Genomic DNA, 72,089 nt, shown 5'->3' on the forward strand with positions numbered 1-72,089 from the left:
GGCAAGTCCAACTATACACCATTCCTTCTCTGAACTGCTTGTATTTCTATTCTGTTTGGGTTATTTTTTTGCATCATATTAGAATTAGTAGTCAGAGTCTAGTAGGTTATGGTTTAGTGTCAGGGGTTCAGTTTTTCGAATGGAAAATTGGAAAATGAATCCAATGTGTATGCAAATATATCCTACACAAAAGTATTCCCACTCTCATCCAGAAAAATTTTTTGACTTTACCTCGCCCCATGTAGGACACAATTAGAAGAGAAGAGTTAGAAAATCTGTGAATACATATCTGGAATGGAAAATGCTCAGGAGTTCACAACCTTGAAGGTGGTAGAGGAATTTTCAAAAGTAAGTGACTGGGAGAACACTCCACAAACATGGAACTCTACTGGCCTAAAGACTTCTTGAGAAACTTCCTCTGAGGTTGGACATTTGAAATATATTTTGTTTTCCGGAGCTTTAGCTTCATTTCTAGTGAGACCATCAAAGCTGGGTCTGCATCTATGTGACCTGGAGGACATCGTTTCTTATTTTCCATTGAACATGAGTCAGCAGTGGCGATTTCTCTCTTTGTAGGTAAACTGTTGACACTGGGGGCTAAGTGTCTTCGCGAGTGGACTGTGAAGCCATTAGGTCATGCTCCACTTTTCTTGCTGTTTTCTGCTGCTGTACTGGAAGTTTGGTATTTGCTTCACAAAATACAAGGAGTTCAACTGGGATATAGTGCTGGAGGGAGTTCTGTCACGTGTGTTGGGTCAGGGACTGCAGGAGAATGTATCAACCAGGTTTCTATCCCACATAGCTTGCCCCCTTGACCATAGCAACATGATTCTGAAAATTGCCCTGAAACCTCTCCATATTACAAGACACCTTTAGATAAAAGGGTCTGCTGGCTGCACCATGTAGGCCACAAGACATTTGGAAGTCAATGGCAGATCCACATGGCCCCACCACAGATGTTTTATCACACACAGGCACACCACAGCTCTAGGCCCACTACTCAGCAGGCTCCAACATACTGGCATCTCGTTATACATCATTTTCATGAAATCCAGTCAATTATGGCACTGTCTGGTACACTCATGTTCAGAAACAGGACATGCAAAGTTTCTCCAGTGCCACCTGGTCATGAGAATTTCAAAAATTCCCTAGTATTTATCTAACCATTTCTGACGAATAAAGTTGGAGTCCCTGTGGGATTCAATTCATTCAGGAACAATTTAATGGTGAGGAAGCTTATTTCAATGAAAGCTCTGGAGAACTCTCACAGGCAAGGCTTCCCAAAGAGTGGCCAAAGGGTCAAATGAAGCCAGGCACATTGAGATCTACAATGTGAGGTCCATGTGTGTTTTGACTCTCTACTATGACTGCCAATTCTTTCAGAAAAAAATCATGTGATATCCTGGCTGAGATTCCCATGGCTCTGTGAAATGTCACCCTGGGCCTAGATCTCAATTTCCAAGGGCGAATCTTATGCGTGGCCTCCTAAAATTTCAACACAATTCATAGCAATACTTCTCTGAGGTCAGTTCCAGAATTCAGTCTCTAAGGGGAATCATACCTGAGTTCCATCCCAGGTGGACCCAATTATCTCTTCCCAAAGCCCACAAATTATCGCAATTAAAACCAAAACACTCCCACATGGCCCTCATCTTCTTCCATATACACACACATTATAACCAATGGTTGGTGGTTTTCCTGAGGGGAGCAGCCCACGAAAGTGTCCAACATAAGCTCCCTTGCCCTTCATTAGCCTAAAGTCGGGGTGTCCTGGACACCCTTCCTGTGAATCAGGAGTGATAAAATAGGCCTGCCATTAATACTGCTCTGCTTCTCCAATTTGAGGCATACTGACTGTCAGGTATAGATTATTTATGTGATTTGGAGTCAGGAGAAAACCCAAGCTCCTCTGCAGTGGTTTGAAGAACTCATTTGACCAAAAGGATTCCTATTCTCACTTGATGGAGTTCAGGAACCTTACAAAGGAAGGCGAGAGTTCATTCACAATGACTGATCTCTTTGCCATTTTGGTTTTGGATGCACACATGGCATTTTTTTTTAGATTCATCAGGTACTGAGAATGTAAGCCACAGCCTCACACATGGCCAAGAGTCTGATGCAGACACATACGTTTCCAAAGCAATTAAGCAAGGAGTCACAGGTAATGCCCATTCATTTTCCATTTGAAAACTGATTCTTCTGGCTTCACAAAGGTGTGGCCTGAGGCAAAGACCGTCCTGACATTCAGGGCAACAGAACAATAGGTAAGCAAAAGGCCCAAAGCAGGGTTTCCTCACTGAGACTTTTCTGGTGACACTGATATCTGAGTTTTCTGAAATGCTCGACATTCCTTTCAGCTACCCAGTACATGGCCATGTCACAGATCTTGGAGGTGGTTCATAACTTGGACACATAAACGTGTGCCTATTCTAGAGATTAGCCAGAATTCAGGAAGAAAACAGGAACTTCGGAAGATCATAGGTGTTGCCCAACCTTAAGGCAAGCCGCAGTTCATTCATAAATTACGCAGGTTGAATGCTGGGAAGCTTTCTACTAGACAGGACACATCCATTGATTCATTCTCTTTTCTAATGTCAACAACCACGAACACAGTGGGATACACAGACATAGAAACACTCTCCTTTTCAAACGACTTACTAGAAACAATCCACTCCAAAACAAACAAACTGCCTTTACTACCTATTCTCAAAACATGAGACAAAACCACAAACTCACACCCAAACAAACAGAGGCACCTCCTTCCCCCAATTAGGTCTGTGACAATCTGGAGTGTCCTCTGACTGGTGGGCCATACTATTTTACACCCAAATGGAATGTCCTGTCTCAGAAATGGTCTCCTTGGCCAACTCTTTTAAGTTGTCAGGAGCCAGCAGTGAGTCACTCACTGCTATCTCAGGAAAGAACCCTCTTCAGAGCTATCCTGGCATTTGGTCATCCTCACATCAGTAGGTACCAAGAAAGACTGACTCTGTTCTTGGTAAATACAAACAAGTTAGCCAACTAGGACTGTGACTGGGACTGGCTCTTGGTGCCTGGCTTCCTGGATCCCAAATTCAGAGAGTTCCATCACCAAGGAAGTTAGGTAGGTCACTTCCTTCAGGAACTAAAAGAAGTCACTGCCTTGGCAACCACTTTGTCCTAACAGTTGCTTCCAAGGGTCCCATGAGGTTGAGGCTGCCCCTACTTCCTGTGACACTTTCACAAGTTCGAATGGTATATCAACCATTGGCACCTGGGAACAGCTCTCCACACAGGCCTGGTTTGTCCATCTTATCTACATTAAGAAGAGAGAGGTTGATTCAGACACATCCCTTCACCCTGACCAGGTTGTTTGCCATGGAAGATGACTTTTGCTCTCTCAGGTCCTTCATTGCTGCCTACATCTTCTCCAGGAATCATTTCTGAATGGACCTTTTGTGTTCTCAGCAGGTGGAAGATCTCCTACCATCCTGCATTGTAAGACCAAATCTGTCCCTGCTCTTCTGTAAAGTTAGATTGAAGGAACAGTGTATGTTTAGGTTTAATAGCATATTCGATTTGGGTTAGGAATGATTCTGCTGGATGAATAATTATATTGGGAACCTGTGATATTTTAAGAATATAGACGTGAAATATAAGTATGAAAAAAGAAATCTAGGAAAGATTTGAATCCCAGAACGGCATTGGGCCCTTGTTTGGGATACTTAGCTTGAATTATGTTCTGCACCAAGGTCTCAGATAAATTGATATACAATGGCATAGGACCCTGTACCTTGGATGATTAAATATAGAAGAGAAAATCCAGTCAAAAAGGGTTAGTCCATAAGATTAGGAAGATAGGCAGTAGGTATAGGAAAAATAGTGAGTCTATGAGTTGGAGAAAATGTTCTTTAGCAATAGGGTATCGGTTAGAGACTGAATGTAAATGTCAGCACATGTGAAGAGTCAGTCACAATGATGAACTGGTGAAAATATGTGGGAAAGCAGATATCAATAGGGAACTTAGGAAATCAGGTAAAGTATAAAGTGAGTGATAGGATTAGACATTTTCAATGGGGTTGAGGTTGAATATATAATACTAGGAAGAAACAAATATGTAGTCACCAATAGGATTTACATGGAGAGCATAAGGCAACCTGAACATGGATGTTTTTAGTAATCCATGCTCACTTTCCTTATAGGCTTTGGTGCAATCATTAGTGTGACCTTTGCATGTTGTGTCCAGAATATTACTGTGATAAAATGTATATGTAGATCAGGTGACATAAGTATTTCTTCCACCATTATGGGGAGCAATATTTTGAAAACTTATAAATTAGTATTGGGCATACAAATAGTTGTACACTCTGTTGATTAATATAGAGATGATGAAAGAATAGACCATAATATGAATAAATTATATAACTATTTCCAACTTTAAATAATGGATTGAATTGATATCTGAAAATATATAGGAAATCTTATATTGATAAACATACATTCATTCCAACCAGTTATATACCTAATGGTAATATTAGGGTTATGGTTTATCATGAATAGTGTGTGAGTTTTGCTTCAAAAATGATTATGGAATCGTAAATAATGTGTTTATAAAGAAGTCTAGTGAAAAGACCATAAAGAAACATGGAGGAAACATGTGTTCTCTGAAGGAAGTGATTGAAAGTGAACCAAATGCCTATAAATTTGTCTACTTCTGGATGAAAAGATATATCCTATGATGTCCATCAACTGAAGAAATAGTAATGTACCAGTGTTGAATAAAAATGAACTTCAAAATACACATCATGTCCCATAGGAGTCTACTTGCATTGATGTTAAACTGGGTCAGTTACTGTAGAAATATTAGGATTGGTAAGCACCATTCACTGAAGTTAGTTTTCAGTACTAGAAAACAAATAGTTATTTCAGGTTGTTGAATATTTTTGAGAAGAATCTTGTGAAATGTTGATTATAAATCCACATACATGAACATGAATGAATTTAGGGAGTGTTTAATAAGATACATATATTTCATATTTTGAGAAATATATATATATATATATATATATATATATATATATATATATATATATATATATATATATATATATATCATGGAGAAATATTACAATGAAAATTTGACAAGATTTATAACACATACCCTTGATAAAGCAGAAGGCAAATCCAAGTGTACACCGTGCCTCCTATGAAAGGCCTTTATTTCTATACTGTTAGTTTTCTTTTTATCCATCATATTAGGATTAGTAGTCAGAGTTTAGTAGGGTATGAGTTAGTGTCAGGCATCAGTATTTTAAATGGAAAATAGGAAAATGAATTTAATGAGTATTCAAATATGTGCTACACTAACATCTTGCCACTCTCATCCAGAACAATTACTTGGCATTAACTTCGCTCCAAGTAAGACACAATTAGTGGAGAGGAGTCCGAAAACCTGTGATTACATATGTGGAACTGAAAATGTTCAGGAGTTCACAACATTGGATATGGTAGAACAGTTTCCAAAAGTAAGGGAGAGGTTAAACACTCCAAAAACATGGAGCTCTGCTGGCCTAAAGACTTCTTGAGAAACTGCCTCTGAGTTTGGGCACATGAAATATACATATTTTTTTCAGGAGATTTTGCTTCCTTTGTAGTGACACCATCAAATCTGGGTCTGCATCTATGTGACCTGGATGAAATGGTTCCTTGTTTTCTAATGAACATGAGGAAGCAGTTCTGAATTCTCTTTTTGTAGGTAAACTGTGGCCACTGGGAGTTAAGTGTCCCCCCCGTGTGGTCTGTGAAAGCATGTGGTCATCCTACATTTTTGTGGTGTTTCTTACTGCTGCACTGGGAGTTTGTTATTGGCTTAATGAAATACAAGGAGTTCAACTGGGACAGAATGCTGGAGGGAGTTCTGTCACGTGTGGCTGTTCAGGGTCTTCAGGAGAATGTTCAAAACACGGGTCTATCCCACATAGATTTCCCCCTTGACTATAGATACCAAATTCTGAACATTGCCCTGAAACCTCTCAATATAACAAGATGCCTTTACATATAAGGGTCTGATGGCTGCCCCATGTCAGTCACAAGCCATGTGGAAGCCAATAGCAGATCCACATGGCCCCAACACAGATGTTAATTCACAAACCTATAGTCCACTGCTCTACGCCAACTATTCAGCAGGCTACAACTTACTGGAATCTCTGTTCTACACCATTTTCATGAAACCCAGTCAATCAACACACTGTCTGGTGCACTCATGATCAGCAACAGGACATCCAAAGGTTCTCCAGTGCCACCTGGTCATGGGAATTTCAAAAGTTTCGTGGTATTTATCTAGCCATTTTTCAAGGATGAAGGTGGAGGCACTGTGGGTTTCAATTCATTCAGGAACCATTAAATGGTGAGTAAGCTCATTTCAAAGAAAGCTCTGGAGAACTCTCACAGGCAAGTATTCCCAAAGAGTGGCCAAAAGGTCACATGAAGCCAGGCCCATTGAGGTCTACAATGTGAGGTCCATGTGTGTTTTGAGTCTCAACTATGGCTGCCATGTCTTTCAGAATTAAATCATGTGATATCCTGGCTGAGATTCACAATGCTCTGTGGAAAGCCACACTGGGCCTAGATCTCAGTTTCCAAGGGCGACTCTCATGCATGGCCTAATAAAATTGCAACAAAATTCATGGTAATACTTCCCTGAGGTCAGTTCCAGAACTCAGTCTCTAAGGGGAATCACACCAGGGTTCAAGCCCAGGTGGACCCAGTCATCTTTTCCAACTGCCAAACTAATAACCACAATTAAAACCGAAACACTCCCACATGGCCCTCATCTTCTTCCATATAGACACTCATTATAACCTGTAGCTGGAGGTTTGCATGAGGGGCACAGCCAAAGACAGTGTCCAAAATAAGCTCCCTTGCCCCTCATTTGCCTAAAGTCAGGTGGCCTGAACACCTTCCTGTGAACCAGGCTTGATCAAATAGGCCTGCAGTTAATATTGTTCTGCTTCTCCAATTTGAGGACTACAGACTGTGGGGTTTAGATTCTTTATGTGAATTGGAATCATGAGAAAACCAAAGCACCTATGGGCTTGCCTCTGCAGGGTTTGAAGAACTCATTTGACCCAAAGAATCCCTATTCTCACTTGATGGAGGTCATAAGCCTTACAGAGGAATGTGAGATACTTCATCAACAATGACTGCTCTTTGGCCATTTTGGTTTTGGATGAACACATGGGAAACATCAGGTGCTGAGAATCTAACAACAGCCTCACACAGGGACAAAAGGCTGATTCAGACACATCCATTTTCAACGCAAATAAGCAAAGAGCCACAGGTGATGCCCATTCTTTTCCATTTGAAAACAGTTTTCTTCAGGCTTCACAAAAGAGTGGCCTGAGGTAAAGACCTTCCTGAAATTCAGGGCAACAGAACAATAGGCAAGCAAAAGACCCAAAGCAGGGTTTTTCCACTGAGACTTTCCTGGTCAAAGTGATATCTAAATTTTCTGAGAAGCTCGACATTCCCTTTATCTATCCAGGACATGGCCATATCACAGAGCTTTTAGGTGGTACATATCTTGGACACAAACCATGAGCCTATTCTGGAGAGTGTTCAGAATTCAGAAAGAAAACAGACACTTAGGAAGATAGCAGGTATTGCCCTTCGATAAGGCAAGCAGCAGTTGATTCATAAATTGGGCAGGATGAATGCTGGGAAGCTTTCTAATAGACAGGAAACATCCATTGATGCATTCTCTTTTCTAATGTCTACAATCACGGACAGCGTTGGATACACAGACATAGAAGCACTTGCCTTGTGAAACGACTTACTAGAAACAGTCCATGCCAATTCAAACAAACAGCCTTTCCTACTTATTCTCAGAATATGAGACAAAACCACAAAAACACACCCACACCCACATCCACAAGGCACCTCCTTTGCCCAAGTAGGTCTGTGAGATCCGGAGTTTCCTCTGAATGGTGGGACACACTATATTCCCCCAAAATGGCCTGTCCTGTCTCAAATATGGTCTCCTTGGCTAACTCTGTGAAGTTGTCAGGAGCCATGGGTGAGCCACTACCTACTTTCTCAGGAAAGGCCCCTCTTCAGAGCTTTCCTGGCATTTGGCCATCCTCACATCAGAAAAACTGACTCTGCCCTTGGTAAATTGAAACAATTGAGACCACTGGGACTGGGACTGTGACTGGCTCTGGGTGCCTGTCTTCCTGGATCCAAAGTTCAGAGAATTCCATCACCAAAGAAGTGAGGTGAGGTCACTTCCATCAGGAACTGAATGACATCACTGCCTTGGCAACCACTTTATCCTAATAGTTACTTCTAAGGTTCTTATGAGATGGAGGCTGTCCCAACTTCCTGTCACACTTTCACAAGTTACAATGGTATAACAACCATAGGCACCTGGGGACAGCTCTCCACACAGGCCTGGTTTGGTCCATCTTCTCTACATTAAGAAGATAGAGGCTGATTCAGACACATCCCTTCACCCTGATCAGGTTGTTTGCCATGGAAGATGACTTGTGCTCTCTCAGGTCCTTCATAGCTGCCTACATCTTCTCCAGGGGTCATTTCTGCATGGACCTTTGATGTTCTCAGCAGGTGAAAGATCCCCTACATGCCTGTATTGTAAGACCAACTCTGTCCCTCCTCTTTTGAAAAGTTAGATTGAGAGAACAGTGTATGTTTTAGGTTAATAACATGTTCGATTTGGGATAGGAATCTCTCTGCCTGATGAATAATAGTATTGGGAACCTGTGACTTTTACAAGAATATATAGGTGAAATATAAGTATGAAAACAGAAATCTAGATAAGATTTGAATCAAAGAAGGGCATTGGGTCCTTGAGTGGGATACTTAGGTTTGAATTATGTTCTGCACATATGTCTCAGATAAATTGAAATACCATGGCACAGGACGGTATACCTTGATTGATTGAATGTCAAAGAGAACATCGAGTCATAAAGGGGTAGTCAGTAGGATTAGGAAGATAGTAGGTTTAGAAAGAAGAGTGAGTATAGGATTTGGACCAAATGTTCTTTAGCAATAGGGTTTCGGGTAGAGAGTGAAGGTAAATGTCAGCATATGTGAAATGTCAGTCACAATGATGAATTAGGGAAAGTATGTAGGAAAGCAGATATCAATAGAGATATTAGGAAATCAGGCACTGTCTGGTACACTCATGATCAGCAACAGGACATGGAAAGGTTCTTCAGTACCACCTGGTCATTGGAATTTCAAAAATTTCATGGTATTTATGTAGCTAATTTTCAAAGATGAAGTTGGAGGCACTGTGATTTTCAATTCATTTAGGATGCTAATTTCAATGAAAGTTCTGGAGAACTTTCACAGGCATGTCTTCCCAAAGAGTGGCCAAAATGTCACATGATGCCATCCCCATTGAGTTCTACAATGTGAGGTCCATGTATCTTTTGACTCTCAACTATGGCTGCCAAGTCTTTCAGAATAAAATAATGTGATACCCTGGCTGAGATTCCCAGTGCTCTGTTGAAAGCCACCTGGGACTAGATCACCAATACCAGCTTTCTCACGAAAGGCCCCTCTTCAGAGCTCTTCTGGCATTTGGCATTCCTCATATCAATAGGTACCAAGGAAGACTGACTCTGTCTTTGGCAAATGCAAACAAGTGAGCCCACTGGACTGGGACTGGGACTGGCTCTGGTTGCCTGGCTTCCTGGATCCCAAGTTCAGACATTTCCATCACCAAGGAAGTGAGGTGAGGTCACTTCCTTCAGGAACTGAAGGAGGTCACTGCCTTGGCAACCACTTTGTTCTTACAGTTGCTTCCAAGGGTCCCATTAGATAGAGGCTGCCCCTACTTCCTGTGACACTTTCACAAGTTAGAATGGTATATCATCCATAGGCACCTGGGAACAGCTCTCCACACAGGCATGGCTTGATCAATCTTCTCTACATTAAGAAAGGAGAGGCTGATTCAGACACATCCCTTCATACTGAGCACGTTGTTTTCCATGGAAGATGACTTTTGCTCTCCTAGGTCCTTCATAGCTGCCTGAAACTTCTCCAGGGTATCATTTCTGCATGGACCTTTGATGTTCTCAGCAGGTGGAAGATAACCTACATTACTGTATTGTAAGACAAACTCTGTCCCGGCTCTTCTGTAAAGTTAGTTTGAGGGAACAGTGTATAGCTAAGGTAATAACAGGTTCAATTTGGTTTAGGAATAATACTGAGGAATGAACAATGGTATTGGGAACTTGCGATATTTACAAGAATATATAGGTGAAATATAAATATGAAAACAGAAATCTAGATAAGATTTGAATCCAAGAAGTCCATTGGACTGTTGATTGGGATACTTAGCTTTTAAATATGTTCTGCACAGATGTCTCAGATAAATCGATACACAATGGCATAGGACCTTAGACCTTGGATGATTGATTGTCAAAGAGATCATCCAGTCAAAAAGGGATAGTCGGTAGGATTAGGAAGATAGTCGGTAGGTTTAGAAAAAAGAGTGAGTATAGGATGTGGACCAAAAGTTCTTTAGCAATAGGCACTCAGATCGAGAGTGATTGTAAATGTCAGTACATGTGAAGGGACAGTCACAATGTCGGGAAATGACAGTCACAGAACTCGGGAAAATATGTAGAAAAGCAGATATCAATAGAGACATTAGGAAATCAGGCAAAGTATAAAGTGAGTGATAGCATTAGTCATTTTCAACAGGGTTGAGGTTGAATATATAATCTTAGGAAGAAACAAATATCCAGTCACAAATAGGATTGATTTTAGAGCATTAGGCAACCTGGACATGGATGTTTGAGTAATCCATGCTCACTTTCCATTTAAGTTTTGGTGAAAGTTTAATAAAATATGTAATTGTCACTTCCTGTTTTTCTGTATGCTTAACAAAACACTGTTGAAATCTTGAGGACTGTTTGCTAAACTTGTTCCCAGAATGTGCTGTCCCCAACTGCCAAACTGCAGAATGTACTCCCTCACCCCTTTGCATGCAAACTGCCCACTTGCTCTGACCCATCAATAAACTTTCCTCCCTGCCCTCTCCAAGGAAAGTATATAAGCTCTGCTTTAGCTGTTCTCATTGCTCTCTGCTCTATTCAGGTGAGCTCTGAGCCCCAGAATGCTGGAATCCCAATAAACCCTTTACTGTTGCATGAGACATTCTCGTGGTGGTCTCTTCCTCTGACGCTCGCCCGACCTTTACATCTGGTTGCCCCAGCGATATCCGGCAGTGGCGGACGAAAGACCACCAATGGGCTACTCTCAGGGTACGTAAGGCGCCTCTTTCTGGTTTCAGGTTTCAGGTTAGGGCTTGGCAAAATGGCTATTGGTGATGAGCGTGAGCTTACTCTGACGGTGGCTGACAGACGTGTCACAGAGCCACAGGCCATGACCCTGGGGGACGCCCCAGAAGACTCAGGAAACCAAGGAACAATAGTCTCCTCCACTCAGTGATATTTTGTTTCGGATTTGGAATTGCCAGCCCATCAGGTTTTGCTGGCTATTCAGTCCTGCTCTCGGTATTGGACGTCCATTGCCTGTTTTTATTGTCTTTTTATTGTCTGTATAGTGTGTCGCTGCTTTCACTGTTTTTGTATCTCTCATTATGGGACAGAGCACTTAAATGCCTCTGTCCCTGACCCTTCATTACTGGACCAAAGTCCGCTTAAGAGCCCAGAATCATTCATTTTCAGTAAAACGCCGGACCTGGCAGACTCTCTGTGCCTCAGAATGAAACACCTTTGGAGTCTAATGGCCCCCAGAAGAAGTTTCTACTTCTCACTAATTCGAAAAGTCAGAGATATTGTGTTTCAGCTGGGGCCAAATAGCCATCCAGATCAACTGCCATGTATCTTAACTTTGCAGGACCTCTGCAAATCTCCTCCTCCATAGATGAAGCCTTTCCTTGTCCCTGTCCTCGCTCCTATTCCTTCCCCCACGATTCTATCTCTCAAACCCTCTGCTTCTCCTCCTACACCCTCTGTTCTCCCTGAGTCTCAAGACTCTACTGGACTCTCCTCCCCCTTCTTATACCCTGCCCTCATTCCCCAACCCCCAACAACCTCTAAGTGATTCCCCTGCTGCTGATTCAACCTCTCCGCAATTGGAGGAAGCTAGGCCAGCCCAGCGCCCTCCAGATGACTCCCCTGCGGCACACACAGCCCCTCCTTCTCTGGAGGAAGCTGGCCCGGCTAAAAGATCTCAAAGAACTCCCTGGCGTTTTCACACCTGCCTACTTGGGATGACTGCCAACAAATCATAGGGACTATCTACATGACAGAGGCACGAGTGAGAAACCTCCTAGAAGCTAGAAAAAAATATCCTCGGACAAGATGGGTGACCGACAAAACTTCCCAACATAATCAAAGCTGGCTGCCCCTTGAACTGACCCAACTGGGACCCCAACACCTTTGAAGGTAGGGAGCATCTGTCCACTTATTGCCGGACCCTAATTGTAGGTTTCCACGCGGCCGCTAGCGACCAACTTATTTGGCCAAGGTAAGAGAGATTATTCAAGGGCCTGATGAATATCCCTCTATGTTTCTAGAGAGAATTATGGAGGCATATAGGAGATATAGTCCTTTCGATCCTCAGGCAGAGGATCAAAAGGCATCTTTCATGATGGCCTTCATTGGGCAAGCTGCCCTGGATATTAAAAGAAAGTTACAATGCTTAGATGTATTACAAGATATGACTTTGAGAGATTTAGTCAGAGAAGCCGAAAAAGTATACTATAAGAGAGAAAAAGAGAGAAAGAAAGGGAACAAAGGGAGGATGAGAGGTGCAAAAGACAGACTAAGGCATTGACTTAGGTCCTGGTCACAACAATAAATAGGCCAGAAATTAAGAAACAGGGAGACAGCAAGGGATACCTGGGCCCATGCCAGAGGCCACCCCTGGACTCAGATCAATGTGCCTCCTGTAAAGAAAAATGACACTGGGCCAAAGAGTGCCCTAGAAAGAAACAGCCACAGCAGCCAGCCATTCTGACTCTGGAGGATGACTAAGAACATTGGGGCTCAGATACCTTCTCTGAGCTCAGGGTAACTTTTGAAGTGGAGGGGTCCCCAGTAAACTTTGAAGTGGATACAGGGACAGTATACTCAGCCCTAAAGGCCCCATTGGGCCCTCCATCAAATAAAATGACTCTAGTTCAAAGGGATAACAGCAGTAAATATCGGACATAGAAAATTAGAGGACCATGGACATGGGGAAAGGTAAAATCCATCACTCCTTCCTAGTAATCCCAGAATGCCTGGCCCCATTGATGGGCAGAGATCTGCTCACCAAGTTCCAGGCCAAAACAACTTTTAACCCCGAAGGTCCCAAAATGAAATTTCTAAATCCTTCAGTAAAAACTCCTTTAGTCACAGCTTTAAATATGTCTGTAGAAGATAAACAGCAACTTTTCACACCCCCCAAGACTGATCAAACAGGCAAGATACCCCAGAAATGGATAACAGATTACACAGATGCCTGGGCAAAAACTGCTGGGTTAGGCCTAGCCATGAAACAATCTCCAATAACAGTGGAGTTAAAAGCCACAGCCTCCCCAATAAATGTCAAACAATATCTTCTGAGCAAAAAAACTAAAGATGGGATAAGGCCCCATATTCAGATATATCAGACCTTAGATACCTAAGGCCCTGTCAATCAGCCTGGAACACTCCCCTGCTACTAGTAAAAAAGGCCAGGAACCGGGGACTATGCCCCGTTCAAGACCTAAGAAAGATCCACAACAGAGTGCACAACATTCACCCCATGGTACCTAATCCATACAATCTGCTTATCACTCTGAACCCTGAGCGGAAATGGTATACTGTTCTGGACTTAAAAGATGCTTTCTTTTGCTTGCCACTGCATAAAGATACTCAGTTGCAGTTTGCTTGCGAGTGGGTAGACCCAGAAACTGGAATCTCTGGTCAACTAACTTGGACTAGACTCCCACAGGGGTTCAAAAACTCCTCCACTCTCTTTGATGAAGCACTCCACAGAGATCTCAAAAACTTCAGAACTATGCACCACGAAGTCAACCTGATTCAATATGTGGATGACCTGCTACTGGCAGCTAACCCAAAGAAAAACTTTGAATCTGGGACCCAAGCACTATTATTTGAGTTTACTGAACTCAGCTATAGAGCTTCTGCCAAAAAGGCCCAAATTTGCTAGCATGAAGTAATCTTCCTGGGCTATTTCCTTAGGGGCAGTAAACGATTGCTCACTGAGCCCAGAAAACAAACGGTTGTGCAGATACCACCCCCATCTAACAGCAGACAACACAGAGTTTCTTAGGACTGCTGCGTTTTGCAGGTTATGGATTCCTGTGTTTGCATCCTTAACTTCTCCTTTATACCCGCAGTTAAAGGGAGATGCCCAATTCCAATGGACCCCTAAGCACCAGCAAGCTTTAGATAACATCTAAGGACACTGACACTGAACTCCTCAACTTCACTGAGCAAGCCTGCAATTTCAGAAAGCCCTACACTACATTAAAAATGTACATCAATTCACTCACCTTGGTTCAAAGAAACTGCAGGCATTCCTGAAGGATCAAGAACAGAGTTTTCCACTAACCGACTCACAGTGAAAGGAAATAACTGAACGGATAACAAAAGCCTGTCAGTTCTGTCAATTGGTTAATGCTTCCCCTTCCAAGCTTCCTGCAGGAAACCACCTACGAGGAACCAGACCAGGACAATTCTGGGAAGTGGACTTTACTGAAATTAAGCAAGTGAGGTGTGGACTAAATATCTCCTAATCTTTGTAGATACATTTTCAGGATGGATTGAAGCCTTCTCCACAAAAAAAAAGGCTCAAATGGTTGTCAAGAAGATCCTGAAAGATATTTTTCCGAGATACGGCCTGACTAAGGTAATAGTTTCTGATAATGGACCGGCGTTCATGGCCCAGGTAAGTCAGGGGTTAGCCAGGACCCTGGGGATTAATTGGAAGTTACATTGTGCTTATAGACCCCAGAGCTCAGGACAGGTAAAAAAAAATAAATAGAACCATTAAAGAGACCTTAACGAAATTAAGCTTAGAGAGCGGCATAAAGGATTGGACTATGCTCCTGCCTTATGCACTGTTTCATGCAAGAAATACTCCCTCTGTTTCTTTGTCTAACCTATGAAATTCTCTATGGGACCCCTCCTCCAGTAAGGGACCTAATCCCAACTGTAAGACCTAACGATCCCTTCCACATCTCCGTGCTTGACTAACTTAAAGCTCTTGAAAGAACTCAGTGATACCTGTGGAAACAGCTGGCCACTGCCTACTAACCTGGTGAAGATGGGACTCCACATCGATATCACGTAAGAGACTTCATCTACATCAAATGACATCAGGTGTCATCCCTGGAACCCCGCTGGAAAAGACCATATCAGGTGCTACTTATAACACCTACAGTGGTAAAGGTAGATGGAGTCACTTCTGCATCCATGCCTCTCATCTCAAGCCTGTGCCCTGTCCAGACTCTGGCTGGAAACTGGAAAAGACTGGTAACCCTTTCAAATTGCATACTAGCCATGTGGATAAGGCTATAGACTCTCCCCTTGGCCACCAGTAGTCCTAACCCTCATCAGCCCGTTCAGCAGCGATGGTTGAACACAAATCCTACTAGAAAAGAAGTATGGTATATCTCGCATACAGCCCCTTAGGGACCTGGTGGCCATCTCTCCACCCAGACATTTGTCAGCTGGCTGTACGTCTTTCCTATTAGGATATTCTTTATGTAGGGGATCCCAATAAAATTTCATTAAATCCCTTCCGTACCATAGATAATGGAAACAAACATAATGGATGTAGGGAAACGCGAACTAGATGCAGGTTGGCTAGCCTAGATTACTATGTTTGCCTGGCGGACTATCAAAGCCACAAAAAGCCACGGCTGTGTGGGGGAAAACCAACTTTTTCTGTGAATAATGGGGATGTGAGAATACAGCGGATACCTGGTGGAACCCAAACACCTCATCAAATTCAGTACACAGCATTGGCCAAATTACCAATTAGACAACCAAACCGATGGCCCCCAGAGAGGTCTCTAGATCCTCAATTTCTGCATGACCTTTTCAACTTCGGCAAGTGCTCAAAAGGGTGGAAGGAAATTCCCCTATGTGGAGGCCTTTTCCATCCTTTGCTCACATCCTGAACTATGCTTCTCCAATAGATCCTCACCCTCAGCCTTCTGCTCCAGACTCTCTGCTGTCACTCCCATATCAGCAACCTGATTTCTCTCTCCACCGGTTCTCAGACCATTGCCCCCTTGCGGAGGTAGCAGGTACTGAAGTACCCTTCCAGCCACTCACTAATCTCTTCTCCTTTCAGTGCCCGCACTGGGACCCACCAGGTCCTCTTACCAGCTAACCCAAAGCTCAAACCATCTGAGGAGTGCCCTCAGACGCCTATCCATGATGTAATTAAAATGGCCTTTAAAGTTGCTTTGTCATCACTGAAAACAGGGTACTAAGAATTTAAAGTCCCTCACAGGCTTTTTGGGATACTCACTCCCGTCTTCCCCTCTGCTCTACCTGTTCAACTGCTAAAGTTTTTGTTGCCAGGAAAATCTCAAACCCCTTTCCCATTATTCTTCTATATCACTTTTTCCTCATTCTCAGATGCACGGAGCTGATCTCACCCCACTCCTTCCCCATCTTCCCCTCTGTACCAGGCCCATAGAAAAGTCTTAAATGACCTTCTCCAGAAATCTTCATCATGGCTGACGTTAGAACTTTCAGCAACAGAGTCCCTATAAAAGAGTTCAATGTAGATTAACGTCCTCTTTTCATGTTGCTCTATTCTACTTGGCCACTGGCTGAAAAAATCAGCACTCCTAAGCTAGACACCCCCTTACTAGTTTTTCACAAAATATGTGAACAAGGCCTCTGGCCTTGAGCTGGGGCTTCACAGAGATGGCTACATTTCTAAGATAAAAAAGTTACCAACTGGGCTCCATGGTAACAGCTGGCAAAGAAAAAAGAGAAGAAAAAAGCTCTCACCCTCCCAGGTGTCCTTAAAATGTTAACTTGCAGAGAGCAGAGGAAAAACAAAAAACAGGAACAAAAACTGCTTTTTGTGAACTTCTGCAGACTGTGAATTTCTGAGTCTCTTCCCTTACATATTGGGTACAAAATTCTGAAACTACCTAAACTTTGGGTTCAGGGGATTTATTGATTACAACAGGAGCAATGCCCTCTAAATTCGGTTGCAAGCAAATAGGACTGTTTCCCTGTCTTCAGTGCTATCTTAGGTGCCATGCCTTGCAGTCACTACAACATTATAATTCTATATAATTAAACATTGTTTATATTTTCATAAAATGGTCAACAGATGTGATTAATTATGTTATGGTGCAGATGTTTCACAGCGTGCTCTATCAGGACGCAGGTACATTTAAAGATCAAATAGAGGGGCATACAACTCATTTCGGCCAGGAACCTGTATCCCTCACTTTAGGCATCCTATTAGGAATAGGAGTTGCTGCAGGGGTGGGCACAGGAACCACTGCCCTAGTCCATGGGACACAATAAATGACCCAATTAGAAGCAGCAATAGACAAAAATTTAAGATATTAAAAACCTCCATCACAGCTTTACAGGAATCTTTAACCTCTCTCTCTGAAGTTGTTTTTCAGAACAAGTGAGGGTTCAACCTCCTCTTCATGAGAGAAGGGGCCTTTTTCCTGCATTGAGGGAAGAATGTTGTTTTTATGCCCACCATAATGGAGTTGTAAAAGAATCTAAGATTAAATTAAGAAGACGCCTTGAAGAGCATCAACATAAGAGAGAGGCCCAAAAAGTGTGGTTTTTGTCTTGGTTCACACAGTCCCCCTGGTTAATTATGCTTTTATCAGCCCTGGCTAGTCCATTAATAATCCTCATATTATTGCTAACTGTAGGACCCTGTTTGCTCAGTCGTGTAGTTTCCTTTCTCCAAGCTCAAATTGGACAAGTTAAACTTATGGTAATCAGAGAACAATATACCACACTAGCAGACATAAAATGTGACACCCCCAATGATCACTTTTATGATTAAAATAACCAAAGAAGAAAAGGGGAATGAATGTTTAATAAAATAGGTACTTGTCACTTCCAGTTTTGTGGTATGCTTAACAAAACACTGTTGATATCTTGAGAAGTGTTTGCTAATCTTTTTCCCTGAATGTGCTGTACCCAACTGCAAAACTGCAGAATGTACTCCATCACCCGTTTGCACGCAAACTGCCAACTTGCCCTGACCCATCAATAATCTTCCCTCCCTGCCCTCTCCAAGGAAAGTATATAAGCTCTGCTTAAGCTGTTTTCAGGGCTCTCTGCTCTATTCAATGGAGCTCTGAGCCCCAGGATGCTGGACCCCTATAAAACCTTGGCTATTTCATGAGACAGTCTCCGGTGGTCTCTTCCTCCGACACTCGACTGACCTTTACATTGGTAAAATAATAAGTGTGATTTTGCTTTTTGTGTCCAGAATATTACTGTGATAAAATGTATATGTTGATAAGGTGACTTGAGTATTTCTTCCACCCTTTCTGGGAGCAATATTTTGAAAATGTATAAATTAGTATTGGGGGTACAAATAGGGGTAACCTGTGACTATGAATATAGAGATAATGCATGAATAGACCATATGGTGAATAAATAATATAAGGGGTTTCAAATTTAAATAATGGATTCAATTGATACCTGAAAATATACAGGGAATCTTATATTCCAACCAGTTATACATTCATTCCAACCAGTTATATATCTAATGGTAATATTTGGATTATGGTTTATCATGAAGAGTGTGTGAGTTTTGCTTCAAAAGTGATTATAGAAATTGAAAATAATGTGTTTGGAAAAAAGTCTTATGAAAAGACCAGTCAAGAAAACTGGAGGAATCCATGTGTTCTGAAGCAGGAAGTGATTGAAAGTGAGACAAATGCCAATAAGTTTGCTAACTTGTGGATGAAATATATATCCTATTATGTGGATAAATTGAAGAAATAGTATTGTACCAGTGTTGAATAAAAACGAACGTCAAAATACACATCATGTCCCATAGGAATCTACTTGCATTGATGTTAAACTGGGTTAGTTACTGTTGAAATATTAGTATTTGTATGTAACATTAACTGAAGTTAGTTTTCAGTACTGGAAACAAATATGTATTTCAGGTGGAAGAATATTTCTGAGAATAATCTTGTGAAAAGTTGATTATAAATCCACATACATGAATATGAATGTATTTAGGGAGTGTATAATACGACACATATATTTCACATTTTGGAAAATCTGGAGAGTATATGTATATATATATATATATATATATACAAAACACACGCAGACATTAAAAAGTAGCAATATATATGCCAATCGAAATTCACGGTGAAATATATATCGTCCACAGATCCAAAAATATTAATTTTACTGAACATGGATTTATGAATAATGTTGTTCAACTAGGAAGGTCACCCACAGGTTGAATTTTAAGATCCAACAGCGTTTATAAGGAGTGATCTCTTCTCATAATTTGTATCTGCCAAGTCAGCTCCCTCACAAGAATGTACATGTGATACCATGTAGGATTCTATATGTGCATATAAAAATACATGTGCTGATAGACTTCAGAGAAAGGGAGACAGGAATTCACATATTTGTTAACTTTAAAAACACATGCAGAACTATTTCAAAAAGAAATTTACTGGATTTATATCACCTACCCTACATAATGCATAAGGCAAGTCCAACTAAACACCATGCATCCACTGAACGGCTTGTATTTCTATTCTTTTTGGGTTATTTTTCTCCATCATATTAGGATTAGTAGTCAAAGTCTAGTAGAGTATGTGTTCGAATCAGGGATTCAGTATTTTGAATGTAAAATTTTAAAATAAATCCAATGTGTATGCAAATATGTGCTACACAAAATTCATCCCACTCTCATCCACAACAATGCCTTGACATTACCTTCGTCCCAAGTAAGACACAAATAGAGCAGAAGAGTTAAAAAATCTGTGAATACATTTCTGGAATGGAATACGCTCAGGAGTTCACAACCTTGGAGGTGGTAGAGCACGTTCCAAAAGTAAGGGACATGTAAACACTCCACAAACATGGAGCTCTGCCGGCCTATACAATTCTTGAGACACTGCCTCTGAGGTGGGGCACTTGAAATATATGTTCTTGTCAGGAGCTTTAGCTTTTTTTTTAGTGAGACCACCAAAGCTGGGTCTGCATCTATGTGGCCCAAAAGACATGGTTTCTTATTTTCCAATGAACCTGAGGCAACAGTGCTGAATTCTCACTTTGTAGGTAAAATGTGGCCACTGGGGGCTAAGTGTCACCCCATGTGGACTGTGAAGTCATTTGGTCCTCCTCCACTTTTTGTGGTGGTTCTTGCTGATGCACTGGGACTTTGGTATTTGCTTCATAAAATACAAGGAGTTCAACTGGGACACAGTGCTGGAAAGAGTTCTGTCACATCTGGTGGGTCAGGGTCTGCAGGAGAATGCACCAACCAGTCTTCTTTCCCACATAGCTTGCACCCTTGACCATATCAACCTGATTCTGAACATTGCCCTGAAACCTCTCCATATAACAAGATGCCTTTACAAATAACTGTCTGGTGGCTGCACCATGTCAGTCACAAGCCATTTGAAAGCCGAACCACATGAACCCACCACAGATGTTTTAACACAGAACTTCCCACCACTGCTCTAGGCCCACTACTCACCAGGCTCCAACTTACTGGCATCTATGTTCTACATTATTTTAGAGAAACCCAGTCAATCAAGGCACTCTCTGGTATACTCATGATCAGCAACAGCACATCCAAAGTTTCTCCAGTGCCACCTGGCATGGGAATTTAAAAAATTTCATGGTATTTATCCAGCCATTTTTCAAGGATGAAGTTGGAGGCACTGTGGATTTCAAGAACCATTAAATGTTGAGGAAGCTCATTTCAATGTACCTCTGGAGAACTCTCATAGGCAAGGCTTCCCAAAGATTGGCCAAAATGTCACATGAAGATAGGCCCACTGAGGTCTAGAATGTGAGGTCCATGTGTGTTTTGACTCTCAAAAATGGCTACCAAGTCTTTAAGAATAAAATCATGGATATCTTGGCTGAGATTCCCAGTGCTCTGTGGAAAGCCACCCTGGGCCTTGTTCTCAGTTTATAAGGGTGACTCTCATGCGTGGCCTCCAAAAATCCCAACGCAATTCATGGCAATACTTCACTGAGGTCATTTCCAGAACTCAGGCTCTAAGGGGATTCACACCAGAGTTCAAGCCCAGGTTGATCCAGTCATCTTTTCCAACCGCCACACAAATGACCACGATTAAAACCCAAACACTCCCACATGGCCCTCATCTTCTTCCATATAGACACTCATCATAACCTCTAACTGGAGGTTTTTATGAAAGGCGCAGGACAAGATAGTGTGAAAAATAAGCTCCCTTGCCCATCATTTGCCTAAAGTCAGGGTGGTCTGAACACCCTTCCTGTGAACCAGGAGTGATCAAATAGGCCTACCCTTAATACTGCTCCACTTCTCCAATTTGAGGCCTACTGACTGTGGGGTTTAGATTCTTTATGTGAATTGGGGTCATGAGAAAACCCAAGCACCCATGGGCTAGCCTCTGCTGGGCTTTGAGGAACTCATTTGACCCAAAGGATTTCTATTGTCACTTGATGGAGGTCAGGAACCTTACAAAAAAAGACGAGAGACTTCATCCACAATGACTGCTCTTTGGCCATTTTGGTTTTGGATGCACACATTGCATCTTTCTTTAGATCCATCAGGTGCTGAGAGTCTAAGTCACAGCCTCACACAGTGCCAACAGACTGATTCAGACACATCTCTTTTGAAGAGCGACAGGTGATGCCCATTCATTTCCATTAGAAAACTGTTTTATTCAGGCTTCGCAAAGGAGTGGCCTTAGGCAAAGACCTTCCTGACATTCAGTGCTACAGAACAATAGGGAAGCGAAAGTCCCAAAGCAGGGTCTCTCCACTGAGACTTTGATGGTCACACTGATATCTGAGTTTTCTGAGATTCTCGCCATTCCCTTCAGCTATCCAGTACATGGCCATGTCACAGAGTTTGGAGGTGGTACATATCTTGGTCAAAAAACCATGAGCCTATTCGGAAGAGTGGCCAGAATTCAGGAAGAAAACCGGAACTTAGGAAGATAGCAGGACTTGCCCATCAATAAGGCAAGTCTCCTTCCTTTTATAAATTGGGCAGGATGAATGTTGGGAAGCTTTCTCCTAGACAGGACACATCCATTGATTCATTTTCTTTTGTAATGTCTACAACCACGGACACAGTGGGATACACAGACATAGAAACACTCGCCTTTTCAAACGACTTACTAGAACCAGTCCACTCCAAACCAAAGAAACCGCCTTTTCTACCTATTCTCTGAACATGAGACAAAACCACAAACCCACACTTATTCCCACAAAGGCACCACCTTCCCCCGTGTAGGTCTTTGACTATCCGGATATGCTCTGCCTGGTTGGCCATACTATGTTCCCCCGAAATGGCCTGTCTGTTCTCAATTCTGGACTTCTTGTCCAACTTTGTGAAGTTGTCAGGAGCCAGCGGTGAGCCACTACCTGCTTTCTCAGGAAAGACCCATCTTCAGATCTTTCCTGGCATTTGGCCATCCTCACATCTGTAGGTACTAAGAAAGACTGACTCTCTCCTTGATAAATCCAAACAAGTGAGACCTCTGTGACTGTTACTGCCCCTGGCTCTGGGTGCCTAGTTTCAGGGATCGCAAGTTCAGAAAGTTCCATCACCAAGGAAGTGAGGTAGGTCACTTCCTTCATGAACTGAATGAGCTCACAGCCTTGAAAACCACTTTGTCTTTACAGTTTCTTCCTAGGGTCCCATGAGATGGAGGCTGCACCTATTTCCTGTGACAGTTTCGTAGGTTAGAATGGTATATCAACCATAGGTACCGGGGGAAAGATCTCCACAAGAGCCTGGTTTGGTCCATTTTCTCTACATTAAAAATAGAGAGGCTGATTCAGACACAGCCCTTCATCCCTCCAGGTTGTTTGCCATGGAAGATAACTTTTGCTGTCTCAGATCTTTCATAGCAGTCTACATCTTCTTCAGGGATCATTTCTGCATGGATCTTTGAGATTCTCAGCAGGTGGAAGATCCCCCTGCATTCCTGTAGTGTAAGACCAACTCTGTCCAAGCACTGCTGTAAAGTTAGATTGAGGAAATAGTGTATGGTTAGGGTTAATAACATGTTCGATTTGGGTTAGGAATCATTCTCCTGGATGAATAATGGTATTGGGAACCTGCAATATTTTCAAGAATATATAGGTGAAATATAAGTATGGAAACAGAAATCTAGGGAAGATTTGAAGCCTAGTAGGGCATTGAGCCCTTGAGTGGGATACTTAGCTTTTTATTATATTCTGCACAGATGTCTCAGATAAATCGATATACAATGAAATAGGATTTATTATCTTGGATGATTGAATAACAAACAGAACATCCAGTCAAAAAGAGATAGTCCATAGAATTAGCAAGATAGTCAGTAGGTTTAGAAAGAAGAGTTAGTATAGGATTTGGACCAAAAGTTCTTTACAATTAGGGTTTCGGGTAGAGAGTGAATGTAAATGTCAGCACATGTTAAGAGTCAGTCACAATGATGAACTGGGGAAAATATATAGGAAAGCAGATATAAATAGAGACATTAGGAATTCAGAAAAGTATAAAGTGTGTAATTGATTTAGACATTTTCAACAGGGTTGAGTCTGAATATATAATCTTAGAAAGAAACAAATATGCAGTACCAAGATTATTGACATTTGGGAGCATTAGGTAACCAGGTCATGGATGTTTTTAGTAATCCATGCTCACTTTCCATTTAGGCTTTGGTAAGATCATAAGTGTGACCTTTGCATTTTGTGTCCAGAATATTATTGTGATAAAATGTGTATGTAGATTAGGTGACATGAGTATTTCTTCCACCATTTCTGGAGCAATATTTTGTAGATGCATAAATTAGTATTTGGGGTACAAATAGGCGTACCCTGTGTCTATGAATATGCAGATAATGCAGGAATAGACCATACTGTGTGTAAATAATATAACTGGTTCCACTTTAAATAATGAATTTGATTGATATCTGAAAATATAAAAGAAATCTCATATTGATATACAATCATTCATCCAAGCAGTTAAACATCTAATGGTAATATTAAGGTTATGGTTTTTCCTGAAAGGTGTGTGAGTTTTGCTTCAAAAGTGATTATGGAAATCAAAAATAATGTGTTTGGAAAGAAGTCTCATGAAAAGAATAGTCAAGAAACCTCGAGAAATACATGTGTTTTGAAAAAGGAAGTGATTGAACATGAAACGCATGCCTATAAATTTGTTGACTTTTCGATGAAATATATATAGTATGATGTGCATAAACTGCAGAAATAGTAATGTATCTGTGTTGAATAAAAATGAACATCAAAATACACATCAAGACCCATAGGAATCAACTTGCATTGATGTAAATCTGGGTCAGTTAGTGTAGAAATATTAGGATTTTTATGATCAATTCACTGAAGTTAGTTTTCAGTATTAGGAAACACACATGTATTTCAGGTGGATGAATATTTCTGAGAATAATCTTGTGTAAAGTTGATTATAAATCCCCATAAATCACAAAACATTATAAACACAAAACACACACGAACATTAAAATGTAGCAATATATATGCCAGTTGATATTCATCTTGAAATATATTTCATCCACTGATCCAAAACTATTTATTTACTGAAATTGGATTTATGTATAATTTTGTTCAACTAGGAAGCTCCCCCAATAGATTGAATTTTCTGTTCCAACAGTGTTTAGGAGGAGTGATCTCCTAAATGTGTATGCAAATATGTGCTAAACAAAATTCTTCCCACTCTCATCGAGAACAATGCCTTGATATTACCCTCACCTCAAGTAAGACACAATTTGAGGAGAAGAGTTTTAAAATCTGTGAATACATATCTGGAATGTAAAATGCTCAGGAGTTCACAACCTCGGAGTTTGTAGAGGAGTTTCCAAAAGTAAGGGACTGGCTTGATAGACCCAACCTGATCTTTTATTAAAATTGGGAGCCATCTTGCCACAAAACCGTGAAAAGATAATTTTGGCATAACAATAAATTACTGCAAATTCTGAACCTGCTTGGAATGCCTGCTCGTGCCTTGAACTCATCAATGCGTGCCTCTCTGACCACATAACAGCGCTCTCTGAAATTTTAGTGACGCCTCATAAATATTGGTCTTTCCTTGCCAGAGAATGACCCTCTTTGAGCCTCTAATGGTCCTCTTAATTCCTGATGTTGGGGCCAGCAAAAAAAAATGTAATCTACCATTAGTGTGATGCTTTCAAAGTTCTGTTATCTGTAACCCGCCTTTTGTGTAACTTTCTGGGCTACATAGCTGGGCTGTAGGAAAGGTGGGGTTGCTGTCTTGTTCCCGCCATTTTGGCAGGGAGACGCAGCTGGGCCGGTGGAAATAATAAGCTTGCTTTAATTTGATTTTAATTGGAGTCAGTGGTCTTTTCTTGCATCCTAGTCCAACATTTTGGAGTTCCCCAGCGAGATGACCCTGCCCGACCAGATCACAAGACCAGACTGCTGGAAATTCTGAAGCTGGCCTTCCCTCTAGGGCACCGGGCTGGAGATCCACTCTAGAGGGTGCACAACTTGAGATGTTCCAAGACATTGGAGTGAGCCTTCGGTCTGGGGAGCACTGCAGTGAACCACCGCACTAAAACTATTAGCAAGCACCTGGTGGAGGAGGCCTCCATAGGTAAGTAGCACCTTTATAACATCTGATATCTGGTTAAGGGAAATCTCTTCTGATGACAGAGAGGTGGCCTGGGGAGGCTCACATACACTCCTGTACAGGAAAGTAATGAGAATCGTCCTGTCCTCTGTTCTGTTCTGTAGGGAATTGCTCTGGAAGGGTAGAGAGGTGCCAACGGGCACGCACGCGCTCCTACCCAGGAGCTTTAGCAGGACGTTGCATTGCTCCTCTGTTTTTCTGTTTTGGCACCGGGATTCTGTTTTTTTGTGTTTTGTTCTGTGTTCTATATGTTTTTTTGTTTGTTTGTTTTTGTGTGTTTTGTTGTGTGATTTCTGTGGTAAAAACTTAAGGATATTGGACGTGAAAATGGGTAACAAAGCAAGTAAGCCTGACACACCATTGGACTGTGTTTTAAGGAACTGTGATGAACTTTACTCCCCTTTGTTATGCAGGGTGAGAGAAGCCCCTAGCTGGCTGCGTGGAGCACAACCACTGCAGATGGCAATGCCTGCTGGGGAACGAAGAACTGAGAATCTCCCAGATTTACAAGTGAAACTCCTTTAAAACCCCTTGTCCCTCCAGATCAAGAGAGTCACAACCTTTGGGAAGAGTCCCGTTATTTTTCCTTTGTGAGCAAAGCAATAAACCTCCCTTTTTCTTTTTATCAAAACCCTGTCCTCATTATTAAATTGGCTTTAATTGGCTTCAAGTTCAGGAACCGAACATTAAGTTACAAATTTTGATACTCCGCCCCCCCCATCCCAGAACTTTTGGAGAGCTGAGTACTGAAATGTTAGGAGATAGAGCATGCTTGGGGTGGAACCGAAACAGAAGAGCTAATCCTGTAAGTAAAAGGAGGGACTGAGGGATTCCCAGCAGCTGCCAAAGCCCTGTTGCTTCAGGGAATTCCCTCCTTTCTTCCCTGCACTGTAAGGTAATTGTTTAGTTTATGATTTCAGATAATTCATGTCAGAGAACTTAAATACTTATGATGGAAAACTAAAGAACTCTACTTCTAAGTTGGCAAGTAACTTCCCAAGCATTCAGTCTTTTTTTCACCAATTTTGAATTGGGTAGCCTGGGAAAATGTCACTGTGTGTACCAGTGCATTAATTTGGACAAGGATAGTAAATCATAGTATAGTATCTGTTGACAAAACAAGATGTAAAGATATAAAATTTTGTGAATTGTATCTTAAACTTGTATCATAATTTTCAACATCCTAACCTGAAAATTATGGTTAAAATGATTTAGGCCTGAGGTATCTGCTCAGAATAGCAGTTTTTTTCCTGCTCCTTCCAGTCCTCAGTGAGGACTTATATTGAAATGCAAATGAAAGAAGCCTGTAAGCTCAGTAGAAGACTGATCTGAGGCCTAAGGGGAAAAAAATGTAAATTGTATGGTATTTACTAATTACTGGCCATTCATTTTTCTAGGAATCATAATTTTTTCCTTAGATTCTTTATTTTTTTTTTGAGCTCTTGATTGTGATCCTACATACCTAGGTTAATGTTTTTCTGATCAGTTCTATCTTTGACCAACTGTGGTCTTTATGAAATATTGCAATAAAGATTTCACCTTCCCAAAGCGACAAGGCCTTTACTATTATTATGTGTGCACAATTTTGTTATGTGTTGTATGTCTATATATACATATGTCCGTATATCATATATATGATACACAAATTAACATATATAAGGAGCGCTCATTTAAAAAAAGCGCTCATAAAAATAAATTCTAAAAGTGAATCCAAAGATCTTTAATTCACGTGATTTAAATGGTTCAATTAAATTGAATAAACAGATAAAAATAAATGTCTTTAAATTTAAGCTTACAAGTTTTTCTAGGTGTTCAAAAATCTAATAAAATATTAATATCTTCAAACTGTCTAAAATGCCTTGGTTCTAGGACTTTTCCTTCAACATAAAGATGGTTTACACTGTTCAATACATTTGTCTAATATTTTGATAAATAAGTAAAGTAAATATGATATGGGATTACTCATTCATCAGTACTTTTGTTAGATATCTGATTGATTTACTAAGGTCTGTATAAGTTTGTACTAAAGACTGAATAAGATTGTAAAAATCAATCATGTGTTAAAAAGACAAAAGATTCTTAAAACATAAGTTTAGCCATAACATTGTGTTTATTAAGTTTTATTATTTCTAGAGCCAGCAACCATAAAAAATAAACAACTGATTAAATAAGAACTGTTATTTTACATCACTGTACTGCCATTTCTTTAAAAGCTTAACTTGGTTAATGTAGAAACATCAATGTAATTGTGATACTATTAATGTGCTCATATCTTACAGGTATGCAAGTATGTAAGGTAGAAATTTTAAAAGAGCATTATATTAAGCTGGTGTTCTGAAGTTATATGGTAAAAAGTATATATTGGGGATATATTCACCTGTTATCAATAAGATATGTAAAGTTTTATGTTACTTCTTAGATTGGGGAACAATTTAAATGTATTTGATGTTAATGAGAGCATAATCTATGTAAAGTTTAAAAACTTTCAGCCTTTCTTTAATTAATGATTTAAATGTGATATTATATGGTGTTAACTAATGTTCATGTGACCTCAAACAATTTATGTAAACTTTGTAAAATAATATTTAAAAAATAAAGATCAGCTTTAGAACTAAAATACTTAAGATTTGTAAAGAGCCCTGCCTTACCTGAGATAAGACTCTGTGTCCCATCTTACTACATGTGAGAATGACTATGAAAGCAGTAGGACAGATTTTATTTCTTTAGAGTTATGTTAAGAATTTGTGTTTTTTTATGTCAAGATTCCTAGGATCTCAAACAGGGCATATAATGTATAACTTAGCCAAAATATTCAGGGTAGCTATTACACGAACTAAGTATTTTTACTCTTGTTAAAAAATTTTATTTTATAATTTTCTTATATGTGATCTAAAGATTCTCTGTTAGTGTTTTACAGAAGTGTTGCTTTAAGAGCACAACATGGGTTAATTTAAGATAGTAAGTCATCACCTATAAGACAGACAGAATAATACAGATCCCAATTAATAAAAAGATAAATAATTATAAAGTTATAGACATTAAAGCCCAGTGCTCTTAATATAAGGCTGTTAAAATTTATTTGATGGATGTTTAAGATTAGGATTTAAAATTAAAATTAAATGAAAAGGGTTAGAAAACCAAATTTGGCACTTGCCCTCTGAGTCAGTCTGAATCCAGAGAACAGGGGACTTCTCTAAGAGCTTTGCAACTCTGGGCCACATAAACTTCCCATCAGGGAGATTAATGAGACCACTGGAGAACATAAAGCCAATCAGTGCATTTACTTCGAAGAGGAGAGTCATCAGAGAAGGGAGATATCCTTGAGCTTCTGAAGGAAGCCACATGGTCAAGCAAGACCAGGACCCACCTAGCACAAATGGCACTAGGAGAACTGAGAAAGTGATCTCAAGTTTCCCCAGGAATGACTCCCATAAAAGCTCAGCTGACTGTTAACAATAGATAGAAACAAAAGTCAGTTTGACTGCTTCATATTAAACACTTAGCAAAGACACTTAAAACCAAAATACAGCCATTCCTGGGCATTTTAAATAATAATAATAATAATAATAATAATAATAATAATAATAATAACAATAATAATATTATAAGGTATAAACTTTATGTTAGCCTCCCAAAATAAGTAAGACTGGAGGCTACAAAGAAGGATTCTCGGACAGGAATGCCTGATACTTATAAAAAGAGACTATCAAGAAGAGCTGCCACAGGCAGAAGTTTTCAGTTTAAGGCCTACAGATATTCCTAACCTACACAGGTAGGCTTGCTGTTTGCTAGTACGATTATCCAGCGTGAGTATCAGAATTATAGGTTTCTCTATTAGACACAGAGGTCATACTAGTAAAAGGATTTTGCAAGATCAGATAACATTAAATTATTAAACTGTATCTTATGGGGAGGGGCAACTGTAACACTAAAAGTTAAATATTAAGTTGACACTCTTGATAACTGGGGATATTAAAGACTGGTGAGGGAACTTCTATACAGTGACATGTTCCAGCTGCTGCAACATTTATTCAGTACTCATGGTTTTTCTTTCTCTCATAGAATAACCCATCCCAAGATGACTATACAACCTGTTCTTCCTCAACCAGACTTCAAACTGAACTGACTTCTAACAGGCAACTCATGTTCCTCAACTGACTTCTAAAAGGCAACTCATGTCCCTCACATCGTGCCCACTCACATCACCCTCTCCTAGCTCAGAAGAAGCAATAATGGGTGACGCCTCTTTTCTTACATCAATGGAGCCAAATATAAATAGACTATCAATATAAGTAATTAATTAAGTCAGGTAAAATCAGGGAGACCGGTTTCGTGTGAGTTCTAAAAATTTGGAGACTGTTACCTGAGGGATTAAAATTTCCTCAGTGCTCTTCCCCTAATCTATCAAAGATTTGAGAGGGACACAGAGAAAAGGGGGGAATGATCGACCCAATCTGATCTTTTATTAAAATTGGGAGCCATCTTGCCACAAAGCCATGAAAAGATAATTTTGGCTTTACCATAAATTACTGAAAATTCTGAACCTGCTTGGAATGCCTGCCAGTGCATTGAACTCACCCATGCCTGGTTCTCCGACCTGATAGCAGCCCTCTCTGAAACTTTAGTGACACATCATAAATATTTGCCTTCCCTGGCCACACAAAAACCCTCTCTGAGGCTCTAATGGTCCTCATTAATTCTGATGTACGGACAGCAAAAAAATGTAAACTACCATTAGTGTGATGCTTGTAAGACTTCTGTTATCTGTGACCCCCATTTTGTGTAACTTTCTGGGCTATAAAGCTGGGCTTTAGGAAAACTGGGGTTTCTGTCTTATTCCCGCCGTTTTGGGAGGGAGAGGCAGCACGGCCGTTAGAAATAATCAGCTTAATTTAATTTGATTTTAATTAGAGTCAGTGATCTTTTCTCGTGTCCTGATCTAACAGGTAAGCACTCCAAAATCATGGAGCTCTGCTGGCCTAAAGACTTCTGGAGACACTTCCTCTGAGGTTGGGCACTTGAAATATATGTTGTTGTAAGGAGCTTTAGCTTCCTTTCTAGTGGGATTATCAAAGCTGGGTCTGAATCAATGTGACCTGGAGGACATGTTTTTTTATATTCTAATGAACATGAGGCAGCAGTGCTGAATTCTCTTTTTGTAGTTAAACTGTGGCCACTGGGTGCTAAGAGTCTCCCCATGTGGACTGTGAAGCCATTTAGTCATCCTCCACTTTTCGTGGTGTTTCTTGCTGCAGGACTGTGAGTTTGGTATTTTCTTCATGAAATACAATGAGTTCAACTGGGACCCAGTGATGGAGGGAGTTCTGTCACGTGTGGTGGGTCAGGGTCTGCAGGAGAATGCACCAACCAGGCTTCTATTCCATAGAGCTTGCCCCCTTTTCTATAGCAATCTGACTCTGAACTTTGCCCAGAAAATCTCCATATAACAAGACACCTTTACATACAAGGGTCAGCTGGCTGCACCATGTCAGTCACAAGCCATTTGGAATGCAATGGAAAATCTTCAGGGCCACACCACAGATGTATTATCACACACCTGCCCACCACTGCAATATGCCCACTACTCAGCAGGCTCAAACTTACTGGTATCTTTGTTCTACACCATTTTCATGAAACCCAGTCAATCAAGGCATACTCTGGTACACTCATCATCAGCAACAAGACATCCAAAGGTTCTCCAGTGCCACCTGGTGATGGGAATGTCAACAATTTCATGGTATTTATCTAGCCATTTTTCATGGATGAAGATGGAGGCACTGTGGGTTTCAGTTCATTCAGGAACCATTAAATGGTGAGGAAGCTCATTTCAATGGAAGCTCTTGAGAACTCACACAAGCAATTCTTCCCATAGAGTGGCCAAAAGGTCATATGCATCCAGGCCCATTGAGGTGTACAATGTGACGTCCATTGGTGTTTGTACTCTCAACTATGGATGCCAAATCTTTCAGAATAAAATCATGTGATATCCTGGCTGAGATTCCCAGGCTCTGTGGAAAGCCACCCTTGTCCTTGATCTCAGTTTCGAAAGGCGAATCCCATGCGTGGCCTCCTAAAATCCAAACACAATTCATGGCACTATTTCTCTGAGAGCAGTTCCAGAACTCAGACTCTAAGGATAATCACACCAGAGTTCAAGCCCAGGTAGACCCAGTCATCGCTTCCAACCGCGACACAAATGACCACAATTAAAACCAAAACACTCCCACAAGGCCCTCATCTTTTTCCAAATAGACACTCATTAAAACCTGTGGCTTGGGGTTTCCATGAGGGGCTCAGTGCAAGATAGTGTACAAAATAACCTCCCTTGCCCCTCATTTACCTAAAGTCAGGGTTGCCTGGACACCCTTCCTGAGAAACAGGAGTGATCATAGGCCTGACGTAAATACTGATCTGCTTCTCCAATTTGAGGCCTACTGACTGTCTGGTATAGATTCTTTATGTGAATTGGAGTCATGAAAAAACTCAACACCTATGGGCTAGCCACTGCAGGGTTTTGAAGAACTCATTTGACACAAAGGATCCCTATTCTCACTTGATGGATGTCAGGAAGCTTACAGAAGAAGGCGAGGAACTTCATTCACAATGACTGCTTTTTTGGCTATTTGGTTTTGGATGTACACATGGGATCTTTCTTTAGATCCATCAGGTGCTAAGAATCTAAGCCACAGCCTCACACACGGCCAAGAGGCTTATTCAGATACATCCCTTTCCAAAGAAATTAAGCAAAGAGCTACAGGTGATGCCCATTAATTTCCATTTGAAAACTGTTTTCGTCAGGCATCACAAAGGGGTGGCCTGAGCCAAAGACCTTTCTGACATTCAGAGCAACAGAATAATAGGTAAGCAAATGGCCCAAAGCAGGGTTCCTCCACTTAAACTTTCCTGGTCACACTGATACCTGAATTTTCTGAGATGCTCCCAATCCCTTAAGCTATCCAGTACATGGCCATGTCACAGAGCTTGGAGGTGGTACATATATAAAACACAAAACCATAAGCCTATTCTGGAGATTCGCCAGAATTAAGGAAGAAAACAGGAACTTAGGAAGATAGTAGGTGTTGCCCATCCATAAGGCAAGCCACAGTCCATTCATTAATTGGGCAGGATGAATGCAGTGAAGCTTTCTACTAGACAGAACACATCCATTGATACATTCTGTTTTCTAATGTCTACAAGCACGGACAGAGTGGGACACACAGACATAGAAACACTCACCTTCTCAAACAACTTACTAGAAACAGACCACTCCAAACCAAACAAGCCACCTTTCCTCCCTATTCTCAGAACATGAGACAAAACCACAAACTCACACCCACACCAACAAAGTCATGTCCTGCCCCCAAGTAGGTCTGTGACTATCCGGAGTGTCCTCTGACTTATGGGCCATACTATGTTCCCCGGAAATGGCCTGTCCTGTCTCAGATCTGGCCTCCTTGGCCAACTCTGTCAAATTGTCAGGTGTTAGTGCTGAGCCACTACCTGCTTTCTCAGGAAAGGGCCTTCTTCAGACATATTCTGGCATTTGGTCATCCTCACATCAGTAAATACCAAGAAAGACTGACTCTGTCCTTGGTAAATCCAAACAAGTGTGCCCACTGGGACTGGGACTGGGAGTGGCTCTGAGTGGTTGGCATCCTGGATCCCAAGTTCAGAGAGTTTTTTCCCCAAGGAAGTGAGGTAAGTCACTTTCTTCAGGAACTGAATGAGGTTCAACCACTTTGTCCTAACAGTTTCTTCCATAGGTCCCATGAGATGGAGGCTGCCCCTACTTCTTGTGACAATTTCACAAGTTCAAAAGGTATATCCACCCTACTCACCTGGGAACAGCTCTCCACACTGGCCTGGTTGGCTCCATCTTCTCTACATTAAGAACAGAGAGGGTGATTCAGACACAACCCTTCATCCTGACCAGGTTGTTTGCAATGGAAGATGACTTTTGCTCTCTCAGGTCCTTCATAGCTGCCTACATCTTCTCCAGGGATCATTTCTGCATGGACTTTTCAGGTTCTTAGCAGGTGGAAGATCCCCTACATGCCTGTATTGTAAGACCAACTCTGTCCCTGCTCTTCTGTAAAGTTATATTGAGTGAACAGTGTATGGTTAGGTTTAATAACATGTTCGATTTCGGTTAGTAATCATTCTGTGGGATGAATAATAGTATTGGGAACCTGCCATATTTGTAAGAATATAGAGGTGAAATATAAGTATGAAAACAGAAATCTAGGTAAAATTGGGAGCGCAGAAGAGAATTGGGCCATTGATTGGGATACTTAGCTTTGAATTATATTCTACACAGGTGTCTCAGATAATTCAATATACAATGTCATAGTACCTTGTACCTTGGATGATTGAATGTCGAAGAGAACATCCAGTCAAAAAGGGATAGTAGGATTAGGAAGATAATCGGTAGGTTTAGAAGGAAGAGTTAGTATAAGATTGGTACCAAAAGTTCTTTAGCAATAGCGTTTCTGGTAGAGAGTGAATGTAAATGTCAGCCCATGTTAAGAGTCAATCACAATGATGAACTGGGATAAATATGTAGGAAAGCAGATATCAATACAGACTTTAGGAAATCAGTGAAAGTATAAAGTGAGTGATAGGATTAGACATTTTCAACAGAGTTGAGGTTGAATATATAATCTTAAGAAGAAACAAATATGTAGTCACCAATATGATTGATATTTGAGAGCACTAGGCAACCTGGACATGGATGTTTTTAGTAATCCATGCTCACTTACCTTTTAGGCTTTGGTGAAAGGTTAATATTATAGGTACTTGTTACTTTCTGTTTTTCTGTATGCTTAACAAACACTGTTGAAATCTTGAGAACTGTTTGCTAATTCTGTTCCCAGAATGTGTTGTCCCCAACTGCCAAACTGCAGAATGTACTCTCTCACCCATTTGCACACAAACTGCCCACTCGCCCTGACCCATCAAAATCTTCCCTCCCTGTCCTCTCCACGGAAGAATATACGTTCTTCTTAAGCTGTTCTCAGGGTTCTTTGCTATATTCAAGTGAGGTCTGAGCCCCAGCATTCTGGACTCCCAATAAACCCTTTACTGTTGCATGAGACAGTCTCTTGGTGGTCTCTTCCTCCGATGCTCACCCGAACTTTACATTCGGAACCCCCAGTTAGATCCAGCAGCAGCGGACGAAAGACCCCCAACGAGCTCCTCTCAGGATAAGTAAGGTACCTCTTTCGTGTTTCAGGTTTCAGCTTAGGGCTTTGCAAAATGGCTATTGGTGATGAGCATGAGCTCTCTCTGATGGTGGCTGACAGATGTGTCACAGAGCCACAGGTCACGTTCCTGGGAGATGCCCCAGAGGACTCGGCAAATCGAGGAACAATAGTCTCCTCGACTCAGTGATATTTTGTTACGGATTCGGTATTGCCAGCCCATCAGGTTTTGCTAGCGACTCAGTCCTGGTCTCAGTATTGGACGTGCATTGCCTGTCTTTATTGTCTTGTCTTGTCTGTGTCATGTGTCGTTGCTTTCACTGTTTGTATATCTTTCATTATGGAACAGAGCATTTCAATGCCTCTGTCCCTAACTCTTATTTAATGGACCAAAGTCCACTTAAGGGCTCAGAATCTTTCTTTTTCAGTAAAATGCCGGACCTGGCAGATTCTCTGTGCCTCAGAATGACCCACCTTTGGAGTCAGATCGCCCCCAGAAGAATCTTTCTACTCCCCAATAATTCGAAAAGTCAGAGATATTGTCTTTCAGCCGGGGCCACATAGCCATCCAGATCAACAGCCATATATCTTAACTTTGCAGGACCTCTGCAAATCTCCTCCTCCATTTGTGAAGCCTTTCCTTGTCCTTGCCCCCACTCCTACTCCTTCCCCCATGATTCTATCTCTCAAACCCTCTGCTCCTCCTCCTCCACCCTCTGTTTTACCTTGAGTCTCAAGACCCAACTGGACTCTCCTCCCACTCCTTATCCCTTGCCTTCGTCCCCCAACCCCCATCACACTCTAAGTGATTCCCCTGTGGCTGACTCAGCCTCTCCGCCATTGGAGGAATCTAGGCCAGCCCAGCACCATCCAGATGACTACCCTGCGGCACACAAAGCCCCTCCTTCCCTGGAGTAAGCTGCCTGACTAAAATAACTCAAAGAACTTGCGGGCATTTTCACACCTGCCTACTTGGGATGACTGCCAACAACTCCTAGGGACTCTCTTCATGACAGAGGAATGAGAGAAAAACCTCCTGGAAGCTAAAAAAAAATACCTGTGGGCCAGATGGGCAACCAATACAACTTCCCAACATAATCAAAGCCGGCTTCCCATTGAACCAACCCACCTGGGACACCAACACATTTGAAGGTAGGGAGCATCTGTCGACTTATTGCTGGTCTCTAATAGCGGGTCTCCAATCGGAAGCTCAGGTGGCCAACTAATTTGGCGAAGATTAGAGAGATTATTCAAGGGCCTGATGAATCTCCCTCTATGTTTCTAGAGAGAATTATGGAGGTGTATAGGAGATATAGTCCTTTCGATCCTCAGGCAGAATATCAAAAGGCATCTGTCTTGATGGCCTTTATTGGGCAAGCTGCCCTGGATATTAAAAGAAACTTACAATGCGTAGATGGATTACAAGATGTGACTTTGAGAGATTTAGTCATAGAAGCCTAAAAAGTATACTATAAGAGATAAACTGAGAAAAAGAAGGAACAAAGGAGGAAAAAAGAAGGGGAGCAAAGAGAGGATGCGAAAAGCAAAAGATAGACTAAGGCATTGACTTTGTTCCTGGTCAAAACAAAAAATAGGCCAGAAATTAAGAAACAGGGAGACAGGAAGCGATACTGGACCCACGCAAAAAGCCACCCCTGGCCTCAGATCAATGTGCCTACTCTGAAGAAAAATGACACTGGGCCAAAGAATGCCCTAGAAAGAGACAGCCACACCAGGCAGACATTCTGACTCTGGAAGATGACTAAGAAAGTCGGGGCTCAGAACCCCTCCCAGAGCTCAGGGTAACTTTTGAAGTGGAGGGGACCCCAGTAAACTTTAAAGTGGATACAGGGGCAGTATACTCAGCCCTTAAGGCACCATTGGGCCCTCCATAAAATAAAAGGTATCTAGTTCAAGGGCCTAATGCCATTAAATATCGGGCATAGAAAACTAAGAGGACCATGGACCTGGTATAAGAAAAAATCCATCACTCTTTCCTAATAATTCCAGGATGCCCAGCCTCATTGATGGGCTGAGTTTGCTCACCAAACTCATGTCCAGAATAACTTTTAACTTGAATAACCTTTTAACCCTGAAGGCCCCCACGTGAAATTTATAAATCCTTCACTAAAAACTTTGAAGGTCACGGATTTAACTGTGAGTAGAAGATGAATATCAATTCTTCACACCCCCTAAGACTGATCAAACAGGCAAGCTACACCAGATTTGGAAAACAGACTACCCAGATGCCTGGACAAAAACAGCTGGGTTAGGCCTAGCCATGAAAAAACCTCCAATAACAGTGGAGTTAAAAACCTCAGCCTCTCCAATCAATATCAAAAAATACCCTCTGAGCAAAAAAGATAAAGATGGGATAAAGCCCCATATTCAGAAATATATGGCCTTAGGGGTCCTATGGCCCTGTTAATTGGCCTGGAACAATCCCGTGCTGCCAGTAAAAAAAGCCAAGAACCAGGGACTATCACACCGTTCAAGACCTAAAAGAGATCAACAACAGAGTGCAGGACATTCACCCTACGGTACCTAATCCATACAATCTACTTAGCACTATGAACCCTGAGCGGAAATGGTATACTGTTCTGGACTTAAAAAATGCTTTCTTTTGCTTGCCTCTGCATAAAGAAAGTCAGTTGCTGTTTGCTTTCGAGTGGGTAGACCCAGAAACCGGAACATCTGGTCAACTAACTTGGACTAGACTCCCACAGGGGTTCAAAAACTTCCCCACTCTCTTTGATGAAGCCCTCCACAGAGATCTCAACAACTTCAGACTATGCACCATGAAGTCAACCTGATTCAATATGTGGATGACCTGCTACTGGCAGCCAACACAAGGAAAACTGTGAGTCTGGGACCCAAGCACAATTATCCGAGCTTGCTCAACTCGGGTATAGAGCTTCTGCCAAAAAGGCCCAAATTTGCCAGCATGAAGTAATCTTCCTTGGCTATTCTCTTAGTGGTGGTGAAGGATGGCTCACTGAGCCCAGAAAACAAACTGTTGTGCAGATACCACCTGCATCTAAAAGCAGACAACTCAGAGAGTTTCTTGGGACTGCTGGCTTTTGCAGGTTATGGATACCTGGGTTTGCGACACTAGCTGCTACTTTATACCCTGTGCTAAAGGGAGATGCCCATTTCCAATGGACCCCTGAGCACCAGGAATCTTTTGACAAGATCTGAGGACACTGACACTGAATGCCTCAACTTCACTGAGCCCAGCCTGCAATTTCAGAAAGCCCTACACTAAGTAAAAAATGTATATCAACTCACTCACCTTGGTTCAAAGAAATTGCAGGCATTCCTGAAGGATCAAGAACAGAGTTTTCCACTAACCGACTCACAGAGAAAAGAAATAACTAACGGGTAACAAAAGCCGGTCGGGTCTGTCAACTGGTTAATGCTTATCCTTCCAAGCTTCTTGCAGGAAAACAACTACGAGGAACCAGACCAGGACAATTCTGGGAATTGGGAACTGGACTTTACTGAAATTAAGCCAGCAAGGTATGGACTTCAATATCTCCTAGTCTTTGTAGGTACATTTTCAGGATGGATTGAAGCCTTCCTCACATAAAAAAAAGAAAGAAGAAAATAGCATAAATGGTGGTCAAAATGATCCTGAAATATATTTTTTCAAGATTCGGCCTGCCTAAGGTAATAGGGTCTGAAAATGGACCGGCGTTCATGGCCCAGGTAAGTCAGGGGTTAGCCAGGACCCTGGGGATTTATTGGAAGTTACATTGTGCTTATGGACCCAAGAGCTCAGGCCAGGTAGAAAAAATAAATAGAACCATTAAAGAGACCTTAACGAAATTAAGCTTAGAGACCAGCATAAAAGATTGGACTATGCTCCTGTCTTATGCACTGTTTCATGCAAGAAATACTCTCTCTGTTTCTTTGTCTAACCTCACCCCCTATGAAATTCTCAATGATGCCCCTCCTCCAGTAAGGGACCTAACCCCAACTCTAAGACCTAACGATCCCTTCCACACCCCTTGCTTAACAGGCTTAAAGATCTTGAAAGAACTCAGTGATACTTGTTGAAACACCTGGCCACTGCCTACCAACTTGGGGATGATGGGACTCCACATCGATATCAAGTAAGAGACTTCATCTACTAAAGACGACATCAGGTGTCATCCCTGGAACCCCGCTGAAAAGGACCATACAAGGTGCTACTTATAACACCTACAGTGGTAAAGGTAGATGGAGTCACTTCTGCATCCATCCCTCTCATCTCAAGCCTGCGCCCTGTCCAGACTCTGGCTGGAAGCTGGAAAAGACTGGTAACCCATTCAAATTGTGTGTTTGCGATGTGGATAAGGCTATAGAATCTCCCCTTGACCACCAGTAGTCCTAACCATCATCAGCCCTTTCAGCAGCGATGGCTGATCAAAAATCCTACTAGACAAGAAGTAATGTCTATCTCACATACAGCCCCCTTAGGGACCTTATGGCCATCGCTCCACCCAGACATTTGCCAGCTGGCTATTGGTCTTTTCTATTTTGATAGCTCTGATGAAGAGGATCCCACTAAAATTCCATTAAATCCCTTCCATACCATAGATAATGGAAACAAGCATAATGGATGTAGGGACACACGAGCCAGATGCAGGTTGGCTAGCCTAGTATGTTTGCCCGGCAGACTATCAAAGCCACAAACAGCCACGGCCGTGTGGGGGAAAAGCTGACTTCTTCTGTAAGTCATGGGCATGTGAGCATACAGGGGCTGCCTGCTTGAACCCAAACTCCTCATCAAATTCAGTACACAGCATTGGACATATTACCAATTAGACAACCAAAACCCATGGCCCCCAGAGGCATCTCTAGATCCTCAAATTCTGCATGACATTTTCAACTTCAGCAAGTGTTCAAAAGGGTTGAAGGAAATTCCCCTATGTGGAGGGCTTTTCCCTCCTTTGCTTACATCTTGTACTATGTTTCTCTAACAGATCCTCACCCTCAGCCTTCTGCTCCAGACTCTCTGCTGTCACTCCAACCTCAGCAACCTGATTTCTCCCCTGTAATTACAAGATTAAAAACCCAAACCTCCACCGCTTCTCAGACCATTGCCCCCTGCTGAGGTAGCAGGTACTGAGGTACCCCTCCACGCAGACACTCCTCTCTTCTCTTGTCAGTGCCGACAACGGGTCGCACCAGGTCCTCTTAGCAGCTAACCCAAAGCTCAAACCAGCTGAGGACATCCCTCAGATCCCTATCCAAGATGTAATAAAAATGGCCTTTAAGGTAGCTTTGTCATCACTGAAAACAGGTGACTAACAATTTAAAGTCTCTCACAGGCTTTTTTTTTTTTTTAGAGATCAAATAGGGGGGCATACAACCTGGTTCCACCAGGAACCTGTATCCCTCATTTTAGCCATCCTATTAGAAATAATAGTACCTGCAGGGGTGGGCACAGGAACCACTGCCCTAGTCCATGGAACATACAAATGACCCAATTAGAAGCAGCAATAGACCAAAACTTAAGATATTGAAAACCTCCATCACAGTTTTACAGGAGTCTTTAACATCTCTTTCTGAAGTTGTTTTACAGAACAGGCGAGGGTTGGACCTCCTCTTCATGAGAGAAGGGGGCCTTTGTGCTGCATTGAGGGATGAATGTTGTTTTTATGCCAACAATACTGGAGTTGTAAAAGAATCTATGAGTAAATTAAGAAAATGCCTTGAAGAGGGTCAACGAGAGACAGAGGCCCCAAAAGGATGGTTTGAGTCTTGGTTCACACAGTACACCTGGTTAACTATGCTTTTATCAGCCCTGGCTGGTCCATTAATAATTCTCATATTATTGCTAACTGTAGCACCCTGTTTGCTCAACCGTGTAGTTTCCTTTCTTTAAGCACAAATGTGACAAGTTAAACTTATAGTAATCAGACAACAATATACCCCACTAGCAGAAATAAAATGTGACACCCCCCAATGATCAATTTTATGATTAAAGGAACCAGACAAAGAAGTGGGGAATGAAAGGTTAATAAAATAGGTACTTTTCACTTCCTGTTTTTCAGTATGCTTAACAAAGCACTGTTGAAATCTTGAGAACTGTTTGCTACTCTTGTTTCCAGAATATGATGTCCCCAACTGCCAAACTGCAGAATGTACTCCTTCACTCATTTGCACGCAAACCGCCCACTCACCCTGACCCATCAAATAACTCCCCGCCCCCTGTTGTTTCCAAGGAAAGTATATAAGCTCTGCTTAAGCTCTTCTCAGGACTCTGTGCTATATTCAAGTGAGCTCTGAGCCCCAGCCTGCTGGACCCCCAATAAACCCTTTGCTGTTGCATGAGACAGTCTCTTGGTTGTCTCTTCCTCCGACACTCGCCCGACATTTACATTGGTACAATCATAAGTGTGACCTTTGATTTTTGTGTCCAGAATATTACTGTCCTTCACTGTCTAGGGTAAGAAAATTAAAGGCAAATAATTCATGGATAAGGCGATCCCTAGGAGTGGTAAATACAAGGGCTGAAGTCTTAAGGTGGATTAGCCAAGTCTTTAAGGTAAGGTGGGCACATTACAAAATGCCTTTGCCCTGACGGTTGTATGGAATTGCAGTAGTATGACATATTTGCAAGGTAGCACAGAACTGTTTAAACTTGGCACTGGTATGTGCAGAACCATTTTCCGTTTTAATATATATTGGTTTACTCATTACAGAAAAGGATGAAACAAGATGAGAAAGGACATATTTGGTAGCCTCTCCGGAATGTGGTAATTCGAAAATAAAGCCGCTGAAGGTATGTATAGAAATGTGTATATATTTGTTTTTTGTCCAAATTCAGGAAAATGGGTAACATCCATTTGCCAAACCTGATTGGGCAGTAATCCTCGGGGCTTAACTCCCAATTGTTGAATGGGGAGGGAGACAGCAAAACCAGGGCATGCGTTTACTATTTCTCGTGCCTGTTGCCTGGTAATTTTACAAAGTAATCAAAGGCTCTGGGAATTTAGATGGTGAAGATTGTGTAACTCCATGGCCTTTTGAATGGAGCCAACAAAAATTGGAAAGATAAAACGAGTTGCTGCATCAGCTTTGGCATTACTTTTGTTAGAGGGCCGGGAAGATCAGAGTGTGCCCACATGTGTCCTAAGAAAAATGGGTGTGTTCTGGCCTGAATTAGCTGCTGAAGCTGGTGAAACAGAAAGGCCGCATTGGAAGAAGTCTTAATGGCGGGTGAAATCTCCACCAGGGGCACAGAATGAGCAATGTAGGCACGGTCTGTATAAATATTAAAAGGCTTATCAAAAAATGTTATAAAAACTTGTCTTATGGCAAACAATTTCACAAGCTGTGCTGACCTATAGACAGTATCAAAGGTGGTAGGCTGGTTATTGACAATAAAGACCGCATGGCCATTACTGGAACCATGTGTAAAGACAGTAAGGGCTTGAGGAATGGGAGCCTGTTGAGTAATTCGGGGAAAAATAAATGGATGTAATTGGGAAAAAATGTAAAAGGGGCCATTGGGGAGGTGGTTATCAATTGTTCCCACAAAGCCTGATAGGGTAATAACCCATTCATCCCCTGTGTGTAGTAAGAAATGTGTTTGGTCCTTAGTATATGAAATTAAAATATTATCAGGGTCTTTGCCAAAATGTTGTCGAGAAAGCTAGCGAATTTTTATAATAATAGAAGCTACCTGAGCAGGATAAACCGTAATAACCTTGGAGGATGTGGTGGGTAAATGGACACAAAGCAAGGGGCAGCCTTTATTTTTAAAATGTGGATCTCACTGCCAAAATATTCCTGTGGGTGTATAAGGAGTGAGTAAAATAACCAGAACCAGAGGAAGGTTATAAGAAATTTGTGTAACAAACTGTTGGGCAATGGCTTCTATGACTTGGTTTAATGCCTGTCATGCCTTAGGAGTAAGCTTTCGAGGGGAGGAGGGGTGGGAATCACCTCTCAAAATATCATTAACAGGCATAAGTACACAAGTGGATAATTTTAAATATGTTCTCAGCCATTGAATATCCCCCAGTAATTTTTGAAAATCATTAAGGGTGTGAAGATGGTCCACACGTAGTTGTATTTTAAGAATTTGGATCTGATTATCTTGAAGTTTAAGGCCCAAATATGTATAAGGGTCCTGTGTTTGAATCTTATCAGGAGCTATCTGTAGTCCCAAGGTTGTGAGGGTTTTGTAAAGGTCCAAGTAACAACTATTAAGGTCATGGGTATTAGGTTCAGCAATTAACAAATCATCCATATAATGTAAAATATAAATTTGTGGCCATTGCTCTCTCACAGGGTCTACTGCTTGAGCAATGTATTTTTGGCAAAGACTAGGGCTGTTGGCCATACCTTGTGAAAGAACCTTCCATTGAAATCTCTGCATAGGGCCCTGGAAATTAATGTGAGGAAGACTAAAGGCAAAATAGGGTCTATCCTCAGGATGTAAATGAATGGTAAAAAAGCAATCTTTTAAGTCAATAACCATTTTATAATAGTTTTTGGGAATTGCCACCGGGGTGGGAATGCCTGGCGGTAGTGCTCCCATCGGGTGCATAACTTTATTAATGGTGCGCAAATCCTGTAAAAGGCAACACTTGACTGATTTTTTCTTGATAACAAAATAAGAGTATTCCATGTTGAGGTTGAGGGCTCTACATGGCCGGGTGCCAGCTGTTCCTGCACTAACATGGAGGCAACCTATAATTTTTGGGGGGTAAGGGGCCACTGATCCACCCACACAGGAGTCTGATCTTCCAAATAATTTTATCTCCATGGGGTACAGGAGGGTCAGGGACCGACACTAAACAGCCAAATACCCAAGTCCATATGTTTTTGTTTTTTGTATGGGTTGTATACGCTCAACCAGTCCTTGTCTCAGTCACCCTAGGCCTGTACCAGAGACAAAATTCATACGAAGCATTTGATGAGTCACCATGGAATTTGGACTGGCAAGAATAACTTCCATTTGACTCAAAATATCTCGGCCCCATAGGTTATCAGGGAGGTCAGGAACAATGAAAGGAGTGACAGTTCCCTTATTACCCTCTTTATCAGTCCAGCTAAGAGCCCTAGAGCTGACAAGAGGATTTTTTGACTGTACTATCCCTTTAAGCTCAGTAAAGGATGGGGTGAGGGGCCAACCTGATGGCCAGTATTTTTGAGAAATAATTGTGGCATCAGCTACAGTATCAAGAATTACTTGGAATTCTTTTCCTTCAATAAGTAAGATAAGGGTGTGTCTATTATGAGAAATGGGCTGAACCCAATACACATCAGAGGAGCCCAAGCTGTCAGTCCCCCAGGGTAGAGTTTGGGCGGTGGAAGTGCCTCCTAAATCTAAGGGAAGGAGTATTAATTGTGCAAGACTTGTTCCTGCTGGGATGGCCGCAACTCCATTAATAGCTGTGGCCAGTATTTTTATTTCTCCAGTGAAATCATTATCAATAATGTCAGGGAAGACATGAACACCTTGTAAGGTAGTAGAGGCTCTTCCAAGAATAAAGGCACACATATGAGATGGAGGGGGACCCATAATTCCAGTGGGTAGTATCTGGGGCCCTTGGATTGAGTCTAATATTGTATTGGTGGCGTCACAGAAGTTCAATCCTGTGCTTCCTGGGGTGGCTCCTTGGAGGGAGGCAATTGTGGAGAAGGATTTTGAGGTAGGTTGGAAGTTTGGGAGGGAACAAACCTTATTGCCCCTGGGTCTGTCCTGGGGGAGGTCGGGGTCAGGGGCTGGCCCTGCAGGGAGTTTCCAGAGAAGCGGAAAGAAATAGGCTGTCTGAGGGCATTTGTCTTAGATCTACACTCACTGGCCCAGTGATGACCTTTACCACATCTAGGGCAAAGGGTAGCTGGGGGCGGTTTAGCCCGGGTTTGAGGAGATGCTATTCCTAGGCTTTCTTTGCCTGTCATACACTCATGTGCAAAATGGCCAGGTTGTTTACAAGTAAAGCAAGTATGTGAGCCAGGATTGTGAAAGGCCTTGGTAAAGGCGGCACCTAGGGAGCGACCAATGGCATGGGCTGCACCCACCACTGCCCAGAGTGTAATAAAATCAGAAAGTTCCCCTTTATCCTTATGTGGTCAAAGAACATCCTGACATGCCGTGTTGGCGTTTTCAAAGGCAAGATGTTTTACAAAGGTGCTTTCGCTTTTGCTTGGTCCAAGCAAGCATTCTGCGGCTAGGTTAAGCCGGGCAACAAAGTCGCTATAAGGCTTAGGTCCTTGTCGAATTTTTGCAAGGGAAGTGGTAGCTTTTTCGAGGGAGGCGTCTCCAAGCATGTAAGCCAGCTGTCTGAATCTGCGCCAAAAGTCCAGCAGGGAAATGGGCCTCTTTAGGGTTAGTGTCAAAAGGCTCATTGACAATTAACTTAACATAAGTCCAGGATTTAGAGAAGGCCTTAGTAAAAAAAATTTTGAGCAGTTTCCTGACAGTGCTCTTTCAAATTTGCATTCCATAATAGGAAGTCTCAGGCACTGACAATAGCTCGGGCTAAAAATTTCCCATCATTGAGAGTAAGCCATTGTGTGCTGTGGCTTTCTAATAAAGCCAACGTGTTCGGCCCAGTGGGGCCATAGTGAGCACAAGCGTTTTTAAGTTTTTCAAGAAAACACAGGCTTAAGTTTTTGTAGATACTCTGGGTCCTTCCAGCCTAGGGGTGAACTCCTCATCCTCTGAGTCCTGATCTTCCTTTTGCCCTTCCCCCACTTCGTCCCCCTTGATCAATTTTTCCCAGCATCCTCCTCTTGATCCTCCTCTAAGTCTTTGTCCTCAGCTTGGGCAGGCTTTACTATCTGACTGGTGGTGACTGGGAAGGCGAGAACAGGCCGATGGAGCAGCTTAGCCTTTGTATTAGACCACCTTGGGCCAGCTCGAATTAACTCCTTGCCTAAGACTAATGAGCAGAGCTCACAGTCAAGGAATATTAATTCTTTTAGAAGTTGGGTCTGTTCCCATCTATGTTGGAAGGACGCTCGCAAGGGAGCCAGGTTAGGCAAGGGAAGTGGGGAAAAAATATCTGGGGGGGGGCAGTTGGCCCCTGAAGGGCCAGAGCACAAAAGGCAGGATGGATATAGGAGGGAGGTGGATGTGTAAGTCCTATAGGTTGTGGCAGGGTCCTGAGAGGTAGCGGGTCTTCTGAATGGTAGCAAGCTGCTTCCTTTTCCAGGGTAGCCTCCTCCCCAGGGGTCAATGTGTCTCAGGGATTTCAAACTGGATAAAGGCAGTTGGTAACCATTAGAGCCTCATTTATTAGTGTGGGATTTTGAGGAGGACCAGAAAGTTTCCCACGGTCCTGGGGAGACTGAGATGGGTCTATGTGTATATTAACAGATGGGCATGCTGAGGGGGGACGAGAGGTCTTTGCATAGCATCTTCCCCAATCCTGACAAATATTAAGGTACCATTGTCAAAGGGTGAAATTTTAAGAATTTCATTAATTAAGGTCCAGTAAGGAAAGGTGGAAACAGGCACTTTTTCTGGGCCAAAGGATTCATAATAATCTTTTTAACAGTCTCCTAGTCTAAGCCATTTTTTTCATCAATGGTCCCTTCAAGGGGAAACCATGGACACAATTCTCCTATGTATAAAAAGAATAATTTTAAGTCATTTTTCTTGACATGTGCCCCCCAATCTTGAGGACTCCTTAAGGCCTGACAAAAACAAATCATGTGACAAAACTCCTTGTCCCATGGTGGGTCACCCAACGTGCGTCATCCCCACTCTCCTCCTAGACCTGTCTCTCGGTGGTGTCTGCCAAGGCGATCGCGGGCTCCCCTTGGCCAAGTCTTTCAGGAGGACGGGGTTCCCACTCAGTCAATGGATCCAGCCCCAGTCAGTGGGCACCAGATGTCTTGTCCGGCAGGACACATCAACGTGGGCGGTGAACCTAGATGGGGAGGAATGAAGGGACAAAAGACACGAGAGATGACATAAGACAGAAATTCTTATCAAGCTGCAAACTTTCATTGTTCACACAGGGTTATTTATATGCTGGGGATGGGAACACTCTCTTATAGGTAGTTCCTGGATTCTTCACAAGGTGAGATAACCTAGGATGTTTCAGGAGACAGAGGGCCGCAGGGTGTCTCAGGGAGACAGATGGCTACAGGATGTCTCCCAGGTAGGATGACTCACAGGGGGCTTTTTCTTGTGTCAGGCTATTCTATGAAGGAGAACTTCCTTCTACCCCTGACTGTCAGGGATTCAGTACTTCAAATGGAAATTTTGAAAATGAATCCAATGTGTATGCAAATATATGCTACACAAAAATCTTCCCACTCTCATCCAGAACAATGCCTTGACATAATGTTCGCCCCAAGTAAGACACAATTAGAGGAGAAGAATTAGAAAATGTGTGAATACATATCTGGAATAGAAAATGCTCAGGAGTCCACAACCTTGGAGGTGGTAGAGGAGTTTCCAAAAGTAAGGGACAGGAAAAAATGTCAACAAACAAAGAGCTCCGCTGGCCTAAAGACTTCTTGAGAAACTGCCTCTGAGGTTGGGCACTTGAAATATATGTTATTGTCAGGAGGTGTAGCTTCCTTTGTAGTGAGAACCACAAAGCTGGGTCTGCTGGAGGACATGATTTCTGATTTTTCAATGCACATGAGGCAGCAGTTCTGAAATCTTTCTTTGTAGGTAAACTGTTGTCACTGGGAGGTTATTGTCTCCCTGTGTGGACTGTGAATCCATTTGGTCATCCTCGAATTTTCATGGTGTTTCTTGCTGCTGCACTGGGATTTTGGAATTTCCTTCATGAAATACAAGGAGTTTAACTGGGACACAGTGCTGGAGGGTGTTCTGTCATGTGTGGCGGGTCAGGGTCTGCAAGAGAATGCACCAACAAAAATTCTATCCTACGTAGCTTTCCCCCTTGACAATAGCAACCTGTTTCAGAACATTACCTTGTAAACTCTCCATATAACAAGAGGTCTTTACATTTAAGGGTCTGCTGGCTGCACCATGTAAGTCACAAGCCATTTGTAAGCCAATGGTAGATTCACATGATGTGTTATCCACCAAAGATGTATTATCACACACCTGCAGACCATGCCTCTAGCCCCACTAATCAGCAGGCTCAAACTTACTGGCATCTCTGTTCTACACCATTTTCATGAAACCCAGTCAATCAAGGCACTGTCTGGTACACTCATGATAAGCAACAGGACATCCAAAGATACTTCAGTGGCACCTGGTCATGGGAATTTAAAAAATATCATGGTATTTATTGAGCCATTTTTCAAGGATGAATTTGGAGGCACTGTGGGTTTCAATTTGTTTAGGAACCATTAAATGGTGAGGAGGCTCATTTCCATTAAAGCTCTGGAGAACTCTCACAGGCAATTCTTCCCAAAGAGTAGCCAAAAGGTCACATGAAGCCAGGCCCATTGAGGTCTTCAATGTGAGGTCCATGTGTGTTTTGGCTCTTAACTATGGCTGCCAAGTCTTTCAGAATTAAATCATGTGATATCCTGGCTGAGATTCCCAGTGCTCCGTGGAAAGGCATCCTGGGCCTAGTTCTCAGTTTCCAAGGGCGACTCTCATGCGTGGTCTCCTCAAATCCCAACACAATTCATGGTAAAACTTCCCTGAGGTCAGTTCCAGAACTCAATCTATAAGGGGAATCACACCTAAGTTCGAGCCCAGGTGGACCCAGTCATCTCTTTCAACCACCACACAAATGACGATAATAGAAACCAAAATATTCCCACATGACCCTCATTTGCTGCCATATAGATACTCATAATAACCTCTTGCTGGAGGTTTCCATAAGGGGCGAAGCACAAGACAGTGTCCAAAATAAGCTCCCTTATGACTCATTTGTCTAAAGTCAGGGTGGCCTGGACATCCTTCCTGAGAACCAAGAGTGATCAAATAGGCCTGTCCTTAATACTGCTCTGCTTCTCCATTTTGAGGCTTACTGACTGTTGGGAATAGATTCTTTGTGTGAAATGGAGTCATGAGAAAATCCATGCACTTATGCCCTAGTCTCTGCAGGGCTTTGAAGAAATCATTTGACCCAAAGAATATCTATTGTCACTTGATAGAGTTCAGGACCTGACAGAGGAATGCAAGAGACTTCTTCCATATTGACTCTTCTTATGGCCATTTTGGTTTTGGATTCACACATGGGATCTTTCTGTAGCTCCATCAATTTCTGAGAATCTAAGCCAACTACTCACACAGGGCCAAGGGTCTGATTCAGACACATCCCTTTCCAAGCAATTAAGCAAAGGGCCACAGGTGATGCCCATTAATTTCCATTTGAAAACTGTTTTCTTCAGGCTACACAAAGGGGTGGCCTGAGGCAAAGACCTTCCTGACATTCAGGGCAAAAGAACAACAGGTAAGCAAAAGGCCCAAAGCAGGCTTTCTCCACTGAGACTTTCCTTGTAACACTGATATCTCAGTTTTCTGAGATGTTCCCATTCTCTTCAGCTATCAATTCCATGGCCATGTCACAGAGCTTGGAGGTGCTACATATCTTGGACAAAAAACCATGAGCCTATTCTGGAGAGTGGCCAGAATTCAGGAAGAAAACAGGAGCTTAGGAAGATAGTAGGTGTTGCCCATTCATAAGGCAAGCCGCAGTCCATTCATCAATTGGGCAGGATGAATGTTGGGAAGCTTTTTTCTAGACAGGATACATCCATTGATGCATTCTATTTTTTAATGTCTACTACCATGGACACAGTGTGATACTAGAAATAGAAACACTCGCCTTGTCAAACGACTTACAAGAAACAGTCACCTTTAAACCAAACAAACCGCCGTTCCTACCTATTCTCAGAACATGAGACAAAACCACAAACTCACACCTACACCCACAAAGGCACCTCCTTCCCCAAAGCAGGTCTGTGAGTATCCTGAATTTTAAGACCAACTCTGTCCCTGCTCTTCTGTAAACTTAGATTGAGGGACAGTGTATGGTTAGGGTTAATAACAAGTTCAATTTGGGGTAGGAAACATTTTGTGAAATGAATAATGGTATTGGGTACCTGCAATATTTACAAGAATATACAGTTGAAATATAAGTATGAAAACAGAAATCTAGGTAAGATTTGAAGTCCAGAAGGGCATTGGGCCCTTGATGGGGATACTTAGCTTTGAAACACATTCTGCCCAGATGTCTCAGATAAATCTATATAGAATGGCATAGGACCTTGTAACTTGGATGATTTAACGTCGAAGAGAACATCCAGTCAAAAAGGGATAGTTGTTTGGATTAGGAAGACAGTCTGTAGGTTTCAGAAGAAGAGTGAGTAGAGGATTTGGACCAAAAGTTCTTTAGCAATAGGGTCTTGGATAGAGAGTGAATGTCAATGTCAGCATATGTGAAGGGGCAGTCAAAATAATGAACTGGGAAAAATATGTAGAAAAGCAAATATAATTAAGACATTAGGAAATGACACAAAGTATAAAGTGGGTGATATAATTAGACAGTTTCAACAGAGTTGAGGTTAAATATATAATCTTAGGAAGAAACAAATATGTAATCACAAATAGGATTGACATTTGAGAGCATTAGGCAACCTGGACATGGATATTTTTAGTAATCCATATTTACTTTCCATTTAGGCTTCAGTACAATCATAAGTGTGAACTTTGCATTTTGTGTCCAGAATATTACTGTGATAAATATATATGTAGATCAGGTTACATGAGTATTTCTTCCAACATTTCTGGGAGCAATATTTTGAAGACTTATAAATTATTATTGGGAGTACAAAGGGGTGTACCCTGTGTCTATGAAGATACAGATAATGCATTAAGATACCATACTTGTAATAAATTATATAACTGGTTCCACTTAAAATAATGGATTGAATTGATATCTGAAAATATATAAGATATCATATTTTGATATACTGTCATTCATTTCAACCACTTATACATCTAATGGTATTATTATGGTTATCGTTTATCATGAAGGGTGTGTGAGTTTTGCTTCAAAAGTGATTATGGAAATCGAAAAAAATGTGTTTGGAAAGAAATCTCATGAAGAGAGCAATCAAGAAACCTGGAGGAATACATGTGTTCTGAAGCAGGATTTGATTGAAAGTGAAACAAATGCCTATAAATTTGTGAACTTGTGGATGAAATATATATCCTATGATGTGGATAAACTGAAGAAATAGTAATGTACCGATGTTGAATAACAATGAACGTTAAAATACACATCATGTCCCATAGGAATCTAATTGCATTGATATTAAACTGGGTGAGTTACTGTAGAAATATTAGGATTTGAATGCACCATTCACTGAAGTTAATTTTCAGTACTAGGAAACAAATATGTATTTCAGGTGGATGAATATTTCTGAGAATAATCTTTTGAAAAGTTGATTAGAAATCCACATAAATAAACATGAGTAAATTTAGGGAGTATATAATAAGACACATATTTTCATATTTTGAAAAATCTGGAGAGTATATATATATATAACCAAACACACACAGAGACATTATAAAGTAGCAATATACATACCAATCGAAATTCATCGAGAAATATATATCATCCACAGTTCCAAAAATATTCATTTTACTGAACATGGATTTATGTATAACGTTGTTCTACTAGGAAGCAATCCCATAGTTTGAATTTTCAGTTCCAACAGCTTTTAGGAGGAGTGATCTCTTCTCACAATTTGTATCTGCCAAGTCAGCCACCTCACAAGAATGTACGTGTGATACAAGTTAGGATTCTATATGTGCATATAAAAACACATGTGCTGAATAGGCTTCAGAGAAAGGGAGACATGAATTCACATATTGTTAACTTTAAAACACATGGAGAAAGATCCAAAATGGCGGCGGGTGTGGAGAGATCATGTTTCTGACCTCTTCAGCTGCTCAGGAATAGGGAGTCATAAACTGTCTAAATGCTGTTTGCTCAGCATCACTAGGCAATGCTGAGGTTACGTGAATCTGGGGCAAATAGTCTGGGCCCCTCAGAACACACACCAAGCCTGGATCGGCTGCATTCAACCTCCGGTTTGCCTGGTTCTCGTGACTCAGCACTAAGATCCTGCTGAAATAACGGGTCAGCCCTTCTGAACTTACAGAGGTAAAAGTCAACCAAGCCTTCAAAGGCAGTGGCCACAGGATTGAAACGGGGCTTGGGAGAGACAGTCAAGACCCACCCGTTGCATTGGTTACCTTGCAAAGGGAACAAACGGTCACCATTTGCATGGGATACCACCATAGCATAGAACTGATGTCACGGGCAGAGGAGATAACTTCATTGAAACCAGCACGACAGACGTGTAATCCCCTAGCCATCTCTCTCCACACAGCAGGAATCCTTAAGGGCCCCTCTCAGCTCTCTGGTAAGGGCCCCTCTCAGCTCTCCCATGAGTGTGATAGCCAGACCAAGGGAATCAGGAGTGGTGCAGGATTCACGGCGCAGAAATCCAGGCTACGCTCCCACCACTGCTGACAACTGAGTTCTCTTGCTCCAGCTAATGGGGGCGTGTCTCCCGGAGGCCAAACAAATTCACTGGGGGTTCTCAGCCCCAAGATCTACAAACTTAGGGTCTGAGGGAGGCAAACAGGGGAAGTGTGCCCAGGTGTTCATGAAAACAGGGCTCCCAGGAGCAGCAGACCTGGCGTGAAGCCAGTATTGTGGTGAGCGTCACAGGTGAGCGGGGCCTGGCTTGAGGAAACACAAGAGAAGGCCCTAGGCACTCAGGATTGTACACCCGACCAGTCTGGGAGGAAGAGCTGCTGCACAGTGGTTGGTTCCCACATATTGAGAGGAGAACCTTGGCCCAGTGGGCGCAGCTCCACCTACTGGAAGAAAAGTTAATAGAACTCTATGACTGCATTTATAATTATTATTATCATTTTTTTTTAATTTGGGTTTTTTTGTTTTGGTTTTGGTTTTTTGTTTTTTTTTTCTTTTGCTTTCATTTTCATTATTTTTGTTGTTTTTGTTCTTTAACATTTTTAATGTTTTTAATTTTTTATTTTATTATTATTATTTTTGAATTTTAATTTTCATTTTTTATTATCATTATTATTTTTTAAAAGTTATTTTCCTTTCTTTCTTAATTTTCTATTTTTTCATTTGTTTTTTTATTTCTTTTGAATTTTCTTATTCCCCCTTCCTTGAATTCTACCTGCCTACTCTCATTCTCTTTAGTGACTTCCTCCTTTTCCTTCTTATATCTTTCCTCCCAAGCATCAAATAAATTTATAAGAGTAAACAGTAACTCAGCAGTCAAACAGAACAAGAAGTAACATGAGCAGCACAAAAAAGCAAGGAAGAAAAGGAGTAACATGAGCAGCACAAAAAAGCAAGGAAGAAAAGGAGTACAAACAAAGAAGGACAGCCTAAACATTCAGAAGGACCTAGAGTCATCAGAAAAATGGTCATATAAAGAACTCAAGGAATACCTGAGACAGATGGAATGGAACTTTAAGGAGGATACGAGACAGCAAATCCAAACAGTGAAAGGACACATTGAATATGAAAAACATAAACAGATAAAAAAAGAAGTTATAAGGAGATAAAGATTATAAAAAAAATTAAACAATAATTCTAGAAATGAAGGAAACGATAAACCAAATTAAAAACTCAATTGAGAGTATCACTAACAGAGTGGAGCAAGTAGAAGCCTGAATGTCAGAAAATGAAGGCAAAATATATCATCTTGAAAAGAGTCTAGCCAACACAGAAAGGCTTGTAAAAAATCACGAGAAAAACATCCAAGAGATATGCTATAACATAAAAAAACCAAATTACGAGTCATCGGGATAGAGGAAGGTACAGAGATTCATACCAAGGGAATGAGTAACCTGCTGAATAAAATAATTACAGAAAACTTTCCAGAAAAAAAAAAGGACACGGATATACAAATTGTAGATGCATAGAGGACACTGAGCACACAAAATCACAGTAGATAAATGCCAAGACACATTATTATGAAGATATCTAATATACAGATCAAAGAGAAAATATTGAAAGCTACAAGAGAAAGGAGGCACATTATATTCAGGGGTAAAACAATAAGGTTAAAAACAGAGATTTCATCACAGACGATGAAAGTGAGAAGATCCTGGAACAATGTATTTCAAACACTGAAGACAGTGGATGACAACTAAGAATTCTGTATCCAGCAAAATTAAGCTTCAGGTACGACAACGAAATAAAAATCTTTCATGATCAACAAAAGCAAATAGAATTTGCAGCCAGAAAACCAGCATTGCAAAGAGTCTTGAGCTAAACACTACATGAGGAAGAAATGAAAAACAAGTACCAAAACCATCAGTGGGAAGTACCTCGGTAATGCAGAGAGTGGGGGGAAAGATAATTATGGAGAAACAAACTAAATTTAAAAAAAGATAAATAATCAAACATGGCTGGCAGTACAAACCATACATCAATGGAAGCTCTAAACGTTAATGGCTTAAACTCTCCAATAAAGTGACATAGGCTGGTAACTTGGGTTACAAAAACAAATCCAACAATATGTTGCCTCCAGGAGACACATCTGAATGGAAAAGACCTACAGACTGAAGGTGAAAGGTTGGGAAAAAATATACCATGCACACATTCCTAGTAAGCAAGCAGGGGTGGCCATCCTCATATCAAATAAAATCGACTTCAAGACTAAGTTAATAAAAAGGGATAAAGAAGGACATTACATACTGTTAAAAGTAATCATTCACCAACTACACATAACAATTATCAATATTTATGCACCAAATAATGGTGCTGCGATGTTCATAAAACAAATTCTCCTCAAGTTCAAGAAACAAATAGACTACAACATAATAATTATGGGTGATTTCAACACACCTCTCTCACCATTGGACAGATCCTCCAAACAAAAGTTGAATAGAGAAACTATAGAACTCAATATCACAATCAACAACCTAGACTTAACTGACATATATAGAATATATCAACCATCATCAAGTGGATATACTTTTTTCTCAGCAGCACATGGATCGTTCTCAAAAATAGACCATACACTATGCCATTGGGCAACCCTCAGTAAATATACAGGGGTAGAGATAATACCATGCATTTTATCTGACCATAATGGAATGAAACTGGTAACCAATGATAAAAGAAGGAAGGAAAAATCCTACATCACATGGAAAATGAACAACATGTTACTGAATGAACAATGAGTTACAGAAGACATAAAGGAGGAAATCAAAAATTCTTAGAGATAAATGAAAATACAGACACAACATATGGGAATCTATGGGACACAATGAAAGCAGTTTTAAGAGGGAAATTCATTGCTTGGAGTTCATTCCTCAATAAAAGGAAAAACAAAAAATAAATGAGCTCACATTTCATCTCAAAGCGCTAGAAAAGGAAGAGCAAAACAACAGCAAATGTAGCAGAAGGCAAGAAATAATTAAAATCAGAGCAGAAATCAACGAAATTGAAACAAAAGAAACTATTGAAAAAATTAACAAAACTAAAAGTTGGTTCTTTGAAAAAATTAATAAGATCGACAGACCCTTAGCCATGCTAATGAAGAGAAGAAGAGAGAGAACTCAAATTACTAACATACGGGATGAAAAAGGCAATATCACAACAGATGCTACAGAAATACAGAAGACAATTAGAAATTATTTGGAAAACCTATATTCCAATAAAATAGAAAATAGTGTAGACATCGACAAATTTCTTAAGTCATACGATTTTCCCAGACTGACGCAGGAGGATACACACAATTTAAACATATCAATATCAATGGATGAAATAGAAGAAGCAATCCAAACACTACCAACCAAGAAAATCCCAGGACCGGATGGGTATACAGCGGAGTTATACAAAACCTTTAAAGAAGAATTAATACCAATACTTTTCAAGTTATTTCAGGAAATTGAAAAAGAGGGAGCACTGCCAAATTCATTTTATGAGGCCAACATCACCCTGATTCCAAAACCAGACAAAGACACCTCAATGAAAGAAAACTACAGACCAATATCTCTGATGAACCTAGATGCAAAAATCCTCAATAAAATTCTGGCAAATCGAATACAAAGGCACATCAAAAAAATTGTGCACCATGATCAGGTAGGATTCATCCCTCAGACTATTTCTTGAAGACCTTAAAAGAACGTATTTCAGGGAAACTGCTACATCAATGTTCATAGCAACAGAATTCACAATTGCTAGACTGAGGAACCAACCCAGATGCCCTACAATAGATGAATGGATAAAAAAAATGTGGCATTTATACACCATCAAGTATTACGCAGCACTGAAAAATGACAAAGTCATGGAATTTTCAGGGAAATGGATGGCACTAGTGCAGATTATGCTAAGTGAAGCTAGCCAATCCCTAAAAAACAAATACCAATTGCCTTATTTGATATAATGAGAGCAAGAAAGAACAGAGCAAAGAGGAAGAGCAGGAAGAAAAGATTAATATTAAACAGAGACATGAGTTGGGGGGGGAGGGAGAGAAAAGCAAAGTTGCATGGTAATGAAGGGAGACCCTCATTGTTACACAAAATTACATATAAGAGGTTGTGAGGGGAATGGGAAAATAAACCAGAGAGAAATGAATTACAGTAGATGGGGTAGAGAGAGAAGATGGGAGGGGAGGGGAGGAGGGGATAGTAGAGAATAGGAAAGGTAGTAGAATAAAAAAGTTATTAATAGGACATTATGTAAAATGTGGATGTGAAACTGATGTGATTCTGCAATCCATATTTGGGGTAAATATGGGAGTTCATAACCCACTTGAATCTAATGTATGAGATATGGTATGTCAAGAGCTTTGTAATGTTTTGAACAACCAACTAAAAAAATAAAATAAAATAAAATGAAAGAAAATAATTGAAAAAAAAAAACACATGGAGAACTATTTCAACACAAATTGACTAGATTTATAACTCCTACCTTATATAATGCAAAATGCAAGTCCAACTATACACCATGCCTCCTCTGAAATGCTTGTAATTCTATTCTGTTTGGGTAGTTTTTCTCGATCATATTAGGTTTAGTAGTCAGAGTCTTGTAGGGTATTGGTTAGTGTCAGGGATTCAGTATTTCGAATGGAAAATTGGAAAATGAACCCAATATGTATGCAAATATGTGCTACACTAAAATTTTCCCACTCTCATCCAGAACAATGCCTTGACATTACCCTCGCCCCAAGTAATACATCATTAGAGGAGAAGAGTTAGAAAATCTGGGAATAAATATCTGGAATGGAATATGCTCAAAAATTCACAACTTTGGAGGTGGTACAGTAGTTTCCAAAAGTAAGTGACGTGGTAAACACTTCACAAACATGGAGCTTTGCTGGCCCAAAGACTTCTTGAGAAACTGCCTCTGAGTTTGGGCACTTGAAATATATGTAGTTGTCAGGAGCTTTAGCTTCCTTTGTAATGCGACCATCAAAGCTGGGTCGGCATCTATGTGACCTGGAGGACATGGTTTAATATACTCCAATGAACATGAGGCAGCAGTGCTGAATTCAATCTTTTTAGGTAAACTGTGGCCACTAGGGGCTAAGTCTCTCCCCGTGTGGACTGTGAAGCCATTTGGTCATCCTCCACATTTTATGGTGTTTCTTGCTGCTACACTGGTAGTTTGGTATTTGCTCCACGAAATACAAGGAGTTCAACTGAAACACAGTGCTGGAGGGAGTTCTGTCACGTGTGGTGGGTCAAGGTCTGCAGGAGAATGCACCAACCAAGGTTCTATCCCTCAAAGCTTGCCCCTTGACCATAGCAACCTGATTCTGAACATTGCCTGAAACCTCTCTATATAACAACATGCCATTACATATAAGGGTCTGCTGGCTGCACCACGTCAGCCACAAGGCATTTGGAAACCAATGGCAGATCCACATGGCCCCACCACAGATATTTTATCACACACCTGCACACCACTTCTCTAGGCCCAATACTCACCAGTCTCCAACTTACTGGCATCTCTGTTCTACACCATTTTCATGAAACCCAGTCAATCAAGGCACTGTCTGGTATACTCATAATCAGCAACAGGATATTCAAAGGTTCTCCAGTGCCACCTGTTGATGAAAATTTAAAAAATTTCATGGGATTTATCGAGCCATTTTTAAAGGATGATTTTGGAGGCAATGTGGGTTTCAATGCATTCAAGAACAATTAAATGCCGAGGATGCTCATTTCAATGAAAGCTCTGGAGAACTCTCAGAGGCAAGTCATCCCAAAACGTAGCCAAAAGGTCACATGAAGCAAGGCACATTGAGGTCTACAATGTTAGGACCATGTGTGTTTTGACTCTCAACTATGGCTGCCAAGTCGTTCAGAATAAAATCATGTGATATCCTGGCTGAGATTCCCGGTGCTCTGTGGAACGCAACCCTAGTCCTAGATCTCAGATTCCAAGGGCGAATCTCATGAGTGTCCTCCTAAAATCCCAACACAATTCATGGCAATACTTCGCTGAGGTCAGGTCCAGAACTCAGTCTCTAAGAGGAATCACACCAGAGTTCAAGCCCAGGTGGATGTAGTCATCTCTTCCAATTGCCACACAAATGACCACAATTAAAACGAAAACACTCCCACTTGACCCTTATCTTTTTCCATTTAAACACTCATCATAACTTCTGGCTGGAGGTTTCCCTGAGGGGCTCAGCCCAAGACAGTGTCCAAAATATTCTCCCTTGCCCCTCATTTGCCCAAAGTCAGGGTGGCCGGGACACCCTTGCTGTGAACCAGGAGTGATCAAATAGGCCTGCCATTAATACTGCTCCGCTTCTCCAATTTGAGTCCTACTGACTGGGGGTTTTAGATTCTTTATGTGAATTTGGAGTCTTGAGAAAACACAAGCACCTATGTGCTACCCTCTGCAGAACTTTGAGAAACTCATTTGACCCAAAGGATCCCTATTCTCACTTGATGGAGGTCAGGAAACTTGCAGTGGAAGGCGAGAGATTTCATCCACAAAGACTGCTCTTCTGGCCATTTTAGTTTTGGATGTACATATGGAATCTTTCTTTAGATCCATCAGGTGCTGAGAATTTAAGCCACAGCCTCACACAGGGCTAAAAGTACCAATAAGACAGATCCTTTTAAAAGCAATTAAGCAAAGAGCCACAGGTGATGCACATTCATTTCCATTTAAAAACTGTTTTCTTCAGGCTTCAAAAAGGGGTGGCCTCAGGCAAAGACCTTTCTGACATTCAGAACAACAGAAAAATAGGTAATCAGAAGGGCCAAAGCAGGGTTTCTCCACTGAGACTTTCCTGGTCTCTGTGATTTCTGAGTATTCTGACATGCTCACCATTCCCTTCAGCTATCCAGTACATGGCTATGTCACAGAGTTTGGAGGTGGTACATAACTTTGACACAAAACCATGAGCCTATTCTCGAGAGTAGCCAGAATTCAGGAAAAAAACAGGAACTTAGGAAGATAGCAGGTGTAGCCCATCGGTACGGCAAACAGAAGTCTATTCATAAATTGGGCAGGATGAATGCTGGGAAGCTTTCTACTAGACAGGACATATCCATTGAGGCATTCTCTTTTCTAATGTCTACAACTACGGACACAGTGGGATTCACAGACATAGAAACACTTGCCTTGTCAAAGGACTTACTAGAAAAGGTTCACTAAATAAAAAAAACCCCGCCTTTTCCAGAACAAGGGAAAACCACAAACCTACACCCACACTGACAAAGGCACCTTCTTACCCCAAGTAATTCTGAGACTATCTGGAGTGTCCTCTGACAGGTGGGCCATAGTATGTTCCCTCAAAATTACATGTTCTGTCTCAGATCTGTTCTTCTTAGCCAACTCTGTGAAGTTTTCAGGAGCCAACAGTGAGCAGCTACCTTTTTTTCCAGGAAAGGTCCCTCTTCAGAACTCTCTTGGCATTTTGCAATCCTCACATCAGTAGGTACCAAAAAAGACTGATTCTGTCCTTGGTAAATCCAAACAAGTGAGAACACTGGGACTGGGACTGGGACTGGCTATGGGTGCCTGCCTTTCTGCATCCCAATTTCAGAGAGTTCCATCAACAAGGAAGTGAGGTGAGGTCACTTCCTTCAGGAACTGAATGAGGTCACTGCTTTGGCAACCACTTTGTCCTAACAGTTGCTTCCAAGGGTCCCATGAGATGCATGCTGCGCCAACTACCTGTGACAGTTTCACAAGTTAGAATGGTATATCAACCATAGGCACAAGGGAACAACTCTTCACACAGGCCTCATTTGGTCCATCTTCTCTACATTAAGAGGAGAGAGGTTGATTCAGACTCAACCCTTCATCCTGTCCAGGTTTTTTGCCATGGAAGATGACTTTTGCTCTTTCAGGTCCTTCATAGATGCCTGCATCATCTCCGGGGATCATTTCTGCATGTATCTTTGAGGTTCTCAGCAGGTGAAAGATCCCCTACATTCCTGTATTGTAAGACCAACTCTGTGCCTGCTCTTCTCTAATGTTAGATTGAGGGAAGAGGGTATGGTTAGGATTAATAACATGTGTGATTTGTGTTAGGAATCATTCTGCTGGATGAATAATGGTATTGGGAACCTGCGATATTTATAAGAATATAGAGGTGAAATATTGTAATGGTCGGGTGCGCATAGGACAAAGAGATGACCAAGAGACTCTCTCATGCAACAACAAAGGGATTATTGTGGGTGCAGCATGTTGGGGCTCAGAGCTCACTTGAATAGAGCAGAGAGCCCTGAGAACAGCTTAAGCAGAGCTTATATACTTTCCTTGGTGAAGGTAGGCATGGAAGTTTATTGATGAGTCAGCGCGAGTGGGCAGTTTGCTTTCAACCAGGTGACGGAGTACATTCTGCAACTTGACAGTTGGAGACAGCACATTCTGGGAACAAGATTAACAAACAGTTCTCAAGATTTCAACAGTGTTTTGTTAAGCATACAAAAAAACAGGAAGTGAAAAGTACCTATTTTATTAACCTTTTATTCCCCACTTCTTTTTCTGGTTACTTTTAGTCATAAAAGTGATCTTTGAGGTGTGTTACATTTTATGTCTGCTAGTGGGGTATATTGTTGTCTGATTACCATAAGTTTAACTTGTCCAATTTGAGCTTGGAGAAAGGAAACTACATGGTTGAGCCAACAGCGTCCTACAGTTTGCAATAATATGAAGATTATTAATGGACCGGCCAGGGCTGATGAAAGCATAGTTAACCATATGGACTGTGTGAACCAAGACTCAAACCACCCTTTTTGGGCCTCTCTCTCTCTCTCGTTGAGGCTCTTCAAGGCATTTTCTTAATTTACTCATAGATTCTTTTACAACTCCAGTATGGTCGGCATAAAAACAACATTCTACCCTCAAGGCAGCACAAAGTCCCCCTTCTCTCATGAAGAGGAGGTTTTAACCCTCGCCTGTTCTGTAAGACAAATTCAGAGAGAGAGGTTAAAGATTCCTGTAAAGCTGTGATGGAGGTTTTATTATCTTTAAGTTTTGGTCTATTACTGCTTCTAATTGGGTCATTTGTTGTGTCCCATGGACTAGGGCAGTGGTTCCTGTGCCTACTCCTGCAGCAACTCCTATTCCTAATAGGATAGCTAAAGTGAGAGATACAGGTTCCCAGTGGAAATGGGTTGTATGCCCTCCTATTTGATCTTTAAATTGACCTGCATCATCATAGAGCGCTCTGGGAAACATCTGTACCATTACATAATTAATCACATCTGTTGACCATTTCATGAAAACATAAACAATATTTAAATATATAGAATCTTTCTGTTGTAGGGATGGACAAGGCAAGGCACCTAAGATAGCACCAAAGACAGGAAAACAGTCCTATTTGGTTGCAAACGGATGTAGAGGGCATTGCTTCTGTTGTAATCAATTAATCCCCTGAACCCCTAGTTTAGGTAGTTTCAGAATTTGTACCCAACATGTAAGGGAATGGGCTTAGAAGTTCACAGTCTGCAGAAGTTCACAAAAAGGAGTTTTTGTTTCTGTTTTTTTTTTTTTTTTTTTTTTTTTTTTATCCTCGGTTCTGGGCAAGTTATCTTTTCAAGGACACCTGAAAGGGGGAGAGTTTTTTTTTTTTCTTTTTTTCTCCCTGCCAGCTGTTACCATTGAGCCTAGTTGGTAACTTCTTTATCTTAAAATTGTAGCCATCTCTGTGAAGCCCCTACTCAAGGCCAGCGGCCTTGTTCACATATTTTGTGAAAAACTAGTAAGGGTGTGACTAGCTCAGGAGTGCTAATTTTTTTTTGCCAGTTGCCAAGTAGACCAGGGCAACACGAAAAGAGGAAGTTTATCTACAATGAACTCTTTTATAGGGACTCTTTTGTTGAAAGTCCTAAAGTCAGCCATGGTGAAGACTTCTGTAGCAGGTCATTTCAGACTTTTCTGTGGGCCTGGTACAGAGGGGGAAGATGTGGAAGGCAAGGCTGAGAGCAGCTCTGTGGATCTAAGAATGAGGAAGGAGGGATGTAAAGGAATATTGGGAAAGGGGTTTGGGAGTTTCCTAGCAACAAATATTGAGCAGTAGAACAGGTAGAACAGAGGGGACAACAGGAGTGAGTATCTCAAAAAGCCTGTGAGGGACTTTTAATTCTTAGTAACCTGTTTTCAGTGATGACAAAGCAACTTTACAGGCCATTTTTATTACATCTTGGATAGGGTTCTGAGGGCTCTTCTCAGCTGGTTTGAGTTTTGGGTTAGCTGGTAAGAGGACTTGGTGGGACCCATTGCAGGCACTGACAGAAGAAGAGAGGAGTGTCTGGGTGGGAGGGGTACCTCAGTACCTGCTACCTCAGCAAGAGGGGCCATTGGTTTTGGTTGTCTATTTGGTAATATGGCCAATGCTGTGTATTGAATTTGATGAGGAGTTTGGGTTCCACCAGGCAGTCCCTGTATGCTAACATCCCCATGACTTACAGAAGTGGTTGGCTTTTCCCACACACAGCCGTGGCTGTTTTTGGCTTTGATAGTCCGCCGGGCAAACATAGTAATCTAGGCTAGCCAACCTGTATCTGGCTTGCCTGTCCCTACATCCATAATGTTTGTTTCCATTATCTATGATACAGAAGGGATTTAATGGAATTTTAGTGGGATCTGCTTTATCAGGGATATCTCAATAGGAAAAACCTATAGCCAGCTGACAAATGTCTCATTGTTGAGATGGCCAACAGGTCCCTAAGGGGGCTGTATGCAAGATAGATCATTCTTCTTGTCTATGAGGATTTGTGATCAGCCATCTCTGCTGAATGGGCTGATGAGGGTTAGGACTACTGGTGGCCAAGAGGAGAGTCTATAGCCTTATCCACATGCCGAACATGCAATTTGAAAGGGTTACCAGTCTTTTCCAGTTTCCAGCAAGAGTCTGGACAGGGCACAGGCATGAGATGAGAGGCATGGATTCAGGAAGTGATTCGGTCTACTTTTACTGCTGTAGGTGTTATAAGTAGCACCTGGTATGTTCCTTTTCAGTGGGGTTCCAGGGATGACACCTGATGTCGTCTTATGTAGATGAAGTCTCTTACTTGATATCGATGTGGAGTCCCCTCGTCCCCACGTTGGTAAGCCGTAGCCAGGTGTTTTAACTGGTATCACTGAGTTCTTTAAAGACCTTTAAGTCTGTCAAGTAAGGGGGTGTGGAAGGGATCATTAGGTCTTAGAGGTCGGGTTAGGTCCCTTACTGGAGGAGGGGCACCATAGAGAATTTCACAGGTGGAGAGGTTACACAAAGAAACAGAGGGTTTATTTCTTGCATGAAACAGTGCATAAGGCAGGAGCATAGTCCATTCTTTTATGCCGGCCTCTAAGCTTAATTTCATTAAGGTCTCTTTAATGGTTCTATTTATTTTTTCTACCTGTCCTGAGCTCTAGGGTCTATAATTGTAATGTAACTACCAAATAATCACCAGGGTACTGGTTAACCCATGACTTACCTGGGCCATGAACGCTGGTCCATTTTCAGACCCTATTACCTTAGGCAGGCCATATCTTGGAAAAATATCTTTTAGGATCATCTTGACCACCATTGGTGCCATAATTTTTTTTTTGTTTTTGGGAAGGCTTCAATCCATCCTGAAAATGTATCTACAAAGACTAGGAGATATTTAAGTCCATACCTTGCTGACTTAACTTTAGTTAAGTCCACTTCTGAGAATTGTCTTGGTCTGGTTCCTCGAAGGTGCTTTTCTGCAGAAAGCTTGGAAGGGTAAGCATTAACCAATTGATGGACCCGTCAGGCTTTTGATACCCACTCAGTTATTTCCTTTCACTGTGAGTTGGTTTGTGGAAAACTCTGTTCTTGATCCTTCTGGAATGCCTGAAGTTTCATTGAACCAAGGTGAGTGAGTTGATGTACATTTTCTACTGACATTGTTGGAGCTGTGACTATAGGAGTTTTTAGTGAAGGATTTAAAAATTCCACATGGGGGCCTTCAGGGTTAAAAGTTATTTTGGCCCAGAACTTGGTGAGCAGATCTCTACCCATCAATGGGGCCGGGCATTCTGGGATTACTAGGAAGGAGTGATGGATTTTTCCTTTCCTCCGGTGCATGGTCCTCTTAGTTTTCCAAGTCCAATATTTACTGCCATTAGCCCATTGAACTAGAGACATTTGTTTAGTTAGAGGGACCAATGAGGCCTTAAGGACTGAGTATATTGCTCCTGTTTCCAATTCAAATTTTACTAGGGTCCCCTCCACTTCAAAAGTTATTTACTTTCACTGTGAGTTGGTTAGTAAAGTTGGTTAGACTTCATCCACAATGAGTGCTCTTTTGGCCAATTTGGTTTTGGATGCACAAAAGGGATCTTTCTTTAGATCCGTCAGGTGCTGAGAATCTAAGCCACAGCCTCACACAGCGCCAAAATGCTGATTCAGACACATCCCTTTCCAAAGAAATTAATCAAAGAGCCACAGGTGATGTCCGCTCATTTCCATTTGAAAACTGTTCTCTTCAGGCTTCACCAAGGGGTGGCCTGGGTCAAAGACCTTCCTGACATTCAGGGCAATAGAACAATAGGCAAGAAAATGTCCCAAAGCAAGGTTTCTCCACTGAGACTTTCCTGGTCACACTGATATCTGAGTTTACTGAGATGCTCCCATTCCCTTCAGCTGTCCAGTACATGGCAATTTCACAGAGCTTGGAGGTGGTACATATCTTGGACACAAAACCATGAGCCTATTCTGGAGAGTGACCAAAATTCAGGAAGAAAACATGAACTTTGGAAGATAGTAGGTGTTGCCCATCCATAAGTCAAGACACAGTCCATTCATCAATTGGGCAAGATGAATCCTGGGAAGCTTTCTCCTAGACAGGAAACATCCATTGATGCATTCTATTTTATAATGTCTACAACCACGAACAGTGGGATACACAGACCTAGAAACATTGGCCTTGTCAAACGACTTACCAGAAACAGGTCACACCAAACCAAATAAATTGCCTTTCCTTCTTAGTCTCAGAACATGAGACAAAACCACAAACCCACACCCACACCCACAAAGGCACCTTCTTCCCCCAAGTAGGTCTGTGACTATCCGGAGTGTCCTCTAACTTGTGGGCCATACTATGTTCACTGGAAATGGCCTGTCCTATCTCAGATCTGGTCTCATTTGCCAACTCTGTGAAGTTGTCAGAAGCGAGCCGTGAGCCACTACTTGCTTCCTCAGGAAAGACCCCTCTTCAGAGCTTTCCTGGCATTTGGCCATCCTCACATCAGTAGGTACCACGAAAGACTGACTCTGTCCTTGGTAAATCCAAACAAGTGAGACCACTGGGACTGGGACTGGGACTGGCTCTGTGTGCCTGCCTTTCTGGATCCCAAGTTCAGAGAGTTCCAAAACCAAGGAAGTGAGGTGAGGTCACTTCCTTCAGAACTGAATGAAGTCACTGCCTTGGCAACCACTTTGTCCTAACAGTTGCTTCTTATGGTCCCTTGAGATGGAGGCTGTCCCTACTTCCTGTGACACTTTCACAAGTTAGAATGGTATATCAAACATAGGCACCTGGAAACAGCTCTCCACACAGGCCTGATTTGGTCCATCTTCTCTACATTAAGAAGAGAGAGGCTGATTCAGACAAAAACATTTATCCTGACCAGGTTGTTTGCCATTGAAGAAGAATTTTGCTCTCTCAAGTACTTCATAGCTGCATACATCTTCTCCAGGGATTATTTCTGCATGGACCATTAAAGTTCTCAGCAGGTGGAAGATCCCCTACATTCCATTATTGTAAGACCAACACTGTCCCTGCTCTTCTGCAAAGTTACATTGAGGGAAGAGTGTATGGTTAGGGTTAATAACAGGTTCGATTTCAATTAGGAATCATTCTGCTGGATGAATTATGCTATTGGGAACCTGTGATATTTACAAGAATATATAGGTGAAATATAAGTATGAAAACAGAAATCTAGGTAAGATTTGAAGCCCAGAAGGGAATTGGGCAATGATTGGGATAGTTAGTTTTGCTTTATGTTCTGCACACATGCCTCAGATACATCGATATAAAATGGCATAGGACTTTGTACCTTGGATGATTGAATGCCGAAGAGAACATCCAGTCAAAAAGGGACAGTAGGTAGCATTAGGAAGATAGTCGGTAGGTATGGAAAAAAGAGTGAGTATAGGATTTGGACCAATATTTTTTAGCAATAGGGTTACGGTTAGAGAGTGAATGCCAATGTCAGCACATGTGAAAAATGAGTCACAATGATGAACTGGGGAAAATATATAGAAAGCAGATATCAATAGAGACATTACAAAATGACACAAAGTATAAAGTGAGTGATTGGATTAGACATTTTCAACAGGGTTGAATTTGAATACATAATCTTAGGAAGAAATAAATATGAAGTCACTAATAGGATTGACATTTGAGAGCATTGGGCAAATTGGACATGAATATTTCTAGTAATCCATGTTCACATTCCATTTTGGCTTTGGTACAATCATAAGTGCGAACTTTGCATTTTTGTTCCAGAATATTACAGTGATAAAATGTATATGTAGATCAGGTGACATGAGTATTTCTTCCACCATTTCTGGGAGCAATATTTTGTAGACATATATAATAGTATTAGGGGTACAAATATGTGTACCCTGTGTCTATGAATATAGAGATATTTCATGAATAGACTATACTTTGAATAAATAATATAACTGGTTCCATTTTAAATGATAGATTGAATTGATATATGAAAATATATAAAAAATCTTATATTGATATACAATCATTTATTCCAACCAGTTATACATCTAATTGTAACATTAAGGTTATGGTTTATCATGAAGGGTGTGTGAGTTTTGCTACAAAAGTGATTATGAAAAACGAAAATAATGTGTTTGGAAACAAGTCTCATGAAAAGATAGTCAAGAAACATGGAGGAATACTTGTGTTCTGAATCAGGAAGTGATTGAACGTGAAACAAATGCCTATCAATTTGATAATTTGTGGATGAAATATATATCCTATTATGTGCATAAACTGAAGAAATAATAATGTACCAATGTGGAATAAAAATGAACGTCAAAATACACATCATGTCCCATAGGAATCTACTTGCATTGATGTGAAACTGGGTCAGTTACTGTAGAAATATTAGGATTTGTATGAACCATTTACTGAAGATAGTTTTCAGTACTAGGAAACAAATATGTATTTCAGGTGGATGAATATTTCTGAGAGTAATCTTGTGAAAAGTTAATTATAAATCCACATATATGAATATGAATGCATTTAGGGAGTGTATAATAAGACACATATATTTCATATTTTGAACAATTTGAAGAGTGTATGTATATGTATATATATATATATATATATATATATATATATATATATATATATATACAAATACACACACACACACACACACACACACACACAGACATTAAAAAGTAGCAATAAATATCCCAATCAAAATTCATCATGAAGTATATATCATCAACAGATCCAAAAATATTCATTTTACTGAATATGGATTTATGTATGTTTTACTAGGAAGGGAACAGTGTATGGTTAGGGTTAATAAAAGTTTCGATTTGGGTTAGGAATCATTCTGCGGGCTGAATAATGATATTGGGAACCTTGGATATTTACAAGAATATATAAGTGAAATATAAGAATGAAAACAGAAATTTAGGTAAGATTGAAGCCCAGAAGGACATTGGGCCCTTGATTGGGATACTTAGCTTTGAATTATGTTCTTCAGAGATGTCTCAGATAAATCAATGTATAATGGCAAGGGCCTTGTACCTTGTATGATGGAATGTCGATGAGAACTTCTAGTCAAAAAGCGATAGACGGTATTATTAGAAATATATTCGGTAGGTTTAAAAAAAAGAGTGAGAATAGGATTTGGACTAAATGTTCTTTAGCAATAGGGTTTGGGTAGACAGTGAATGTAAATGTGAGCACATATGAAGAGTCAGTCACAAAGATGAACTGGGGAAAATATGTAGGAAAGCAGATATCAATAGACATTAGGAAATCAGGCAAATGATAAAGTGATTGATAGGATTAGACATTTTCAGCAGGCTTGAGGTTGAATATATAATTTTAGAAAGAAACAAATATGTAGTCACCAATAGGTTTGACATTTGAGAGCATTAGGCAACCTAGACATGGATGTTTTTAGTAATGCATGCTCACTTTCCATTAAGGCATTGGTACAATCATAAGTGTGACCTTGCTTTTTGTGTCCAGAATATTACTGTGATAAAATGTATATGTAGATCAGATGACATGAGTATTTTTTCCACCATTTCTGGGAGCAATATTGTGAAGACGTATTAATTAGTATTGGGGTTACTAATAGGTGTACCCTGTGTCTAGGAATATAGAAATAATGTATGAATAGACCATACTATGATAAAAGAATCTAACTTTTTCCAAATTTAAATAATGGATTGAATTGATATCTGAAAATATACAGGAAATCTTATACTGATAAACAATCATTCATTCCAACCAGTTATACATCTAATTTTAATATTAGAATTATGGTTCATCATGAAGAATGTGTGAGTTTTGTTTCAAAATTGATTTTGGAAATCGAAAATAATGTGTTTGGAAAGAAGTCTCATGAAAATACCAGTCAAGAAACCTGGAGGAATGCATATGTTTTGAAGCAGGAAGAGATTGATTGTGAAACAAATGCCTATAAATTTGTGAACTTGTGGATAAAATATATATTCTATGATGTGCATAAACAGAAGAAATTATAATGTAGCAGTGTTGTAAAAAAATGAACGTCAAAATACACATCATGTCCCATAGGAATCTACACGCATTGATGTTAAACTAGGTCAGTTACTGTAGAAATATTAGGATTTGTATGCAACATTCACGGAAGTTAATTTTCAGTAGTAGGAAACAAATATGTATTTCAGGTGGATGAATATTTCTGAGAATAATCTTGTGGAATGTTTACTATAAATCCACATACATGAACATGAATGAATTCAGAGAGTGAATATAAGACACATATATTTTATATTTTGAAAAATCTGGAGAGTGTATATATATATACACAAAAAAACACACAGACAATAAAAAGTAGCAATATAAATGACAATCAAAATTCATCATTAAATACATATCATCAACAGTTGCAAAAATATTTATTTTAGTAAACATGGATTTATATATAATGATTTTCAACTGTGAAGCTCACCCATAGTTTGAATTTTCAGTTCCAACATCGTTTTGGAGGAGTGATCTCTTCTCACAATTTGTATCTTCCAAGTCAGCCACCTCAAATGTATGTATGTGTGATACCAGGTAGTATTCTATATATGCATATTAAATTACATGTGCTGAATCGGCTACAGAGAAAGGGAGATATTAATTCACATATTTGTTAACTTTAAAAACACATGGAGAACTATTTCAATAGAAAATTTACTAGATTTATAACTCCAACCCTTTATCATGCAAAAGACAAGTCCAACTATACACCATGCCTCCTCTGAACTGCTTGTATTTCTATTCTGTTTGGGTTATTTTTCTCCTTCATAATGGTTCAGTAGTCATAGTCTAGTCGGCTTTTGGTTAGTGTCAGGGATTCAGTATTTCAAATGGAAAATTAGATAATGAATCCAATGTGTATGCAAATATGTGCTACACAAAATTCTTCCTACTCTCATCCAGAACAATGTCTTCACACTACTTTGGCCCCAAGTAAGACACAATTAGAGGAGAAGAATTAGAAAATCTGTGAATACATATCAGGAATGCAAAATCCTCATTAGTTCACAACCTTGGAGTTGGTTGGGGAGTTTCCAAAAGTAAGGGACTGGGTTGATAGATCCAACCTGATCTTTTATTAAAATTGGGAGCCATCTTGCCACAAAGCCATGAAATGATAATTTTGGTTTTACTATAACTTACTGCAAATTCTGAACCTGCTTAGAATTTTTACCAGTGCCTTGAATTCACCCATGCCTGGCTCTCTGACCAGATAGCAGCACTATCTGAAACTTTAGTGACACCTCATTAACATTTTCTTTCCCTGGCCAGACAACGAGTCTCTGAGGCTCTAATGGTCCTCATAATTTATGATGTTGGGGCCAGCAAAAAAAATGTAAACTACCATTAGTGTGATGCTTGTCAAAGTTCTGTTATCTCTAACCCCCCTTTTGTGTATCTTTCTGGGCTACATAGCTGGGCTGTAGGAAAGATGGGATTGCTGTCTTGTTCCCGCAGTTTTGGGAGGGAGAGGCAGCCTGGCCAGTTGAAATAATAAGCTTGCCTTAATTTGATTTTAATTGGAGTCAGTGGTCTTTTCTTTCATCCTGGTCTAAAATTTTGGAGTTCCCCAGCGAGATGACCCTGCCCTACCAGATCACAAGACCAGATTGCTGGAAATGCTGAAACTGGCCTTTCCTCCAGGGCTCCAGGCTGGAGAGACACTCTAGGAAGTGCACAACTTGAGACGTTCCAAGGCCTTGAATTGAGCCTTTGGTCCAGGGAGCACTGCAGTGAACCACCACACTAAAACTATTAGAAATCGCCTGGTGGAGGAGGCCTCCATAGGTAAGTGGTGCGTATATAACATCTGATATCTGGTTAAGGGAGATCTCTTCTGATGACAGAGAGGTGGCTTGGGGAGGCTCACTTATACTAATCTCCAGGACAGTAATGAGAATCCTTCTGTCCTCTGTTCTGTTCTGTAGGGAATTGCGCTGGAAGGGTAGAGAGGTGCCGATGGTCACGCACGCACTCCTACCCCGGACTTTTAGCAAGATGTTGGATTGTTCATCTGTTTTTCTGTTTCAGCGCCTGGTTTCATTTTTATGTGTGCTTTGTTCTGTGTTCTATATGTTTTTTGTTTGTTTGTTTTTGTGCATTTTGTTGTGTGATTTCTGTGGTAAAAACTTAAGGATATTGGATGTCAAAATGGGTAATAAAGTAAGTAAGCCTGACACCCCTTTGGACTCTGTTTTAAGGAAGTGCGATTAACTTTACCCCCCTTTGTTAAGCAGGATGAGAGAATCCCCTAGCTGGCTGCCTGGAGCACACCCATTGCAGAGGGCAATGCCTGCTGGGGACCTAAGAACTGAATATCTACCAGTTTAACAGGTGAAACTACTTTAAAACCCCTTGTCCCTCCATATCAAGTGACTCACAACCTTTGGGCAAAGTCCCCTGTGTTTCTCATTTGTTAGCAGAGCAATAAACCTCCCTTTTTCTTTTTCGCAAAACCCTGTCCTCATTATTATATTGGCATTAATTGGCTTCAAGGTCAGGAATTAAACTTTAAGTTACAAATTTTGATACCCCCACCGCCCCAGAAGTTTTTTAGAGCTGACTCCTGAAATGTTATGAGATGGAGTGTGCATGGGGTGGAACCTAACCAGAGGAGTTAATCCTGTAAGTAAAAGGAGGGACTGAGGGACTCCCAGCAGCTGCCGAAGACCTGTTGCTTCAGGGAATTTTCTCCTTCTTTCCCTGCACTGTAAAGATTATGCCACCTCTCTCTTCTTAAAAAACAGAAAAATAAAAAGGGGACACTAAATGCAGTAAAGTCTCCATGGAGACCCTTGATTTTACATTTCAGGTTGCCCCTCTGTGAAAACATCTGGTTCCCTTGTGGGGACATCTATGGTGCCACTGGT

Source organism: Callospermophilus lateralis, chromosome 15 (assembly GCF_048772815.1).
Source record: "Callospermophilus lateralis isolate mCalLat2 chromosome 15, mCalLat2.hap1, whole genome shotgun sequence".
NCBI lineage: Eukaryota > Metazoa > Chordata > Mammalia > Rodentia > Sciuridae > Callospermophilus > Callospermophilus lateralis.